The sequence below is a fragment of the Arachis hypogaea genome, chromosome 5 (genome assembly GCF_003086295.3).
Source record: "Arachis hypogaea cultivar Tifrunner chromosome 5, arahy.Tifrunner.gnm2.J5K5, whole genome shotgun sequence".
NCBI lineage: Eukaryota > Viridiplantae > Streptophyta > Magnoliopsida > Fabales > Fabaceae > Arachis > Arachis hypogaea.
In genome coordinates this window covers 77039566-77111654 of record NC_092040.1, presented here as the reverse complement: position 1 = coordinate 77111654, position 72089 = coordinate 77039566, and the positions used below count along the sequence as shown (strand labels likewise).

Sequence of the window (72089 nt, the reverse complement as noted above, 5' to 3'; positions counted from 1 at the left end):
CCTTTCACCCAGCTAGAAAAATGCAGATCTAGACAAAGACGGGTGTAAAAGAAAAGTTTGGGATCCTGGAGTCTATTCTGACATTCAATACTCCGGGAGCCTACAATCCTGTTTGAACTCACACAAGGGCTTTACGTACTTTGTTTGGGACCCCGGAGGATGCTGGCATTCCAAGCACCGGTGGAGATTTCTGGACGAATTCAAACATATGCCACCATAGCAGGAAGCTCATCCAATGTCCAACTTAAGGACTTTAACTAAAAGTGCTAGGTGGGAGACAACCCACCATGGTATGATCGTCCCTTTTTCAGTTTTCACTTTTGTCTATTTTGTTTGTTCTTGAGTTTTGATTGAACCAGAAATTTTGCATAACATTCATGGCATCTGCATTTGCATCTTTTTCTGCATAAAAAAAAGGGCGTGGGACGCGACCGCATCACTCATGCGATCGTGTCAGTTGCGATGAAACACCCCCACACGTCCGCGTCAATCACGTGGTCGCGTGACCTGGAAATCGGCGTAAAGATCCAATGCCCAGAAAGTTGGGCTGGAATCGTGTGGCCATTGTGCCTTTCGCACAAAAGACCCACGCGATCGCGTCCCTGACGCGATCGCGTCACATGCACATACAGTAATCCCATGCGACAGCGTGAGCGGCACGATCGCGTCGCGTGGATTGCACACCACCCCAAAGGAGACAGAGAGTTGTGCTGACACGACGCTGGAATCGTGCATTTCGCACAATTTCAAGTGACGCGATCGCATGCCTCAGGCGATCGCGTCACCCCCTCTTCTATCCGTTCCACGCGATCGCACGACCCAAGCGATCGCGTCATCCCCATTTCACCCCAGCCACGCGACCACGTGCCCCACGCGATCGCGTGGATTTGAATTATAATCCCCTATCACGCGAACCCTATCAGTCGCGCCCCCCTCCCGAAACCCTTTCCCCCCTCTCTTCCTCTCCACTAACCAACCACCACCCAACCACCACCACCGGCCACCACCGACACCGCCGACCACCCAGACCCGCCACCGCGCCACCCCCTTCCTTCTTCCCGCTCTTTCTTCTTCATTCCCCTTTCTCCCCTCACTGCCACTGCCCCTTCCGCGATCACCCTTCGCCGCTACCACCCTTCGCGTCGCCCACAGCAGCCGTGCCACCTCCAACCACCACCACCCTCACGCCCGTCCCAACTCCCCTTCCCACCTACCCCTACCTGTCCCGAAGACCCTGTCCCCTAACCCGCTGCCACCGCCGCCGCGTCATCCTCTGCCGCCGCGCCGGACGCTAGCACCGCCAGCCCCAGCCGCCTCTCTGCCCCGCTATCCTTCTTCGCCCACCAGGTTCCGCGTCACGTCCCCTTCTATCCATTCATAGTTCATTCATATTTTTCTGTTTCTGTTCATCATTAGGATAGATAGATATGCATGCTTTAGTGGATTTTTAGGTTGTTAGGTAGCTTAGGCTGTGGTTAGTGGATTTAGGTCTGTTTACCTGCACCGTTCGTGTTTATTGCTTGATGTTTTTGCAATCCTGCAGCTGCTCTGATGTTAGTTCCTATGCTGCAAATTCTTATTTCATGCTGCTCTTTACACTAAATTTTCCTGATTATATTCCTTATATATAATTGCAAGCTTTAATTTTAATTCATATGAACTATTTGATTGCTGTTTATTTTCCTGATTATCCTTTTTGATTTCCTGGTTCATAAACTGCATCTGTGATGTTTGATTCCAATTTTTACTTCCTTTATATCTACTTGAATCAGCATCAACCTGTTTTCCTTGTTTGGTTATGAGTTACTTATAGTTCCTACCTATGAATCCTTGTTATTTGGAATTTTTCATTATGTCACTTACCTTAACCCAATTTTTATCCTACTGACTTACTAATTCTAATTTCCTGAACTCTTTTTCAACACTAACCAAACTAACCTTTTAAAACATTTTCTCTAGCTTTTCACTTTCTTTTAACCTTCTAACCATGGCATAATGTTAATTTTTCTATTTAACATGAATTCAATTACATTTTGGATTGTGAATTTTTCCTTTTGAACTTTTCACTCCTATACAATCCTTAATGCACATTTAATAAACTCATTTTCCTTATTTTATTTCTCCCTTGCCACTTTGTGTTCTTTGACTATGTGCCTATTTGCTTTCCTATTTTTATCTATCCTGGTTTTCCATTTTTCAGGATGTCTGCCTCCCAGAGGAAAGAAAAAGGCAAGGCTACTACTGGCAAGCGTAAAAGAGGAGAATCCTCCATGTCCATCATCGATCTGATGCATGACTCCTCCTAGAAGGAGAAGAACTTTACCCAATAGGAGAAAGCTGACTGTAACGACCCAACTCCCAGTATGCCATGGTCATACAAGAAGCTAAGTGTTACTAAATTATCCTTCCTAATTGTTATCTATTATTTAATATTTGAGCATGTTCCTTGTTAGCGCAATGCCAATTTTACGAGTAATTTTTTTATTTGTTACGGACGTTCAGGTAAAATAAACAAGCATACAATGAGAGTAATAGAAAAGTGGCATAAAGAAACATAGAAATACAGCTGATAATATACATCATGTACACTATAACAAAACATGTAGCGTTTACACAAGATCAAGTCAGTTTACATTCTCGTCATCCAACGTAGCTAATATTTACACGACACTCCGAGGGCCTGGCCCATACAAAAAGCCGCTAAACTGGCACCCAGGCTAGCCTAACCACTATATAACTCTTAGCTCTCGGGTGTACTAACACAAGTGAGAGACTAACTATCAGATAATGTTAGACTAGAGTGTCATCAAAAGAATGCCCCTTCTGCAATCAAACTATATCTACTCGTGGCCGTTCGGAGAATTCCCGTAAGGCTCGTCCATCTCCTCATCCTGCTCTATCTCTATCTCAGGATCCTCCTCCTCCTCATCATCCGCAGCTACAACTATACCCTCAGATCCACCAGAAACACTGCTGTCACTATGTACAAAACCATTCGCGAGCACAGGTCTGTTCGCGTATATAGGAGCTACCCCATCGTCCGGTAGTGCCGGCTCATCAGGCTGTGGAAAGTCAGGGATCGGCTCAGGGGGAAAGTCCCACTCTGGTGGTATCACAGGTACGTAGTCACCAGGTAACTCAGACTCATCAGGAATGATAGGCTCAGGTTCCACCTCATTCAAAGGTTGAGCTGGTATAGGGTGCTCGGGGTCATCAGGAAAAGGATGTACAGGTGCGTCAGGATGTAACCAGGATAAGGGAAAGTCGTAAGGAGCATCAGGGTCAAAATGTGGGCTAGACAGAGGGTGTTGAAAAGCTCGATTAGGTAACGCATATCGTCTAATACGAGGCTCCAATCCCATGATGAAGTAACTGTGATGTACCGGATCCTCGTAGACGTAAGGGTCCTCGAACTCATAGAAGATCACGCCCGTCTCCATCTGAGGGGGAGGAAGGGAGAGAAGGGGTAAGAACTAGGGAGTCCTTAGTAGGGTCAGGGTTATTAGTTACGTTCATTTATTTGGGGTCGATTAGCGGATGAATAACATAATATAGCGAAATAGTAAACAGAAGATAAAGATAGAAATAGAAAGTAGAGACAACAGAACACAAACAGAAGAACACAAGGAAATAAAGCACACACATAGCACTCAAGCAGACAAACATAAAGAAATAGTTCATCCACAAGAAGAAAAGCAACAGAGAATGATGCGCAGACAAGAATGATGCATGTCTAGCCCTAGTACAGGCCGTGAGCTCATGTGTCGGTTGGCTGCCCACAATCCTGACATTTATCCGGTGACGAGTAATCCCGATTTCCCGGATACGATTTTCGTTCCTAAATAAATGCGCATATAATAATAGCCGCTCATTTGAGACAGCCTCTGCTTACTGCAGGAAAATATATATATACTCTGCTCTGCTCTAGGGAAGCGGAAAATAGCTGTAGGTAACTTAGTTTCCCTACAGAAGCTCTGGGTTGCATTAAGCAACTAATATATATTAAATATAGCTCTGGGTTGCATCAAGCAACTAATATATATAAATATCTCTTTACTCTGTTCTGGTTTCCCTTTTCTCTGTATCTCTTTACTCTGTTTTAATTACTGTATTCTCTATATCTCTTTTATCTTCTCTGATTACTCTTTTCATCTGTATCTATATTACTCTTTTTCTCTTTATCTCTTTATTTTATTCCGGTTACTCTGTTTTCTGTGTTTCTCTACTATATTCTGATTTCTCTGCTTAACGTATGTATTTAAAGCTTATGTAAATTTTCGGTATGAATAGTTAACCTGTCCCAAATATAGGTTCATTAAGTCTATACTGAAACAGTTTAACTTTTCATATTATATCTAACCCTAGTCGCAACTCAAGTACTAACTAAGTTGCCCTAGTTCGTTCACTAGTCTCTGTCTGTTTTTCTGTCGTTAAAACGTTACAGACTTTTTCTTTGGTTTTTATCTTATCTTTGACTTTTATCTTTCTCTTAACTTTACCTCCCTAATATGTTCTTACCACTCCCTAAGTGTTTTATGAAAGTAATTAGGAGAATTCTGCTCTTAAAGTTGTCTTTCTAAAGCTTTTACGGAAAACTACCTTTTCGCATTATGTTATTATTTTCATTAAAATATTATTTTTATTTAAATATTATTATTTAATATTTTATTATTTTTATTATTTTATCATTAAATTTTTGAAAATTAACTTACCTTTTAATTTTAACCTTTAAAATTCACTTTTTACCACCCGTAACTTTTAATATTTCTACTTTTACCACCCTAACTTTTAGAAATTACCAAACAACCCCTTAAACACCAAAAATTTTACTTCCTTGCCCTTTTTAAGATATAAGGCCTGTTCTTCATTGTTCTTCATCACACTCAAAGTGTTCTTCATGTTCTTCATAAATTCTTCAGATTCTTTCTCTGTTTTTACCCGTTTTTCAGTCTTTTTAGCAACCGATTTTTACTACAATTCATAATAAATTAGCAGCAACTAAAACCACATCTTTTCCTCATGATTTCAACACAAATTGAACCTCAATTTAAGCTTAGGGTTTCGTTTTCCAGCTGCCCAAGAACATGAACTTTAAAGCTTGAATTTCATCAAATTTCATTAGGATTTCACCAAATTTTCACCAAAAATCAATCATATATGCAACCAATTTTTAGCACAGCCAAATAATACAACAGCCACACATCTCAAACACAAATAATCAAGATTAATTTCGTGACACCCTACCTGGTTTTGCTGCTCCTAATTCAATTAAACTTTCAGGTCCCTAAGCACTTTTTCCTCCTAAATCACATCAAGAAAACACATATTTAACCATGTTTCCTTGAAACCGAATCAAAAGAGAGATGGTGCAGCCAACTCACCTTGATCCCAGCCTTGATATGTCATATGATCATGTAGAGAAAGAAGAGAGGATCATTTTGGTCGGATTGGAATTTTGATTTGAGTTTTAGTTCAGCAGAAATCAAGCTTTGAAGATTTGGAACTAAGAACTTTTCTCTCTTTTTCTCTCTACCTATTTTCCGCCACAAAGTGAAAATGAGCCAGCCTTGGGGGTTTTGGGGGTGTAGGGTGAGTTTTGATTGGTTGGCTTGGAGGTGGATTAAAATAATATTAAAATATCTCAGGTGTATAACTACTAAAACTAGATGTATCAGAACACTTGCAAAAACATCTCTAAAAATTATTTTCTGAGCTACTAGCATAAATGACACTAGTAACATATTTATTATGAGAATAAAACATGAATAATGAGGCCTTAGCATTGCTAAAGTCATCAGAGAGTGCTGGTGCTAAGCTGCACCAGTAAACTGTGAACTCGGTTAAACCGATTTTCTGTTTTTAACTAAAACTGACCAGGTAACCTTATAATATCATTCAAGAAGCTTCTAATACTCATATAATGATGATATTACCCTATTATCTCTCTTCTCTCATGAATCGAGTCCGGTTCGTCAAACTGAGACTATTTATAAAAAATCGGATCAAAACTCCTAACCGATACAGTTCAAAAACTATGTTCTTCATAACTGCATTATCGAGCTTGCCTCATAAAAGGTTCTAGCTTAAAGATGACATAATGACAATTAGGATTGATATTCTTGATGATATATCAAAGGTTTTCCCTTTACTGATCTTCCGGAGAAATTCGTGCTTTCAGAAAAGGTCTCGCGTACTCGAAAATCGGGGTTGTTACATTCTACCCTCCTAACAGAAAATTTTGCCCTCAAAATTTCAGTTACCTGAGAATAGATGCAGGTAATCAGCTTTCATCTTATCTTTGAGTTCCCAGGTGTGCTCTTCTTCTCCTCTTTGTCCCCAAGCTATTTTGACCAAGCGAACAGTTTTGCCTCTTAGCTGCTTATCGCTTGTTTCTACGATCCGAACTGGTGATACTTTATATGTCAAATCGTCTCGTAACTGTACTGTCTCTGGTTGTAAAATGTGACTCTTGTCGGGAATATATTTCTTAAGTTGTGAGACATGAAAAACATCATGAAGGTTTGATAGATATGGAGGAAGGGCTACTTGATAAGCTACTAGACCGACTCTTTTAAGTATTTGGAAAGGTCCTATGTATCGAGGGTTAAGCTTTTTAGTCTTAAGGGCTCTACCTATTCCAGTAGTCGGGGTTACTTTAAGAAAGACATGGTCTCCCTCACTAAACACTAAGGGTCTACGTCTATTATTGGCATAGCTCTTTTGACGACTCTGTGCTGTCTGGATCTTCTGGCGAATCCCCTTTATCTTCTCAGTAGTTTCTTGCACTAAGTCTGGACCCAAGACACTAGCTTCTCCGTCATCATTCCAACACAATGGTGTCTGACATCTCCTTCCATAGAGAGCTTCATATGGTGCCATCCCGATACTTTGTTGGTAACTATTGTTGTAGACGAACTCAACCAACGGAAAATATTTATCCCAACTACCTTGGTTATCCATCACACAAGATCTTAGCATGTCTTCCAATGTCTGGATTGTCCGCTCTGATTGTCCGTCTGTCTGAGGATGGTATGCTGTACTTATATGCAATTCTGTTCCTAAAGCTTTCTGGAAAGCTCCCCAGAATCTGGAAGTAAACCTCAGATCTCGGTCTGAAACAATTGATGAAGGTATTCCGTGCAATCGTACAATTTCTTGAATATATATCCGTGCCAGCCTTTCTAAGGTATAATCAACTCGAATCGGAAGGAAGTGCGCTGATTTTGTCAACCTGTCCATAATTACCCAAATGGCATCGTGTCCCATTGAAGTCCTTGGTAATCCCATGACAAAATCCATAGTGATCTGCTCCCATTTCCATTGTGGTATTTCTAAGGGTTGCAGGGTTCCTGACGGTTTCTGGTGTTCCACCTTCACCTTCTGGCAAGTTAAACATTTTGAGACATATTCAGCTACCTCTTTCTTTAAGCCCGGCCACCAGAACATTTGTTTCAAATCCTGGTACATCTTTGTTACTCCAGGATGCATAGAAAATCTACTTTGATGAGCTTCTGCAAGAATTCTTTGCCGTAAATCTCCAGAGCTAGGCACACAAATTCTGTTCTTGTATCTCCAGAGACTGCTACGATCTAGTCTTACAGCTTATGGTTCTTCTACTTTCATCCGTCTCAGCATCGTCATCATTTCTGAGTCTTGTGCTTGTGCATGCTGAATCCTAATCTTAAAATCTGGTGTTATATGCAACTGCGCCAAACAGACTCCATTTGACGTCTCAGTCAGAGCCAACTTAAGGTCCTCAAATTCCGCAAGTAGCTTCTCTTCCTTTATCATCATCCAAGAGATACTCAAATTCTTCCTGCTCAAGGCGTCTGCCACCATGTTTGCTTTTCCTGGGTGATAACTTAACTTAAAATCATAGTCCTTCAGGAACTCCATCCACCTTCGCTGTCGCATATTAAGATCCTTCTGGTCAAAGATATACTTTAAACTTTTGTGGTCAGAGAAAACTTCTAGTTGAGCGCCATACAAATAGTGCCTCCATATCTTCAGAGCAAACACCACTACAGCCAACTCTAAGTCATGCGTCAGATAATTTCGTTCATGAGGTCTCAGCTACCGGGAAGCATAAGCCACCACATTTTTGTCTTGCATCAGCACACATCCAAGTTCTTTATGAGAGGCGTCACAGTATACTTCAAAAGGTTTATGTGGGTCGGGTAGTACTAATACAGGTGCAGTTGTTAACTTCTCCTTAAGCATCTTGAAACTTCTATCACACTCAGCCGTCCAAACGAACGGAACTTCCTTTCGTGTAAGGTAAGTCAAAGGTAAGGCTATCTGTGAAAATCCTTTGATGAACCTCCGGTAATATCCAGCAAGTCTGAGAAAACTCCGAACTTTTGTAATGGTCATAGGTGGTTCCCATTGCACTACTGCTTCAATTTTTGAAGGATCCACCGCAATTCCTCCCTGTGATATAACATGTCCCAAAAATGCCACCTTCTTTGTCCAGAACTCGCACTTTGATAGTTAAGCATATAACTTTCGAGTCCTCAGTATCTGCAATACAGCCCTTAGATGCTCTTCATGCTCTCTTTCTGTCTTCAAATAGATGAGAATATCGTCTATGAAAACTACTACGAACTGATCAAGGTACGGATGGAAAATATGATTCATGTAATCCATGAAAATCGCAGGAGCATTAGTTAGTCCAAATGACATAACTGTATACTCATAGTGATCATACCGAGTTCTAAATGCAGTCTTCGGTATATCTGACTCTTTCACTCGAATCTGGTGATAGCCCGATCGCAAATCAATCTTCGAAAACACAGTTTCACCTTTTAACTGATCCATCAAATCATCTATTCGTGGAAGTGGATACTTGTTCCTGATAGCGACTTTATTTAACTGTCGGTAATCTACGCAAAGTCTCATTCCACCATCCTTCTTCTTTACTAGCAATACCGGAGCTCCCCAAGGTGATGCACTGGGACGAATAAATTTCTTCCCAAGTAGCTCATCCAACTGCTTCTTCAACTCTGCAAGTTCTAGTGGTGACATCCGGTATGGTGCTATGGAAATTGGTCCGGTTCCAGGTACAAGTTCAATGTTAAATTCTATCTCCCGCTGAGGAGGAAACTCAGGTATGTCGTCCGGGAAAACATCAGGAAATTCCTTCGCCACTCGGATTTGTTCTAAGCTTACTTCACTGTCATTTGAGCTAGCCGCTAACAGAACGTACCCCTCACAATCACTCCCGTCTAAGGTAACTCTTACAGAATTCAGATATAAGGTATATGACAGAAATGGTTTAATATCTAAACTATCAGACGGAATAACAGCAGTTCTTTCAAAGCTATCAAGGAAAACATGATACTTGGACAACCAATCTAATCCTAGAATAACTTCTAAACCATATAGAGGCAAACAGATTAGATCATGTATAAAAGTTCTGTTCCTAATAGTGAATGGTACTTGCAGGCACACTAAACTAGTCAAAGCATTTTGGGACGCAGGTGTATGGACAATTAGATCAAAGTTCAACTTAGAGAAATCTAGTCCCAACTCACGAGCAACAGTTAAAGAAATAAAAGAATGCGATACACCCGAATCATACAGTACAGTTAGAAATCGATTCTTGACGTAACACTGACCTTGGATCAGGGCGTCTGATTTCATAGCATCATCAGCAGTCATGGTAAACACTCGACCTTGTTGCTGGGTTCATACTGGATTCCGAGCGAATATCTTTGGGCATTCCTTAGCAATATGTCCAGTTTCTCCACATCTATAAAAATTGAATGTTCCAAACAAACACGGCTTAATACCATGATCCTTCCCACATCGCTTGCATGTAGTGTCCACCTGCACCTGTTGAGGTCGTTTGCCATTATCCTGCCTCGGTCTACCTCCGTTTCCACCCACAGAGCGAGCAAGAACTTACCAGCTTGTGGATTCCTTCACTGTGGCACACCAGGTGTCTTGAAGTTTGTCCTTCGTGGTTGCCAATTATAGCTATTGTAGTTCCTTGGTGGAAATCCTTGACGACTTGCTTTAGAGACAATTACCTTCTTAGCACATTCTTCCACTAACTTACACTTATTAACCAGCTCAGCAAAATTTCGTATCTCCAATGAAACTACTGAACTCATCAGATCCTCACGAAGGCCCCCTTCGAACTTCAAACACTTCCATTCTTCAAAGTCAGTAGGATTCCCTTGGCAGATCTTGGAGAAACGGCACAAGTCATCAAACTTACGGGCATATTCTGCAACAGTTGTGTTACCCTGCATCAGCTACATAAGTTTCATCTCCTTAGCATCACGAGCTGGCCTCGGAAAATACTTCTTATAAAATTCATCCTTAAAAGTATTCCAAGGAATATCGCCTTCATCTTGTTGCAACAGTCGTTGTATCCCCTGCCACCAATGCTCAGCTTCTCCTTCCAGCATATAAGTAGAAAACTCCACGTGCTGGCCTTTCGGAACATGCTGCGCTCACAGTGATCGTTCGATAGCTCGAAACCAATTGTCAGCATCTGTCGCAACAAGTGTACCTTTAAACTTAGGCGGTTTAACTTTCAGAAAAGTCGCAAGGGTCATAGGTCTTTCGAGATGCCCTAAGTTATTCTCATCATTTCCACTATCTTCCCCATGCTCATTCTCATTCCCGTTTCTCACTCCAAGACGATCAACAGCCCTAGCCGCTGCTACTGCAGCCTCGCGCACTGCCTCAGCCACAGCGTTCATGGTAGTCATAAACGTCTCCTGTTCCCTCTCGTAGTTAACATTTGGAATTCCTTCCCGTACGCCTCGTCTCCGTGAACCCATCGTGGTCCTGTTCACACCAAACAATCATTATTAAGGTGATCAGTCTTAACACTTCAAGTCAAGTGTGAACATTCCCAGAATGAAAACACAGAGACAATCATGCAACACATATCACATAGATATCCTATAAGCATGAGACAGACAACAGAGTATGCAATAAAGCATAGTCAGTCCACTCCCTAGGCTCTATTGGGAACGAACTGCTCTGATACCAACTTGTAACGACCAAACTCCCAGTATGCCATGGCCATACAAGAAACTAAGTGTTACTAACTTATCCTTCCTAAATGTTATCTATTATTTAATATTTGAGCCTGTTCCATGTTAGAGCGATGCCAATTTTACGAGTATTTTTTTTATTTGTTACGGACGTTCAGGTAAAATAAACAAGCATACAATGAGAGTAATAGAAAAGTGGCATAAAGAAACATAGAAATACAGCTGATAATATACATCATGTACACTATAACAAAACATGTAGCGTTTACACAAGATCAAGTCAGTTTACATTCTCGTCATCCAACGTAGCTAATATTTACACGACACTCCGAGGGCCTGGCCCATACAAAAAGCTTGCTAAACTGGCACCCAGGCTAGCCTAACCACTATATAGCTCTTAGCTCTCGGGTGTACTAACACAAGTGAGAGACTAACTATCAGATAATGTTAGACTAGAGTTGTCATCAAAAGAATGCCCCTTCTGCAATCAAACTATATCTACTCGTGGCCATTCGGAGAATTGCCGTGAGGCTCGTCCATCTCCTCATCCTGCTCTATCTCTATCTCAGGATCCTCCTCCTCATCATCATCCGCAGCTACAATTATACCCTCAGATCCACCAGAAACACTGCTGTCACTATGTACAAAACCATTCGCGAGCACAGGTCTGTTCGCGTATATAGGAGCTACCCCATCGTCCGGTAGTGCCGGCTCATCAGGCTGTGGAAAGTCAGAGATCGGCTCAGGGGGAAAGTCCCACTCTGGTGGTATCACAGGTACGTAGTCACCAGTTAACTCAGACTCATCAGGAATGATAGGCTCAGGTTCCACCTCATTCAAAGGTTGAGCTGGTATAGGGTGCTCGGGGTCATCAGGAAAAGGATGTACAGGTGCGTCAGGATGTAACCAGGATAAGGGAAAGTCGTAAGGAGCATCAGGGTCAAAATGTGGGCTAGACAGAGGGTGTTGAAAAGCTCGATTAGGTAACGCATATCGTCTAATACGAGGCTCCAATCCCATGATGAAGTAACTGTGATGTACCGGATCCTCGTAGACGTAAGGGTCCTTGAACTCATAGAAGATCACGCCCGTCTCCATCTGAGGGGGAGGAAGGGAGAGAAGGGGTAAGAACTGGGGAGTCCTTAGTAGGGTCGGGGTTTTTAGTTACGTTCATTTATTTGGGGTCGATTAGCGGATGAATAACATAATATAGCGAAATAGTAAACAGAAGATAAAGATAGAAATAGAAAGTAGAGACAACAGAACACAAACAGAAGAACACAAGGAAATAAAGCACACACATAGCACTCAAGCAGACAAACATAAAGAAATAGTTCACACACAAGAAGAAAAGCAACAGAGAATGATGCGCAGACAAGAATGATGCATGTCTAGCCCTAGTACAAGCCATGAGCTCATGTGTCGGTTGGCTGCCCGTAATCCCGACATTTATCCGGTCACGAGTAATCCCGATTTCCCGGATACGATTTTCCGTTCCTAAATAAATGCGCATATAATAATAGCCGCTCATTTGAGACAGCCTCTGGGTTGCATCAAGCAACTAATATATATTAAATATAGCTCTGGGTTGCATCAAGCAACTAATATATATAAATATCTCTTTACTCTGTTCTGGCTTCCCTTTTCTTTGTATCTCTTTACTCTGTTTTAATTACTCTGTTCTCTGTATCTCTTTTCTCTTCTCTGATTACTCTTTTCATCTGTATCTATATTACTCTTTTTCTCTTTATCTCTTTATTTTATTCTGGTTACTCTGTTTTCTGTGTTTCTCTACTCTACTCTGATTTCTCTGCTTAACGTATGTATTTAAAGCTTATGTAAATTTCGGTATGAATAGTTAACTTGTCCCAAATATAGGTTCATTAAGTCTATACTGAAACAGTTTAACTTTTCATATTATACCTAACCCTAGTTGCAACTCAAGTACTAACTAAGTTGCCCAAGTTCGTTCACTAGTCTCTGTCTGTTTTTCTATCGTTAAAACGTTACAGACTTTTTCTTTGGTTTTTATCTTTTCTTTGACTTTTATCTTTCTTTTATCTTTTCCTCACTAATATGTTCTTACCACTCCCTAAGTGTTTTATGAAAGTAATTAGGAGAATTCTGCTCTTAAAGTTGTATTTCTAAAGCTTTTACGAAAAACTGCCTTTTTCGCATTATTTTATTATTTTTATTAAAATATTATTTTTATTTAAATATTATTATTTAATATTTTATTATTTTTATTATTTCATCATTAAATTTTCGAAAATTAACTTACCTTTTACTTTTAACCTTTAAAATTCACTTTTTACCACCCGTAACTTTTAATATTTCTACTTTTACCACCCTAACTTTCAGAAATTACCAAACAACTCCTTAAACACCAAAAATTTTACTTCCTTGCCCTTTTTAAGATCTAAGGCCTGTTCTTCATTGTTCTTCATCACACTCAAAGTGTTCTTCATGTTCTTTATAAATTCTTCAGATTCTTTCTCTGTTTTTACCCGTTTTTCAGTCTTTTCAGCAACCGATTTTTACTACAATTCATAATAAATTAGCAGCAACTAAAACCCCATATTTTCTTCATGATTTCAACACAAATTGAAACTCAATTTAAGCTTAGGGTTTCATTTTTCCAGCTGCCCAAGAACATGAACCTTAAAGCTTGAATTTCATCAAATTTCATCAGGATTTCACCAAATTTTCACCAAGAATCAATCATATATGCAACCAATTTTTAGCACAGCCAAATAATACAACATCCACACATCTCAAACACTAATAATCAAGATTAATTTCGTGACACCCTACCTGGTTTTGCTGCTCCTAATTCAATTAAACTTTCAGGTGGTCCCTAAGCACTTTTTCCTCCTAAATCACATCAAGAAAACACATATTTAACCATGTTTCCTTGAAACCAAATCAAAAGAGAGATGGTGCAGCCAACTCACCTTGATTCCAGCCTTGATAAGTCATATGATCATGTAGAGAAAGAAGAGAGGATCATTTTGGTCGGATTGGAATTTTGATTTGAGTTTTAGTTCAGCAGAAATCAAGCTTTGAAGATTTAGAACTAAGAACTTTTCTCTCTTTTTCTCTATACCTATTTTCGGCCACAAAGTGAAAATGAGCCAGCCTTGGGGGTTTTGGGGGGTGTAGGGTGAGTTGTGATTGGTTGGCTTGGAGGTGGATTAAAATAATATTAAAATATCTCAGGTGTATAACTACTAAAACTAGATGTATCGGAACACTTGCAAAAACATCTCTAAAAATTATTTTCTGAGCTACTAGCATAAATGACACTAGTAACATATTTATTATGAGAATAAAACATGAATAATGAGGCCTTAGCGTTGCTAAAGTCACCAGAGAGTGCTGGTGCTAAGCTGCACCAGTAAACTGTGAATCCGGTTAAACCGATTTTCTGTTTTTAACTAAAACTTACCAGATAACCTTATAATATCATTCAAGAAGCTTCTAATACTCATATAATGATGATATTACCCTATTATCTCTCTTCTCTCATGAATCGAGTCCGGTTCGTCAAACTGAGACTATTTACAAAAAACCAGATCAAAACTCCTAACCGATACGGTTCAAAAACTATGTTCTTCACAACTGCATTATCGAGCTTGCCTCATAAAAGGTTCTAGCTTAAAGATGACATAATGACAATTAGGATTGATATTCTTGATGATATATCAAAGGTTTTCCCTTTACTGATCTTCCGAAGAAATTCGTGCTTTCAGAAAAGGTCTCGCGTACTCGAAAATCGGGGTTGTTACACTGACCAGCTGCTCCCTGCCAATGATCCAGTGAAATTTACAAACCGGTACTGTGAGCTGAAGTATCCAGTGTTTGCAACCTCCAGGAACCAATACCTGGAGAGGACTCTAAAGATCCCAGGAGAACTCCAGCAATACACCACCGAGCAAATCAAACAAAGAGGCTGGTTCTTTTTGGAGAGAAATTTGGCTGAGGTGAACGCATCTTGGGTAAGGGAATTCTACTGCAACTACTTCTTGACTTCCCTAGATGCAGTACACCTAAGGGAAAAGTAGATTCTGGTCACTGAAGAGGCCATAGAGGACATTCTACAGCTCCCACCCAAGTCTGATCAGCCTGATGGTTACAAAAAGGCTGAGGAGGACATGTGTTTCTTGAGGTTTGATTGGGATGCTGTCAAGGCAAGGATAGCCCTTGACCCGACTGTTCCATGGGAAATGAGTCAGGATACCACCATGCTTAAGGGAATCAAGAGGGTATACTTAAATGATGAGGCTCGGTTATGGCATCAGATCCTGAGTAATTATGTGATGCCGAGTACTCATGAGACAGAGATTCCGGCTGCTATGATCACCCTTCTATGGTGTGTGATGGAGGGTAAGGACCTGTACTTACCATGATTTATCCAGTATTATATGGCCAGGGTCGACGTTCGAGGCACTCTCCCTTTTCCCTATTTGGTGACTGACGTTAAGATTTTTGCCAGTAAAGAATTTCATAAAAACAGTCGCGTTGTATATATAGTCTCTAAACTGACAGAAATCCCTTCGTACAAATGTTTTGTTTGTCACAAGTAACAAACCCCTAAATAAATTGATAACCGAGTATTTAAACCTCGGGTCGTCTTCTCAAGGAATTGCAGGGAGGTATGTTCTTATTATTGGCTATGAAAAAGATAAAATTGGGGTTTTGGAAGTAAGGTGCGAATATATTATATGACAAGTAAAATAAAATAATAATAGCTATAAAATAAACCTTTGGCAAGGTATAAGAACTGGAGGTCCTTCCCTAGTTATCCTTATCAATTGATGAGAATTGGATTTTTCTCCCACTTTGTTAACCTCTAACTATGAAGGTAAGTTAAGTGGATGAATTCCAATTTTCAATCAACAATGAGTTTGATAACTCTAGAGTCACCAATTATTTAACCACAGCCAAGAATGTAAAAAGCTAAATTAAAATTATAAATATCTGAAATACCTTCAATTCATTCAAAGCAGTAAAATCTAACATGGAAAATATTCATAAGCCAATTGGGCAACAGGAAAATCCAAATTATTTATATCAATAAAAAAAACAATCATCAATCTGAAATATCTCAAATAACATTAATTAAGAAAATCAATCTAAACATGGAACATTGAAAATAAATAAAAATAAAGAACCTGGGATTGAGAGTCACTCCTAAAACTAAGAGAAGTCCTAATCCTAATCCTAAGAGAGAGAGGAGAGAACCTCTCTCAAAACTAAATCTAAATCATGGAAAAGTAAATTATGAAAAGCCTCTTCTGAATGGATGCATTCCTCCACTTTATAACCTCTGGTCTATGCTTTCTGGACTTGGATTTGGGCCAAAAAGGGGTTTAGAACTCGCTGGGGCGTGTTCTGTAATTTTCTGGTGCGTAGCCTCTGTCACGCGTCCGCGTGGGTCACGCGGTCGCGTCATTCGGAGCTTTTCCTTGCCACGCGGTCATGTCAGTCATGTGACCGCGTCATGTGCGTTCTGCTCAAGGTGCGTGGTCGCGTCAGTCATGCGGCCGCGTCGCTGAATCTTCGCTTCTAGCACGCGATCGCGTCGTCCATGCGATCGCGTGAACACCAGTTTCCTTAAAGCTCCGTTTTGCTTTCTCCTTCCATTTTTGTATGTTTCCTTTTCCATCCTCTAAGTCATTCCGCCTTAGAAAATCTGAAACTACTCAACATACTAATCACGGCATCGAATGGAAATAAAGGTAATTAAAATAATTAATTTTTAAAGCTTAGGAAACAAGTTTTTCACAATACGACATAATAAGGAAGGGAAAGTGAAACCATGCAGTTAATGTGAATAAGTAGGTGAAAGATTATATAAATCACTCAAATTAAGCAAAAAAGAACTCACAAAATATGGGTTTATCAACCTCCCCACACTTAAACACTAGCATGTCCTCATGCTAAATCCAACCAAAATAATTAAGGTTAAAGTGATGGAATGAAAGCAGGGAACATATTATTGAGCACTGAACCCTTGGTAGTGTATATCATTCTAACTTTCAAGTGTCTAGGGTCAATTCTCTCAATTCTCTACTATTCTTGCTTTCTATAGCTTGCTCTTCATCTAACAATCAACAAAAATTTAATGCACCAATACACAAATCAAGAGGTCTTTGAAGGGTTGTAATGGGGCTAGGGTCAAGGTAGGATTGTATTTGGCTAAGTGGACTAAAATTTGAATCCTTAATTAACTGAAACTTTTCCACCTAACTTAAACAATCTATGTAATCATAATACAACATCTAGCCATCCATTAACCATGTTTTCCACATATTCATGCATTCCAATTTTAAGTAAAGTACATATGCATTGCCTTCACTACTTACTTTGGGGCATTTTGTCCCCTTTTTCTTATTTGCTTTTTTTTATGCATATGATTAATTTATTGAATGCATTAACATGTCCTAAACATTTTTTCACATTTTCAGAAAATTCTAACATACTCAATTCTCAAACTAGATGTTTCCAAACCCACTCTTCCCCACACTTAATTCATAAGCATTCTCACTAGTCTAAGCTAACCAAGGATTCAAATTAAGGACATTATTGTTTTTCGCTTAGAGTTAATGATGTGCTAAAATAAAGAACAAAGGGGTAAAATAGGCTCAAAATTGGTTTGCAATAGATAATGAAAAGGTTAAGGCCATATGGGTATGTAAGCTCAGTGAAACAAGGCATCAATCATATAATTGTATGCATACATTAAACAATGGAAATATAGAATCAAGCAAGACAAAGATCACAATTTTAGAGAGAAAAACACACACCAAAAATAAAATATTGGTTGATAAAATGCAACCAATCAAATAGGCTCAAAATCTCACTGGTTTTGTGTGTTCAAGCTTTAAACTATGTTCCAAAATAATATTTCTTCAAACAAGTGTAACAAAAAAAAAATTATTCAAATTAGTGAAATTCTCTAAAAATTTTCTTGAAAAAGAAAATATTACTTCAACCAAGTGGTAAAATATACAAAAAAATCAAACAAATATGCAATCAATCATGCAAATGCAATAATGAACTACAAAGAAAATTTAAACATTGGTGCTAAAATATGAAGTGACTAACCCATGGAAGTCGGTATCGACCTCCCCATACTTAAAGATTGCACCATCCTCGGTGCATGCTGATATGTGCAGGTGGACGGGCTGTTCCAACTGATGCTTTTCTTCAAGGATTGTGCTGATGGACTTGTTTGTCTCTCCCATGTGATCGTCTTCCGGTTCTCTTCCTGGTGCCCATCCTGAAAGAAAAAGGGAAGAAAAGTAACCCAAAAATAAAGATAGAAATTAAAAGATGGAGTATGGTTGGGTTAATGCCAGATGAAAAGGGTCTCATTCACATGGTAACTACAACATGTAAGAAAACAATAGAAGCCATGGCATACCAGTGGTGCAGAATATGCAACAATAGGGAAGAGAGTGGGGAAGGAAAGATAATATAAATTAAAAATCAATACAAAAGTAATACAGGTATAAAAGATTGGCATTGATTTAAATAATATTACCTAACCAAAATAAAACAAGTCATAAGCACCATGTTAATACCAGAAAAGAAATAACAGTTGAATAAGAATATTTGAACACCAATAATAACTTTTAGAAAAATAAAATATGCAATGAATGAAAGTATGCAAATAAATTAAATAAAATAAAATGAAAGTGAAAAAGAATGAGAAGTAGAAAAAGAAAGTGAGAAAGGAGAGAGAAGGAAGAAATTAGGATTAGAAGAGAAAAGATAAGAAAATTGGCACTAATCTGGATAGGTTGTGCGACGCTGGCGACGCGGTCGCGTGGGTGACGCGGTCGCGTGGTGCGCGATAAGGTTGGGCGACGCGGACGTGTGGGGCACGCGATCACGTGACCCGATTTATGCTAGTGGCGCGAGTGCAGCCTCGCGGTCGCACAACTCTCTGTTTGAAACTTGGTATTGCCAAAATCCAGGGTGACGCGGTCGCGTGGTCGACGCGATCGCGCGGATGGGCTTATTTCCAATATGACGTGGACGCGTGGGTGACGCGTTCGCGTGGCAGGGCTTGTGCTGCTAGCACGGGTTCAGCCCAATTCCAGCTTAACTTTTGGCCATACACCCTTTTTACGCCGATTTCAGGTCACGCGGCCGCGTGGGTGACGTGGTCGCGTGGGAGGCTATTTTTCCAAATGACGCGGACGCGTCATCGACGCATTCGCGTGGGGTTAATTTGTGCTAATAGCGCGCCTCCAGCCCTGCTCCTGCGTAACTCTCTGTTCACTTTGTTATTCTCTCATCTCCTTGTGACGCGGACGCGTCGCTGATTGATGAGCGGATATTTTATACGCTTTTTGGGGGTAATTTCATGTAGATTTTAGTATGTTTTAATTAATTTTTAGTAGAATATTATTAGTTTTTAGGCAAAAATCATATTTCTGGACTTTACTATGAGTTTGTGTGTTTTTCTGTGATTTCAGGTATTTTCTGGCTGAAATTGAGGGAGTTGAGCAAAAATCTGAGTTAGGCTAAAAAAGGACTGCTGATGCTGTTGGATCCTGACCTCCCTGCACTCGGAATGGATTTTTTGGAGCTACAGAAGTCCAATTGACCCGCTCTCAACGGCGTTGAAAAGTAGACATCTAGGGCTTTTCAGCAATATATAATAGTTCATACGTTGCTAGACGATAGACGACGTAACCTGGCGTTGAACGCCAAGTACATGCTGCTGTCTGGAGTTAAACGCCAGAAACACGTCATGATCCGGAGTTGAACACCCAAAACACGTTATAACTTGGAGTTCAACTCCAAGAAAAGCCTCAGCTCGTGGATAGCTTTAGCTTCAGCCCCAGCACACACCAAGTGGGCCCCAAAAGTGGATTTCTGCACCAATTATCTTAGTTTACTCATATTCTGTAAACCTAGGTTACTAGTTTACTATTTAAACAACCTTTAGAGACTTATCTTGTACCTCATGACATTTTTCAGATCTGAATTCTATACACTTTGACGGCATGAGTCTCTAAACTCCATTGATGAGGGTGAGGAGCTCTGCAGCGTCGCAATGAATTAATGCAATTGTTTCTATTTCATTCAAACGTGTGTGTGTTCCTATCTAAGATGTTCATTCGCGCTTAATTATGAAGGAGGTGATGATCCGTGACACTCATCACCTTCCTCAATCCATAAATGTGTGCCTGACAAACACCTCCGTTCTACATCAGACTGAATGAGCATCTCTTAGCTTCTTTAATCAGAATCTTCGTGGTATAAGCTAGAATGGATGGCGGCCATTCTTGAGGATCCGGAAAGTCTAAACCTTGTCTGTGGTATTCCGAGTAGGATTCAAGGATTGAATGGCTGTGACGAGCTTCAAACTTGTGATTGCTAAGCGTGATGACAAATGCAAAAGGATCAATGGATCCTATTCCAACATGATCGAGAACCGACAGCTGATTAGCCGTGCTGTGACAGAGCATCTGGACCATTTTCACTGAGAGGATGGGAAGTAGCCACTGACAATGGTGACACCCTACATACAGCTTGCCATGGATGGAACTTTACAAACAATTGAGTTGAATATTACATTGCAAAAATTCAGAGGACAAAGCATCTCCAAAGCTCCAACATATTCTTCATTAATAAAGTAACAATTCCTTATTCCAAATACTTTGACTTCTTACAATTAAATCCAATTAATCTTATTGGCATCCTGACTAAGACCAATAATCTCCGTGGGATCGACCCTTACTCATGTAAGGTATTACTTGGACGACCCAGTGCACTTGCTGGTTAGTTGTACGGATTACAAATTCGTGCACCACTGATGCGGTCGCGTCACGTGCTCGCTTTTTTTTTATGCAATATGCAGATGCAAATGCAATGCTTAATGTGAATGCTATGGGTGATTCCAGGTTTAATAAAATAAAATAAAACTCAAAAGCAAATAAAACTAAATAAAAATGAAAAATGAACGATCATACCATGGTGGGTTGTCTCCCACCTAGCACTTTTAGTTATAGTCCTTAAGTTGGACATTTGATGAGCTTCCTGCTAGGGTGGCTTGTGCTTGTATTGATCCAGGAATCCCCACCAATGTTTGTACTTCCAATAGCCTCCGGGATCCCAAACAAGGCGCAGAAAGCCTTCAAGCAAGTTAAAGCAAGTGACAAGGCCCCAAGAGTGGTGATTGGTAGAATGGATTCCGGGGTCCCAGACCTTGCCCTTGCACCCGTCTTTTGGTTGAGCAATGTTGTTCCATCCGGGTGGCAAGCAGTCTGAATTCTCACATAAGCGGCCAAACAACTTCCTAGACCCATTCAGGTGAGCTCTATACCAACCTTTACGTTTAAGCTTAAAGCTTCCAACCATGATGAACCTTGTAGGACAATTCTTACCACTGACCATCTTCCTCTTGCTCTTAATGCCGCAAAGAGCTCTAAGTTGACCATCCGTCTCCAGTAGCCCATATTCAAGTGGGATTAGAAAGCTATGGGATATGAATTTTACCCACTTGAATGTTGTGAAGGATGATGGCGACTTAGGGGGAGGTATCTTTAATGAAATTGCAAGCTCCACTCCCTTGTGCTCTTTTCTGATAATTACCACCTCTTTGCAAACTTCTTCAATTTCAACCTCTTCCTTTTGGTAGCTCTCTTTCAATTCAATCTCCTTTTCATTGCTTTCCAAGGGCATGGGAGGTTGTGCTTCTTCTTCTTGAATCTCCATCTCTTGATCAACTTCTTCCAAGTCTTCAACTTTGATATGCATTGGAAGTTGTACACCATCCTCAGCATCAATTTCAACCGTCTTGGAAGGAGGCTCAATGTCTTGACTTTCCCATGGAGGTTCTGCAACTCCTAAGTCTCCTACCACTTCTTCTTCTCTTGAACAATGACAGCTTCTTCTACTTGTTCTAGTACAAATTCATTCTCTGTCTTGTTCACTGGGGTTTCTGGTATCTCCTTCATGCTACGCTCTTCACTAGACTGTCCACATGGGGCTGTGGCTGATCCTTGTGTATTTAAGCCTCTATAAGCCCATTGAATTAATACTTGCCCCAGTTTTTGAGTGGTTGCCTGAAATCGATCCATTATTTCCTTGAGACGATCCTTTGCCTCTTGATGCACTCGGTTTTCATAAATAGGATCATAATGCTCTTGGATTGATGGATGTGGAGATGGTGAATATTGAAGTGGTGGTTCTTGTGAGTAATTAGGTTGGAATTGGGGTGGTTCTATATATGGTTCATATGGCTCATAAGGTGGTTGTTATGGTGGTTGAGGGTTAGGGTCATATGGAGGTGAATGGCAGAAAGGGGCTTGTGAGTGTGGTGGTCCAAAGTTATGTTGAGGAAAGGGTTCATATGCATATGGTGGTGGTAGTTGATAGTCCATTGGAGGTAGTTGTTTACATGAGGGTTGATTGATGAGCGGATAATTTATACGCTTTTTGGCATTGTTTTTAGTGTGTTTTTAGTATAATCTAGTTAGTTTTTAGTATATTTTTAGTAGTTTTTAGTTAAAATTCACTTTTCTAGACTTTACTATGATTTTGTGTGTTTTTCTGTGATTTCAGGTATTTTCTGGCTGAAATTGAGGGTCCTGAGCAAAAATCTGATTCAGAGACTGAAAAGGACTGCAGATGCTGTTGGATTCTGACCTCCCTGCACTCGAAGTGGATTTTCTGGAGCTACCGATACTCAATTGGCGCGCTCTCAACGGCGTTGGAAAGTAGACATCCTGGGCTTTCCAGCAATATATGATAGTCCATACTTTGCCCAAGATTTGATGGCCCAAACCGGCGTGGTAAATCAGCCTCAGAAATTCCAGCGTTTAACGCTGGAACTGGCATAAAACTTGGAGTTAAACGCCCAAACTGGCATAAAAGCTGGCGTTTAACTCCAGAAAAGGTCTCTACACGAAAATGCTTCATTGCTCAGCCCAAGCACACACCAAGTGGACCCAGAAGTGGATTCTTACGTCATTTACTCATTTCTGTACACCCTAGGCTACTAGTTTACTATTAATAGGATCTTTTGACATTGTATCAGTACCTCATGACACTTTACACGTTTCTTTGTATACTTTCCACAGCATGAGTCTCTAAACCCCATGGTTGGGGGTGAGGAGCTCTGCTGTGTCTTGATGGATTAATGCAATTACTACTGTTTCTCATTCAATCATGCTTGCTTCCATTCTAAGATAATACTTGTTCTTAACCCGGATGAATGTGATGATCCGTGACAATCATCATCTTTCTCAACTATGAACGCGTGCCTGACAACCACCTCCGTTCTACCTTAGATTAAGTAGTTATCTCATGGATTCTTTAATCGGAATCTTCGTGGCATAAGCTAGAACTGATGGCGGCATTCAAGAGAATCCGGAAGGTCTAAACCTTGTCTGTGGTATTCTGAGTAGGATTCAATGATTGAATGACTGTGACGAGCTTCAAACTCCTGAAGGCGGGGCATTAGTGACAGATGCAAAAGAATCACTGGATTCTATTCCGACCTGATCGAGAACCGACAGATGATTAGCCATGCTATGACAGAGCATAGGAACATTTTCACTGAGAGGATGGGAGGTAGCCATTGACAACGGTGAAACCCTACTTACAGCTTGCCATGGAAGGAGCCTTGCGTGTTTGATGAAGAAGACAGTAGGAAAGCAGAGATTCAGAAGATGGAGCATCTCCAAAACCTCAACCTATTCTCCATTACTGCAAAACAAGTAATCATTTCATGTTCTTTTGTCTTTCACAATCAATCCTGATAATTTCTGATATCCTGACTAAGAATTACAAGATAACCATAGCTTGCTTCAAGCCGACAATCTCCGTGGGATCGACCCTTGCTCACGCAAGGTATTACTTGGATGACCCAGTGCACTTGCTGGTTAGTTGTGCGGAGTTGCAAAAGTGTGATTGCAATTTCGTGCACCAAGTTTTTGGCGCCGTTGCCGGGGATTATTCGAGTTTGGACAACTGACGGTTTATCTTGTTGCTTAGATTAGGACTGTTTTATTTTTGTTGGTTTAGAGTCTTTTAGTTGAGTCTAGTTCATATTTTAAGTTTGGTGTCAATTGCATGCTTCTGTTTTTCTTTTAATTTTCGATTTTTGCATGTTCTTAGTCCCTTTTTGATTCATAAAAATCCTAAGTTTGGTGTCATCTTTGTGTTTTTTCCTTAAAAATTTTCGAAAAATTAGTGTTTGATTTTCTAAAAATTTTAAGTTTGGTGTCCTTTTGTGTTTTTCTCTTTCCTCTTTTCAAAAATCAAATCTTTTTCATAAAAATTTTTCAATCATATCTTTTTAATTGCTGTTTTCAAAATCTTTTTGATCAACTAATTGATTCAGTTCTCAATTTGCTTTGATCTTATTTTCTTTTTGATTTTCGAATTTTCACTTTAATTTTCTTTTGTTTTATTTTTTTTTTTTGTTTAATTAAAAAAAAACAAAATATATCTATTTGCAATCCATTATGGATCTAAGTGGGATTGATCAGTCCAAAAGGACTCTGGGGTCATATGCTAACCCCATTACAGCTGCATATGGGAGTAGCATATGTACACCTCCCATCAAAGCAAGCAGCTTTGAGCTAAATCCTCAACTCATTATCATAGTGCAGCAAAATTGCCAGTATTCCGGTCTTCCACAGGAAGAGCCTACTGAGTTTCTGGCACAGTTCTTACAAATTGCTGACACAGTACATGATAAAGAGGTGGATCAGGATGTCTACAGACTATTACTGTTTCTATTTGCTGTAAAAGATCAGGCTAAAAGGTGGTTGAATAACCAACCTACAGCAAGCATAAAGACATGGAAATAGTTATCAAACAAATTCCTGAATCACTTTTACCCTCCAAAGAGGATGACATAGCTAAGGCTGGACATACAAGGCTTTAAACAAGAGGATAATGAATCCCTTTATAATGCCTGGGAGAGGTATAGAGGTATGCTAAGGAAATGCCCCTCTGAAATGTTTTCAGAGTGGGTATAGTTAGACATTTTCTACTATGGGCTTACAGAAAAAGCTCAGATGTCTTTAGACCACTCAGCTGGTGGATCTATACACATGAGGAAGACAATTGAAGAAGCTCAAGAGCTTATAGACACTGTTGCTAGAAACCAATATTTGTACTCTAGCAATGAGTTCTCTCCAAAAGAGGAAGTCATGGCAGTAGTCACTGACCCTAATCCTCAAGAACAGATAATTGAGCTTAATCAACAATTTCTCCTGATGACAGAACAGTTAGCAGACTTTAAAGAGATGCTCCATGAAACTAAAGTTGCTAACAAGAGCATAGAACTGTAGTTGAATCAAGCAAAACAGCAATTATCCAAACAGATAAGAGAGGAATGTCAAGCAATTCAACTGAGGAGTGGGAAGACACTGAATAACACTGCTAAAAAAAGCAAAAAGCCAAACAAGGAACAATTGACAGAGGATAACCAAACCACTGTGCAAAATCCCTCTGAGGACAGTAAGAGCCCAGAGAGGAATGGTATTGGTGTTCAAACGCCAGAAAGGGAAGGAAAGCTGGCGTTAAACGCCCATTCCTTGCCCAGTTCTGGCGTTCAAATGCCAGAAAAGGGGGAAAAGTTGGCGTTAAACGCCCATTTTCCACCCAATCCTGGCGTTCATATGCGAAGGGATGATCAGACACCTGAGAGTGCTGACAGTAATCCCCCTAACAAGGCTTCTTCAACCACTTCTGTAAGGAATAAACCTGCAGCATCTAAGGTTGAAGAATATAAAGCCAAGATGCCTTATCCTCAGAAACTCCGCCAAGCGGAGCAGGATAAGCAATTTGCCCGCTTTGCAGACTATCTAAGGACTCTTGAAATAAAGATTCCGTTTGCAGAGGCACTTGAGGAAATACCTTCTTATGCTAAGTTCATGAAAGAAATCTTTAGTCATAAGAAGGATTGGAGAGAAACTGAAAAAGTGTTTCTCACTGAAGAATGCAGTGCAGTCATATTAAAGAGCTTACCAGAAAAGCTTCAAGATCCAGGAAGCTTTATGATACCATGCACATTAGAGGGTGCTTGCACCAAGACAGCCCTATGTGATCTTGGAGCAAGCATCAATCTAATACCTGCATCCACTATCAGAAAGCTTGGGTTGACTGGAGAAGTCAAACCAACCCGGATATGCCTCCAACTTACTGATGGCTCCATTAAACACCCATCAGGCATAATTGAGGACATGATTGTCAAAGTTGGGCCATTTGCCTTTCCAACTGACTTTGTGGTGCTGGAAATGGAGGAGCACAAGAGTGCAACTCTCATTCTAGGAAGACCTTTCCTAGCAACTGGACGAACTCTCATTGATGTACAAAAAGGGGAAGTAACCTTGAGAGTCAATGAGGATGAGTTCAAGTTGAATGCTGTAAAAGCTATGCAGCATCCAGACACACCAAATGACAGCATGGGCGCTGACATTATTGACTCTCTGGTAGAAGAGATCAATATGACTGAAAGCCTAGAATCAGAGCTTGAAGACATCTTCAAAGATGCTCAACCTGATCAAGAAGAACCAGAGGAAACAAAGGAATTTTCGAAAATTCCTCAGGAGGAGGATAAGCCTCCCAAACCTGAACTCAAACCACTACCACCATCCCTGAAATATGCATTTCTGGGAGGGGGTGAAACTTTTCCAGTGATTATAAGCTCTGCTTTAAATTCACAAGAAGAGGAAGCACTGATTCAAGTGCTAAGGACTCACAAGACAGCTCTTGGGTGGTCCATAAGTGATCTTAAGGGCATTAGCCCGGCTAGATGCATGCACAAGATCCTATTGGAGGATAATGCCAAACCAGTGGTTCAACCACAGAGGAGGCTAAATCCAGCCATGAAGGAGGTGGTGCAGAAAGAGGTCACTAAATTACTAGAGGCTGGGATTATTTATCCTATTTCTGATAGCCCCTGGGTGAGCCCTGTCCAAGTTGTCCCCAAAAAGGGAGGCATGACAGTGGTTCATAACGAAAAAATGAACTGGTTCCTACAAGAACAGTCACAGGGTGGCGTATGTGTATTGACTACAGAAGGCTCAATACAGCCACCTGAAAGGATCACTTTCCTTTACCATTCATAGACCAAATGCTAGAAAGACTAGCTGGTCATGATTATTACTGCTTTTTGGATGGCTATTCAGGCTACAACCAAATTGCAGTAGACCCTCAGGACCAAGAGAAAACAGCATTTACTTGCCCTTCTGGCATGTTTGCCTACAGAAGGATGCCTTTTGGTCTGTGCAATGCACCTGCAACCTTTCAGAGGTGCATGCTCTCTATCTTTTCAGATATGGTAGAGAAATTTCTGGAAGTCTTCATGGATGACTTCTCAGTATATGGAGACTTATTCAGCTCCTGTCTTAATCACCTAGCACTTGTCCTGAAAAGATGCCAAGAGACTAACCTGGTTTTAAACTGGGAGAAATGTCACTTTATGGTGACTGAAGGAATTGTCCTTGGGCACAAAATTTCAAGCAGGGGAATAGAGGTGGATAAGGCAAAGGTAGAGGTAATTGAAAAATTGCCACCACCTGCCAATGTTAAGGCAATCAGAAGCTTTCTGGGGCATGCAGGATTCTACAGAAGGTTCATAAAGGATTTTTCGAAAATTGCAAAACCTTTGAGTAACCTGCTAGCTACTGACACACCATTTGTGTTTGACACACAGTGTCTGTAGGCATTTGAGACCCTGAAAGCTAAGCTGGTCACAGCACCAGTTATCTCTGCACCAGATTGGGCATTGCCATTTGAACTAATGTGTGATGCCAGTGACCATGCCATTGGTGCAGTGTTGGGACAGAGGCATAACAAGCTTTTGCACGTCATTTATTATGCCAGCCGTGTTCTAAATGATGCACAGAAGAATTACACAACCACAGAAAAAGAGTTACTTGCAGTGGTCTATGCCATTGACAAGTTTAGATCCTATCTAGTGGGATCCAAAGTAGTTGTGTACACTGACCATGCTGCTCTTAAATACTTACTCACAAAGCAGGATTCAAAACCCAGGCTTATCAGATGGGTGTTGCTTCTGCAAGAGTTTGATATAGAAATAAGAGACAGAAAAGGGACAGAGAACCAAGTAGCTGATCATCTGTCCCGGATAGAACCAGTAGCTGGGGCGTCCCTCCCTTCTACTGAGATCTCTGAGACTTTTCTAGATGAGCAACTCTTTGCCATTCAGGAAGCTCCATGGTTTGCAGATATTGCAAATTATAAAGCTGTGAGGTTCATACCCAAAGAGTACAGCAGCGTGCAAAGAAAGAAATTAATTTCAGATGCCAAGTACTACCTCTGGGATGAACCATATCTCTTTAAGAGATGTGCTGACGGAGTGATCCGCAGATGTGTACCCAGAGAAGAAGCACAAAGGATCCTATGGCATTGCCATGGATCACAATATGGAGGACATTTTGGAAGTGAGCGAACAGCCACTAAAGTCCTCCAATGTGGCTTCTATTGGCCTACTCTCTATAAAGATTCCCGAGAGTTTGTGCGTAACTGTGACAGTTGCCAAAGAGCTGGTAACTTGCCTCACGGATATGCCATGCCTCAACAAGGGATACTAGAGATAGAATTGTTTGATGTATGGGGAATTGACTTCATGGGGCCATTCCCACCATCATACTCAAACACTTACATTCTGGTGGCAGTGGACTATGTATCTAAGTGGGTAGAAGCAATTGCTACACCCACTAATGATACCAAAACTGTGCTGAAATTCCTCCAGAAACACATCTTCAGCAGATTTGGTGTTCCCAGAGTACTAATCAGTGACGGGGGCACTCATTTCTGCAACAGACAGCTATACTCTGCTATGGTAAGATATGGAATTAGCCACAAAGTGGCAACTCCGTATCATCCACAGACAAATGGGCAAGCTGAAGTCTCTAACAGAGAGCTAAAGAGAATCCTGGAACGGACTGTGATAGCCCGAAGAAAGGATTGGGCAAAGAGCTTGGATGATGCTCTGTGGGCATACAAAACAGCATTCAAGACTCCTATAGGAACCTCTCCATTCCAACTGGTGTATGGGAAGGCTTGTCACCTGCCCGTGGAACTGGAACATAAAGCCTACTAGGCAACCAGATTCCTAAACATGGATGCACAGTTAGCTGGTGAAAAAAAGATTGCTCCAGCTAAATGAGCTAGAGGCGTTCAGACTCAATGCCTTTGAAAATACAAAAATTTATAAGGAAAAGGCAAAGAAATGGCATGACAAGAAGTTGTCAACCAGAGTCTTTGAGCCAGGACAAAAAGTTCTACTCTTCAACTCTAGGCTCAGACTGTTTCCAGGAAAACTCAAATCCTGGTGGAGGGGTCCGTATGTGATTACAGGAGTATCACCATATGGATATGTTGAGCTTCAGGATATTGATTCTGACAAAAAGTTCATTGTTAATGGACAGAGGATCAAGCATTATCTTGAACGCAATTTTGAGCAGGAATGCTCAAAACTGAGACTTGAATGATTCTCAGTGAAGGTCCAGCTAAAGACAGTAAAGAAGCACTTGCTGGGAGGCAACCCAGTCATTAGGAGGTTATATGTTTTGTTTTTACAGAGGCAAGTATCAAAAATGAAGGAATTCACAGAGTTACAGAAGGATTCAGCTCAAAAAGCAAAGAAAAAGAGCTTACTGGCGAAAAAATGCCAGTAAGGGACATTTTGGGCGTTTAACGCCAGCCAGGGCACCTGGCTGGGCGTTAAACGCCCAAAAGGGGCATCCAATGGGCGTTAAACGCCAGAATGGGTGCCATTCTGGGCGTTTAACGCCAGAAAGGTGGGGGGACCACAATTTTGTTTTCAACTCAGATTTTTTCAAACTTTCCTTTTCCTTCCCATATTTTTCTACAAAAACACATTTCAATCTCTCATCATTCACTTTCAAATTTTCAAAAAATCTAAAACCATTCTTCAAATCTTTCAAATCATTCCCAAATTTTGTTCAAAAACTCACCTTTCTCTCAATTTCTTTCCATATCTTCTCAAATCTCTTTTCAAATTTCTTTTTTTCGAAAACTGCCCTCCCCACCTTATAAATACACGTTTGGCTCCCTCTTCCCACCACACCATTCGAATTTCCTCTTCCTCTCTCTCTTCTTTCTCTTCTTTTGCTTGAGGACAAGCAACCCTCTAAGTTTGGTGTGCTTTTCCGTGATCACTAAGCCAAGATTCATCAAGATCATGGCTCCTAAGGGAAAACAAATCAATTTAAGAGGAAAGAAAGAGAATAATCCAAAGAATCTTTGGAATCAAGAGAAGTTCTTAACCAAAGAACATGAAGACCATTATCACAAAATAATAGGCCTGAGGTCAGTGATCCCGGAAGTTAAATTTGATCTGAAAGAAGATGAATATCCGGGGATCCAAGAGCAAATTCGAAACAGAGGATGGGAAGTTCTAACCAATCCTGAAATAAAGGTTAGAAGGAACATGGTTCAGGAATTCTACTCAAATCTGTGGCTAACAGATAAGCAGAGAATGACTGGAACTGCTTACCATACCTACAGAACCATGGTCAGAGGGAAAGTTATGTACTTCCATCTGGACAAAATAAGAGAAATCTTCAAACTACCTCAACTGCAAGATGATCCTGAATCCTTTAATAGGAGGATGGTGAGAGCAGATAAAGGGTTGGATCAAGTTCTAGAGGACATATGCCTCCCTGGAACTAAGTGGATAACCAATTCAAAGGGTGTCCCAAACCAACTCAAGAGGGGAGACATCAAACCAATTGCAAGAGGTTGGCTAGACTTTATTGGGCGTTCCATATTGCCCACTAGCAACCGTTCTGAGGTCACCATCAAGAGAGCAGTGATGATTTATTGCATTATGCTTGGAAAAGAAGTGGAGGTTCATCATGTGATTGCTTGTGAGATCTACACAATTGCAAATAAGAATTCCACTGAAGCCAAATTGGCTTACCCAAGCTTGATCTCCTTGCTCTGTAAAGAGGCTGGGGTGAAGATGGGAGTAGATGAGTTCATACCCATTGAACACCCAATCACCAAGAAGTCAATGGAAGGACAAATGCAAGACAACTATATCAAGAGGAGGGCGCAGGAATTCCTCCCTGAATTCCCAAGAATTGACTACTGGACCAGCCTAGAAGCATCTATCACCAAGTTGCAAGAGACTATGGAGCAACTGAAGGAAGAACAGCAGAATCAGAACTGCATGCTCTGCAAATTGCTGAAGGAACAAGAGAAGCAGGGGCGTGAACTCCAAGAGTTGAAATGCCAAAAGCTCCCCTCTCAAGCTGAGGGAGCATCCACTTCTCAAAATCAAGGTTGTTGAGTCCTAACTCTGTGAAAACCTCTATCATTAGGAGCCTATGTTTTTGCATTTTTTTTCCTTTTGTTTTGTTTTCTATTTTTATTTTTTTCTTTTAGTCTCATCTTATATTTATCTTTGAGTCTTGTTCTTAATTCATAATTAATAAAATTGAAATTTTATGCCTTAAAGATATAAATGTCCTATGAATCCATCACCTCTCTTAAATGAAAAATGCTTTAATCACAAAAGAACAAGAAGTACAGGATTTCGGAATTTATCCTTGAAACTAGTTGAATTAGCTTGATGTGGTGACAATACTTTTTGTTTTCTGAATGAATGCCTGAACAGTGCATATGTCTCTTGAATTTGTTGTTTTGAGAATGTTAAAATTGTTGGCTCTTGAAAGAATGAGGAAAAAGAGAACTGTTATTGAGGATCTAAAAAATCATTAGATTGATTCTTGAAGCAAGAAAAAGCAGTGGATACAAAAAAAAATTTCGAAAAAAAAGAGAGAAAAAGAGAAAAGAAAAAGAAAAAGAAAGATATAAAGTTGTGATCCAAGGCAACAAGAGTGTGCTTAAGAACCCTGGACACCTCTAATTGGGGACTCTAGCAAAGCTGAGTCACAATCTGAAAGGGTTCACCCAATTATGTGTCTGTGGCATGTATGTATCCGGTGGTAATACTGGAAGACAGAGTGCTTTGGGCCACAGCCAAGACTCATACACTAGCTATGTTCAAGAATCATTATGCTTAACTAGGAGAATCAATAACATTATCTGAGTTCTGAGTTCTTATAGATGCCAATCATTCTGAACTTCAAAGGATAGAGTGAGATGCCAAAACTGTTCGGAGGCAAAAAGCTACTAGTCCCGCTCATCTAATTGGAGCTAAGTTTCCTTGATATTTTGGAGTCTATAGTATATTCTCTTCTTTTTATCCTATTTTGATTTTCAGTTGCTTGGGGACAAGCAACAATTTAAGTTTGGTGTTGTGATGAGCGGATAATTTATACGCATTTTGGCATTGTTTTTAGTGTGTTTTTAGTATAATCTAGTTAGTTTTTAGTATATTTTTAGTAGTTTTTAGTTAAAATTCACTTTTCTGGACTTTACTATGAGTTTTTGTGTTTTTCTGTGATTTCAGGTATTTTCTGGCTGAAATTGAGGGTCCTGAGCAAAAATCTGATTCAGAGACTGAAAAGGACTGCAGATGCTGTTGGATTCTGACCTCCCTGCACTCGAAGTAGATTGTCTGGAGCTACAGAAGCCCAATTGGCGCGCTCTCAACGGTGTTGGAAAGTAGACATCCTGGGCTTTCCAGCAATATATGATAGTCCATACTTTGCCCAAGATTTGATGGCCCAAACCGGCGTGGCAAATCAGCCTCAGAAATTCCAGCGTTTAACGCTGGAACTGGCATAAAACTTGGAGTTAAACGCCCAAACTGGCATAAAAGCTGGCGTTTAACTCCAGAAAAGGTCTCTACACGAAAATGCTTCATTGCTTAGCCCAAGCACACACCAAGTGGATCCAGAAGTGGATTCTTACGTCATTTACTCATTTCTGTACACCCTAGGCTACTAGTTTACTATTAATAGGATCTTTTGACATTGTATCAGTACCTCATGACACTTTACACGTTTCTTTGTATACTTTCCACAGCATGAGTCTCTAAACCCCATGGTTGGGGGTGAGGAGCTCTGCTGTGTCTTGATGGATTAATGCAATTACTAATGTTTCTCATTCAATCATGCTTGCTTCCATTCTAAGATAATACTTGTTCTTAACCCGGATGAATGTGATGATCCGTGACAATCATCATCATTCTCAACTATGAACGCGTGCCTGACGGGCGATATTTTAGTGGGGAAATTAACGCCTCAAATGGTACAAGAATCCTCGTATGCCCCGGAAGATAGATTATTACGAGCTATTGATGAGCGGATAATTTGTATGCTTTTTGACATTGTTTTTAGTATGTTTTTGGTATGATATAGTTAGTTTTTAGTATATTTTTATTAGTTTTTAGTTAAAATTCACTTTTCTAGACTTTACTATGAGTTTGTGTGTTTTTCTGTGATTTCAGGTATTTTCTGGCTGAAATTGAGGGACCTGAGCAAAAATCTGATTCTGAGACCAAAAAGGACTGCAGATGCTGTTGGATTCTGACCTCCCTGCACTCGAAGTGGATTTTATGGAGCTACAGAAGCCCAATTGGCGCGCTCTCAAACCGGCGTTCAAAGTCACCCTCAGGAATCCTGGGCTTTCCAGCAATATATGATAGTCCATACTTTGCCCAAGATTTGATGGCCCAAACCGGCGTTCAAAGTCACCCTCAGGAATCCCAGCGTTAAACGCTGGAACTGGCACCCAAATGGGAGTTAAACACCCAAACTGGCACTAAAGCTGGCGTTTAACTCCAAGAAGAGTCTCTACACGAAAATGCTTCATTGCTCAGCCCAAGCACACACCAAGTGGGCCCGGAAGTGGATTTTTATGTCATTTACTCATTTCTGTAAACCTTAGGCTACTAGTTTTCTATAAGTAGGACCTTTTACTATTGTATTAAGAATCGCGGTAGCTATCTTCATTTTGTATGCTATCGTAGATCATTGGGAGGCTGGCCATTCGGCCATGCCTAGACCCTATACTTATGTATTTTCAACGGTGGAGTTTCTACACACCTTAGATTAAGGTGTGGAGCTCTGCTGTACCTCGAGTATGAATGCAATTACTATTGTTCTTCCATTCAATTCCGCTTGTTCTTGTTCTAAGATATCACTTGTTCTTCAACTTGATGAATGTGATGATCCGTGACACTCATCATCATTCTCACCCATGAACAACGTGACTGACAACCACTCTTGTTCTACAAGCGATCAAGGCTCTAGTGAATATCTCTTGGATTCCTGATTGCACGATGCATGGTTGATCGCCTGACAACCGAGTGCTCGTCTGACAAACGAGCCAACCATTCCGTGAGATCAGAGTCTTCGTGGTATAGGCGAGAACTGATGGCAGCATTCAAGAGAATCCGGAAGGTCTAACCTTGTCTGTGGTATTCTGAGTAGGATTCAATGACTGAATGACTGTGACGTGCTTCAAACTCCTGAAGGCGGGGCGTTAGTGACAGACGCAAAAGAATCACTGGATTCTATTCCAGCCTGATTGAGAACTGACAGATGAATTCCGCTATGCTGTGACAGAGCATATGCAATCGCTTTCACTGAGAGGATGGGAGGTAGCCACTGACAACGGTGAAACCCTTGCTTAAGCTTGCCATGGAAAGGAATAAGAAGGATTGGATGAAGACAGTAGGAAAGCAGAGAGACGGAAGGGAAGGCATCTTCATGCGCTTATCTGAAGTTCCTACCAATGAATTACATAAGTATCTATATCTTTACCTTTGTGTTATTTTCGTTCATCACCATTACCATTTGAGTTTGCCTGACTAAGATTTACAAGATGACCATAGCTTGCTTCAATACTAACAATCTCCGTGGGATCGACCCTTACTCGCGTAAGGTTTATTACTTGGACGACCCAGTGCACTTGCTAGTTAGTTGTGCGAAGTTGTGTAATGCCATGGTATTGAGCTACCAAGTTTTTGGAGTTCATGACCAAGGATTATGAGAGTTGTGAAAAGTAGTGTTCACCATTTCGCGCACCAAGTTTTTGGCGCCGTTGCCGGGGATTGTTCAAGTTTTGAGCAAGCTTTTGGTAACATCAGTGCCAAGATCCGGCAACAACACCAAGTTTTTGGCGTTATTGCCCGGGATTGTTCTAGTTTGGACAACTGACGGTTCATCTTGTTGCTTAGATTAGGTATTTATTTTTTTCGAAATTCTTGAAGATGAATTCTAGAGTTTCATGATGATTTGTTGAAATCTGGCTGGCTGAGAAGCCATGTCTAATCTCATTGGACCGAGGTTTCAACTTATCACCACAAAAGCTTGTTGATTTTTATCAATCTTGCTTTTGGAGCAGTGATCTGCTAAGGCTTGGCTGGCCTCTGGCCATGTCTAGTGTTTTGGACCGAAGCTTTCTTTGAAAGCTTGGCTGGCTGTGAAGCCATGTCTAATTCCTGGACCGGAGTCTTAGACTAGCATTGCACTGATTCCTGGAATTCTCATTAAGAATTTTGATACCTTCTTCCACTTAATTTTCGAAAAACACAAAAAATTTAAAAAATCATAAAATCCAAAAAATTCTTGTTTGAGTCTAGTGTCTCATCTTAAGTTTGGTGTCAATTGCATGCATTCATTCATGTATCTTGGTGATCTTCAAGATGTTCTTGATGATTTACTTGCTCTAATCTTTGAATTCAATTGACTTGAGTGTTTTGTGTGTCTCATATGCATTTTCCTTTTGTTAGTGTCAGTAGTATACAAACTGTTAAGTTTGGTGTCTTGCATGCATTGTTATTTGATTTTAGTTGCATTTTGATTATTCCTTTTTATTAAAATTCCAAAAATATTTTTAATTTGTGTCTTTTCAAGTCAATAATACAGAGAATTGAAGATTCAGAACATACAGCAGAGGAATTGCACAGAAAAAGCTGGGCGTTTAAAACGCCCAGTGAGGAAGGACAGACTGGCGTTTAAACGCCAGCCAGGGTACCTGGTTGGGCGTTTAACGCCCAAAAGGGTAGGATTTTGGGCGTTAAACGCCAGAATGGATACCATTCTGCGCGTTTAACGCCAGGATGGCTGGAAGGGAAGATTTTGTTTTCAAATCAAATTTTTTCTAAGTTTTCAAAATCTTTTCAAAATCAAATCTTTTTCAAATCAATTTTTCAATCAAATCTTTTTCAAAATCAATTTCTTTCCTTTTTCAAAGATACTTACTATCAATTAATGATTTGATTCAACATTTCAAGTATATTACCTTTTCTGTTGAGAAAGGTTTCATGTTTGAATCATATCTTTTCTTGTTAGTCAAGTTTTTAATTTTCAAATCAAATCTTTTTTTAAAATGTTTTTCAAATCACATCTTCTTAACCACATCTTTTTCAAAGTAGTTTTCAATCAAATCTTTGTGATTTCTAATTTCAAAATCTTTTCCAAAAATCACTTGATTTCTTTTCCATTTTTTTTATTTTCGAAAATTAAGTAATGTTTTTCAAAATATTTTTCAAAATTTCTCACTTAAATTTTCGAAAATTACTTCCCTCCTTCTCACATCCTTCTATTTATGGACTAACACTATCCCTTAATGCAAAATTCGAACTTCATCTCCTTTGTTAAGTTCGAATTTTCTACTTCTGTCTTCTACTCTTCTTTTCCTCTGACACCTAAAGGAATCTCTATACTGTGACATAGAGGATTCCACATTTTCTTGTTCTCTTCTCTTTCTTATGAGCAGGAGCAAAGACAAAGGCATTCTTGTTGAGGCTGATCCTGAACCTGAAAGGACCTTGAAGAGAAAGCTCAGAGAAGCCAAGGCACAACTCTCTTTAGGGCACCTGACCGAATTCTTCAAAGGAGAAGAACTCATGGCAGCCGAAAGCAACAACAATGCCAACAATGCAAGGAAGGTGCTGGGTGACTTTACTGCACCTACTCCCGACTTCTATGGGAGAAGCATCTCTATCCCTGCCATTGGAGCAAACAACTTTGAGCTTAAGCCTCAATTAGTTTCTCTAATGCAACAGAATTGCAAGTTCCATGGACTTCCATTGGAAGATCCTCATCAGTTTTTAGCTGAGTTCTTGCAAATCTGTGACACTGTCAAGACTAATGGGGTTGACCCTGAGGTCTACAGACTCATGCTATTCCCTTTTGCTGTAAGAGACAGAGCTAGAACATGGTTGGACTCTCAACCTAAAGAAAGCCTGGACTCTTGGGAAAAGCTAGTCAATGCCTTCTTGGCAAAGTTCTTTCCACCTCAAAAATTGAGTAAGCTTAGAGTGGAAGTCCAAACCTTCAAACAGAAGGAAGGAGAATCCCTCTATGAAGCTTGGGAAAGATACAAACAATTAATCAGAAAGTGTCCTTCTGATATGCTTTCTGAATGGAGCATCATAGGTATTTTCTATGATGGTCTCTCTGAACTATCCAAAATGTCTTTGGATAGCTCTTCTGGAGGATCTCTTCATCTGAAGAAGACGCCTACTGAAGCTCAAGAACTGATTGAAATGGTTGCAAATAACCAATTCATGTACACTTCTGAAAGAAATCCTGTGAACAATGGGACTAGTCAGAAGAAAGGAGTTCTTGAGATTGACACTCTGAATGCCATATTGGCTCAGAACAAAATATTGACTCAACAAGTCAATATGATTTCTCAAAGTCTGTCTGGAATGCAAAATGCACCAAGCAGTACTAAGGAAGCTTCATCTGAGGAAGAAGCCTATGATCCTGAGAACCCTTCAATGGAAGAGGTGAATTACATGGGAGAACCCTATGGAAACACCTACAATCCTTCATGGAGGAATCATCCAAATCTTTCATGGAAGGATCAACAGAGACCTCAACAAGGTTTCAACAACAATAATGGTGGAAGAAACAGGTTTAGCAATAGCAAACCTTTTCCATCATCTTCTCAGCAACATACAGAGAGCTCTAAGCAGAATACCTCTGACTTAGCAACCATGGTCTCTGATCTAATCAAAACCACTCAAAGTTTCATGACTGAAACTAGGTCTTCCATTAGGAATTTGGAGGGACAAGTGGGTCAGCTGAGCAAGAAAATTACTGAACTCCCTCCTAGTACTCTCCCAAGCAATACTGAAGAAAATCCAAAAGGAGAGTGCAAGGCCATCAACATGGCCGAATTCTGGGAGGAAGAAGAGGCAGTGAACGCCACTGAGGAAGACCTCACTGGACGTCCACTGGCCTCCAATGAATTCCCCAATGAGGAAACATGGGAATCTGAGGCTCAAACTGAGACCATAGAGATTCCATTGGACTTACTTATGCCATTCTTGAGCTCTGATGAGTATTCTTCCTCTGAAGAGGATAAGTATGTCACTGAGGAGCAAGTTGCTAAATACCTTGGAGCAATCATGAAGCTAAATGACAAGTTATTTAGAAATGAGACTTGGGAGGATGAATCTCTTTTGCTCACCAAGGAACTGGAAGACTTGTCTAGGCAGAAACTGCCTCAAAAGAGGCAGGATCCTGGGAAGTTTTCTATACCTTGTACCATAGGCACCATGACCTTCAAGAAGGCCTTGTGTGACTTAGGGTCAAGTGTAAACCTCATGCCCCTCTCTGTAATGGAGAAATTAGGGATCTTTGAGGTGCAAGCTGCAAAAATCTCACTAGAGATGGCAGACAATTCAAGAAAACAAGCCTATGGACTTGTAGAGGATGTTCTGGTTAAGGTTGAAGACCATTACATCCCTACTGATTTCATAGTCCTAGAGACTGGGAAGTGCATGGATGAATCCATCATCCTTGGCAGACCCTTCCTAGCCACAGCAAGGGCTGTGATTGATGTTGATAGAGGAGAGTTGATCATTCAAGTGAATGAAGAATCCTTGGTGTTTAAGACCCAAGGATATCCCTCTGTCATCATGGAGAGGAAGCATGAAGAGCTTCTCTCAAAACAGAGCCAAACAGAGCCCCCACAGTCAAACTCTAAGTTTGGTGTTGGGAGGCCATAACCAAACTCTAAGTTTGGTGTTGAACCCCCACATTCAAACTCTAAGTTTGGTGTTGGGAGGTCCCAACATGGCTCTGCATATCTGTGAGGCTCCATGAGAGTCCTCTGTCAAGCTAATGACAATAAAGAAGCGCTTGTTGGGAGGCAACCCAATGTTTTATAATTAACTATTTTCTTTTGTTATTTTATGTCTTTTGTAGGTTAATGATCATAAGAAGTCACAAAATCCATGAAAAAAGCAAAAACAGAATGAAAAACAGGAAGAAAAACAGCACACCCTGGAGGACGCACCCACTGGCGTTTAAACGCCAGTGAGGTTAGCTGTTGGGCGTTTAACGCCCAGTCTGGCACCATTCTGGGCGTTTAACGCCAGAAAGGGGCACCAGACTGACGTTAAACGCCAGAGAAGGGCAAGATGCTGGCGTTAAACGCCAGAAATGGGCACCAGCCCGGCGTTTAACGCCAGAAATGGCACAAAACGTGTTTTTGAATGCCATTTGGTGCAGGGATGACTTTTCCTTGACACCTAAGGATATGTGGACCCCACAGGATCCCCACCTACCCTACCACTATCTCTCTTCTTCACCAATCACCTCAACACCTCTTCCCCAAAAACCCCTCACCTATCAAATCCCATCTTTCTCTTCACCACTCACATCCATCCTTCATAAAACCCCACCTACCTCACCATTCAAATTCAAACCACTTTCCTACCCAAACCCACCCTCAAATGGCCGAACATCCCTCTCCCCCTCTCCTATATAAACCCTCATTCACTCCTCATTTTCACACACCTTCAACACCATCTCTCTCCCCTTTGGCTGAATACAAAGCCATTCCCTTTCTCCTCATTTCTTCTTCTTCTACTCTCTTCTCTCTTCTTTTGCTCGAGGACGAGCAAACATTTTAAGTTTGGTGTGGTAAAAGCATTGCTTTTTGTTTTTCCATAACCATTTATGGCATCCAAGGCCGGAGAAACCTCTAGAAAGAGGAAAGGGAAGGCAAAAGCTTCCACCTCCGAGTCATGGGAGATGGAAAGATTCATCTCAAGGGTGCATCAAGACCATTTCTATGAAGTTGTGGCCTTGAAGAAGGTGATCCCCGAGGTCCCTTTTTCACTCAAAAAGGGTGAATATCCGGAGATCCGACATGAGATCTGAAGAAGAGGTTGGGAAGTTCTTACCAATCCCATTCAACAAGTCAGAATCTTAATGGTTCAAGAGTTCTATGCCAATGCATGGATCACCAAGAACCATGACCAAAGTGTGAACCCGAATCCAAAGAATTATCTTACTATGGTTCGGGGGAAATACTTGGATTTTAGTCCGAAAAGTGTGAGGGTGGCGTTCAACTTGCCTATGATGCAAGGAGATGAACATCCTTACACTAGAAGGGTCAACTTTGATCAAAGGTTGGACCAAGTCCTCACGGTCATATGTGAAGAGGGCGCCCAATGGAAGAGAGATTCAAGAGGAAAGCCGGTTCAATTGAGAAGGCATGACCTCAAACCCGTGGCTAGAGGATGGTTAGAGTTTATACAACGCTCAATCATTCCAACTAGCAACCGGTCCGAAGTTACCATAGACCGGGCTATCATGATCCATAGCATCATGATTGGAGAAGAAATAGATGTTCATGAGGTTATAGCCCAAGAACTCTATAAGGTGGCGGACAAGTCCTCTACCTTGGCAAGGTTAGCCTTCCCTCATCTCATTTGTCACCTCTGTTATTCAGTTGGAGTTGACATAGAGGGAGACACCCCCATTGAGGAGGACAAGCCCATCACTAAGAAGAGGATGGAGCACACAAGAGATCCCACTCATCATGAGATCCCTGAGATTCCTCAAGGGATGCACTTTCCTCCACAAGACTATTGGGAGCAATTAAACACCTCCCTAGGAGAGTTGAGTTCCAACATGGGACAACTAAGGGTGGAGCATCAAGAACACTCCATCATCCTTCATGAAATTAGAGAAGACCAAAGAATCATGAGGGAGGAGCAACAAAGACAATGAAGAGACATTGAGGAGCTCAAGCACTCCATAGGATCTTCAAGAGGAAGAAAGAGCCGCCATCACTAAGGTGGACCCGTTCTTTGATTTCCTTGTTCTTTATTCTTCTGTTTTTCGAATTTTATGCTTATGTTTGTCCATGCTTGTGTCTTGTGATCATTAGTGTCTTAGTGTCTATGCCTTAAAGTTATGAATGTCCTATGAATCCATCACCTTTCTTAAATAAAAATGTGCTTAATTGTTAAAAGAAAGAATTGCATGAATTTTGAATTTTATAGCAGTTTAATTATTTTGATGTGGTGGCAATATTTTTGTTCTCTGAATGTATGCTTAAACAGTGCATATGTATCTTGAATTTGTGGTTCATGAATGTTGGCTCTTGAAAGAATGATGAAAAAGGAGACATGTTACTGAGGATCTGAAAAATCATAAAAATAATTCTTGAAGCAAGAAAAAGCATTTCTATTCAAAAAAAAAATTTCGAAAAAAAAAGAGAAAAAGAAAACGAAAAAAATATAGAGAAATAAGAGTTGTGATCCAAGGCAAATAAGAGTGTGCTTAAGAACCCTGGACACCTCTAATTGGGGACTTTAGCAAAGCTGAGTCACAATCTGAAAAGGTTCACCCAATTATGTGTCTGTGGCATGTATGTATCCGGTGGTAATACTAGAAGACAGAGTGCTTTGGGCCACAGCCAAGACTCAATAAGTAGCTTTGTTCAAGAATCATCATACTTTACTAGGAGAATCATTAACACTCTCTGGATTCTAAGTTCCTAAAGAAGCCAACCATTCTGAATTTCAAAGGATAGAGTGAGATGCCAAAACTGTTCAGAGGCAAAAAGCTAAAAGCCCCGCTCATCTAATTAATACTGATCTTCATAGATGTTTTTGAAATTCATTGCATATTCTCTTCTTTTTATCTTATTTGATTTTCAGTTGCTTGGGGACAAGCAACAATTTAAGTTTGGTGTTGTGATGAGCGGATAATTTGTATGCTTTTTGGCATTGTTTTTAGTATGTTTTTGGTATGATATAGTTAGTTTTTAGTATATTTTTATTAGTTTTTAGTTAAAATTCACTTTTCTGGACTTTACTATGAGTTTGTGTGTTTTTCTGTGATTTCAGGTATTTTCTGGCTGAAATTGAGGGACCTGAGCAAAAATCTGATTCTGAGACCAAAAAGGACTGCAGATGCTGTTGGATTCTGACCTCCCTGCACTCGAAGTGGATTTTCTGGAGCTACAGAAGCCCAATTGGCGCGCTCTTAACGGCGTTGGAAAGTAGACATCCTGGGCTTTCCAGCAATATATGATAGTCCATACTTTGCCCAAGATTTGATGGCCCAAACCGGCGTTCAAAGTCACCCTCAGGAATCACAGCGTTAAACGCTGGAACTGGCACCCAAATGGGAGTTAAACGCCCAAACTGGCACTAAAGCTGGCGTTTAACTCCAAGAAGAGTCTCTACACGAAAATGCTTCATTGCTCAGCCCAAGCACACACCAAGTGGGCCCGGAAGTGGATTTTTATGTCATTTACTCATTTCTGTAAACCTTAGGCTACTAGTTTTCTATAAGTAGGACCTTTTACTATTGTATTGAGAATCGGGGTAGCTATCTTCATTTTGTATGCTATCTTAGATCATTGGGAGGCTGGCCATTCGGCCATGCCTAGACCCTATACTTATGTATTTTCAACGGTGGAGTTTCTACACACCATAGATTAAGGTGTGGAGCTCTGCTGTACCTCGAGTATTAATGCAATTACTATTGTTCTTCCATTCAATTCCGCTTGTTCTTGTTCTAAGATATCACTTGTTCTTCAACTTGATGAATGTGATGATCCGTGACACTCATCATCATTCTCACCCATGAACAAGGTGACTGACAACCACTCTTGTTCTACAAGCGATCAAGGCTCTAGTGAATATCTCTTGGATTCCTGATTGCACGATGCATGGTTGATCGCCTGACAACTGAGTGCTCGTCTGACAAACGAGCCAACCATTCCGTGAGATCAGAGTCTTCGTGGTATAGGCGAGAACTGATGGCAGCATTCAAGAGAATCCGGAAGGTCTAACCTTGTCTGTGGTATTCTGAGTAGGATTCAATGACTGAATGACTGTGACGTGCTTCAAACTCCTGAAGGCGGGGTGTTAGTGACAGACGCAAAAGAATCACTGGATTCTATTCTGGCCTGATTGAGAACTGACAGATGAATTCCGTTATGCTGTGACAGAGCATATGCAATCGCTTTCCCTGAGAGGATGGGAGATAGCCACTGACAACGGTGAAACCCTTGCTTAAGCTTGCCATGGAAAGGAATAAGAAGGATTGGATGAAGACAGTAGGAAAGCAGAGAGACGGAAGGGAAGGCATCTTCATGCGCTTATCTGAAGTTCCTACCAATGAATTACATAAGTATCTCTATCTTTACCTTTGTGTTATTTTCGTTCATCACCATTACCATTTGAGTTTGCCTGACTAAGATTTACAAGATGACCATAGCTTGCTTCAATACTAACAATCTCCGTGGGATCGACCCTTACTCGCGTAAGGTTTATTACTTGGACGACCCAGTGCACTTGCTGGTTAGTTGTGCGAAGTTGTGTAATGCCATGGTATTGAGCTACCAAGTTTTTGGAGTTCATGACCAGGGATTATGAGAGTTGTGAAAAGTATTGTTCACAATTTCACGCACCAGCTATACTTGGAATTCAGGCCGAACCTTTGATTCTTTCGAGTCTTTTTCTACCGTATTTAGAGAATTCCTTGTACTGCAGTACTAGTCAGTCATAGTATATATAGTGAAGAAGACTATTTTACTATGGTAGCGGCGGGAATCTTTCTTGTAGCTAAACTTATTCCTCTTTTCAAAAATTTAAGAAAAAGGACCGAACATTTGATTCTTTCGAGTCTTTTTCTACCGTATTTAGAGAATTCCTTGTACTGCAGTACTAGTCAGTCATAGTATATATAGTGAAGAAGACTATTTTACTTTGCCTTTTTTCAACCCAATAAATTAGAGCAATATGATTATGTCACTGTTTTCAGATTTTAATATCCTACAATAGAAAACAATTATTAGTTCTTTATTGTTGTAATATAAGAAAAATAGTTGGAGAATATTAAGCACAGTAGAAATCAAAATAGGGAAAACGAGATTCTAGGATTCTAGGAGAGATTTTATTTTTTATCTTTTCCTAGAGTCCGATTGTTTTTTGTTTGGGGTTGCTTTTTCCAATAAACGTTGGTTACATTTCTTTATGTTATTTGTACCTGTAACTGGTTTATGGATGAGTGCTCTTGGAGTAGTCGGCCTGACCTTGAACCTACGTGCCTATGACTTCGTTTCTCAAGAAATACGTGCAGCAGAAGATCCTGAATTTGAGACTTTCTACACCAAAAATATTCTTTTAAACGAAGGTATTCGCGCGTGGATGGCGGCTCAAGATCAGCCTCATGAATTAGGTATTCACGGTTTTCGTCGTTCCCATCGCTTCTCGATTGATGATTAGGTCTGGAATTCTACAATGGAGCCTCGCAAATACAATTCCAAATTATATATATATGTGGAGCAATTAGACTTAAATTGATACCGACTCCTCAGAATTTGGTGACTTCAACTCCACCAACAACTACTTTTGAATCTTTCTTTATGTTCAAAAGAACAAGATCTTTTAGATACGGACAATAGGCACAAATCAAGTATATTTTTTTAGATCAGGGAGCAACTTGATGAATAATCACTCCTAAAGGTTTACACCAATGAATGATAACAATAGTTTATTACAATTCAGAATTCTATTTTCTACTGAAATTAGACTCTTAGTTTTTTTTTTCGAAAAAAGAACAACAACAATATCTCTATTATGTATAGTATTCTAAATCTAGAATACTAATAAATGCGATATATTGGATACTCAATTTGTGAGTATATTTAACAAGAAATAGAAATATATATATATATTATTATCTTAGGGTAGGGCCCTATCGATTAGTATTATACAAAAGAAATCCATTATAGACACTAATATAATTAGATCTGCTCTTCATAGACAAACTTGGGATCAATTTCCACAGAAGGTGGTAAAATGATGTCTTGAGCGGTTACATATCCGGGACCGTTAATACAAATAGATGCGTCTCGAGTCCCATACAGATTACTTCTCAATACTATTTGAAAAAATAAAAAAAAATGTTTTCAAAATTCTTCTAATTTTTATGTCTAGGAAACTGGCTTATTTAGTACTTTCTATTTTTTATTCCTAACTGCATATTTACAATACCGATGTGGTGATCAATTGGACCTTTGATTAATTAACATCTCGTTTGTTTAGTGATGTTTATTGACCTCCTATTTCTTTTCTTTGTTTTAACCACAATCCCCAGGAGGTCAAATTCAGCCTTTAAACTACTGTTTAATTATTTCAAATTATTGAATGAATATAGAAATTCTATTTCAAATATTTCGAAATTTTCTTATATATATAATATATATCAATGATTATATATATATAGATTAGAACTATTCTAATAGAATACAATATAAAAAAGAGATATTAGATAGAGAGATTTTGGGGATCTAAAATTGGAAATTCTATTTTTGTTAGTTGTAGTTGGATCATAGTCTCTTACCATAAAAATGGCTGCGTGCGCAGCAGCACCAACTATGAGAAATCCACCAATCCACATGTCTATGTATTCCTCTATCCGTAGAGTACATTGGTGGACGAAATTGTGATTCCTATTTTCTTGTAATTGGATTTTAGAAATTGGCACGAGTGGACACAACTCCGTTCAACTAACCAGCAAGTGTACTGGGTCGTCCAAGTAATAAACCTTACGTGAGTAAGGGTCGAATCCACAGAGATTGTTGGTATGAAGCAAGCTATGGTCACCTTGCAAATCTCAGTTAGGCAGATTAAAAATGGTTTGTGGGTTTTCGAATAATTAATAATAAAAAGAAGAAATAATAAAAGGGATAGAACACTTATGCAGATTCATTGGTGGGAATTTCAGATAAGCGGATGGAGATGCTGTAGAGCTCTCGGATGCCTGCTCTCCTACTCCTTCTACTCAATCCTTCTTACTCCTTTCCATGGCAAGCTTTGTATAGGGGTTCACCATCAACTGTGGCTACTTTCATTCCTCACGGGGAAATATCCTGTGCGGCTGTCACTCGCACAGCTAACCAGTCTGGAGGCATCACCCATGGCTGATGGCTACATCCCATCCTCGCAGTGAAAACTATGCTAACGCACTCTGTCACAGTATGGCTAATCACCGGTTGGTTCCCGCTCCTACTGGAATAGAATCCCTCTTTTGCGTTTGTCACTAACGCCCAGCAGGTTAAAGTTTGAAGCACGTCACGGTCATTCATTACCAGAATCCTACTCGGAACACCACAGACAAGGTTGGACTTTCCGGATTCCCAGGATCCTACTCGGAATACCACAGACAAGGTGAGACTTTCCGGACCCTCATAAATGCCGCCATCTATCTAGCTTATACCACGAAGATTCTGTTGGGGAATCTAAGAGATACGCATTCAAGCTCTGTTGCATGTAGAACGGAAGTGGTTGTCAATCACGCGCGTTCATAAGTGAGAACGATAATGAGGGTAATCTGGCTCATCACATTCATCATGTTCTTGGGTACGAATGAATATCTTGGAATAAGAATAAGAGAGAGATTTGAATAAAAGATAATAGAATTTCATTAATACTTGAGGTACAGCAGAGCTCCACACCCTTAATCTATGGTGTGCAGAAACTCCACCGTTGAAAATACATAAGCAAAGAGTTCAGGCATGGCCGAATGGCCAGCCCTCTCTATGATCAAGTGACCGAATGAAAAAGACTAAAAATGGTCAAAAGATATCTAATACAATAGATAAATGTTCTATTTATAATAAACTAGCTACTAGGGTTTACATGAATAAGTAATTGATGCATAAATTCACTTCCGGGGCCCACTTGGTGTATGCTTGGGCTGAGCTTGATGAATTCACGAGCTAAGGCATTTCTTGGCGTCAAACTCCAGGTTATGACGTGTTTTGGGCGTTCAACTCCGGATCATGACGTTTTTCTGGCGTTTAACTTCAGACAGCAGCATGAACTTGGCGTTTAACGCCAAGTTACGTCGTCATTCTTCGAATAAAGTATGGACTATTATATATTGTTGGAAAGCCCTGGGTGTCTACTTTCCAACGCCGTTGAGAGCGCGCCAATTGGAGTTCTGTAGCTCCAGAAAATCCATTTCGAGTGCAGGGAGGTCAGATTCCAATAGCATCAGCAGTCCTTTTGTCAGCCTTCTTCAGAGTTTATCTCAAATCCCTCAATTTCAGTCAGAATTTACCTGAAATCACAGAAAAACACACAAACTCATAGTAAAGTCCAGAAATGTGAATTTATCATAAAAACTAATGAAAACATCCCTAATAGTAGCTTAAACTTACTAAAAACTACCTAAAAACAATGCCAAAAAGCGTATAAATTATCCGCTCATCACAACACCAAACTTAAATTGTTGCTTGTCCCCAAGCAACTGAAAATCAAATAGGATAAAAAGAAGAGAATATACTATAAAGTCCAAAATATCAATGAATATTAATTTAATTAGATGAGCGGGGCTTGTAGCTTTTTGCTTCTGAACAGTTTTGGCATCTCACTTTTTCCTTTGAAGTTTAGAGTGATTGGCTTCTCTAGGAACTTAGAATTTCAGATAGTGTTATTGACTTTCCTAGTTAAGCATGTTGATTCTTGAACACAGCTACTTTATGAGTCTTGGCTGTGGCCCTAAGCACTTTGTCTTCCAGTATTACCACCGGATACACAAATGCCACAGACACATAACTGGGTGAACCTTTTCAGATTGTGACTCAGCTTTGCTAAAGTCCCCAGTTAGTGGTGTCCAGAGCTCTTAAGCACACTCTTTAGCTTTGGATCACGACTTTAACCATTCAGTCTCAAGCTTTTCACTTGGACCTTCATGACACAAGCACATGGTTAGGGACAGCTTGATTTTAGCCGCTTAGGCCTGGATTTTTAATTTTCTTGGGCCCTCCTATCCATTAATGCTCAAAGCCTTGGATCTTTGCTAAAATTTTCGCCACTTTTTTTTTTTTTCACTGCTTTTTCTTGCTTCAAGAATCAATTTCATGAGGTTTTTCAGATCATCAATAACCTTTCTCTTTGTTCATCATTCTTTCAAGAACCAACAATTTTAACACTCATAAACAACAAGATCAAAAATATGCACTGTTCATTCATTCATTCAGAAAACAAAAATTATTGCCACCACATCAATATAATTAAATTAAATTCACTAATAAATTCGAAAATTATGTATTTCTTGTTCTTTTGAATTAAAACATTTTTCTTTTAAGAGAGGTGAAGGACTAATGGATTTTATTTATAGCTTTAAGGCATGGTTTACATACTAATGATCATGAAGTAGAGACACAAAAACATAGATAAATATAATACTTAAAAACCGAAAACAGAAAGAAAATAAAGAACAAGGAATGAATCCACCTTTAGTGGCGTCTTCTTCTTGAAGGACCAATGATGTTCTTCAATTCTTCTATGTCCCTTCCTTGCCTTTGTTGCTCCTCCCTCATAGCTCTTTGATCTTCTCTTATTTCTTGGAGAGTGAGGGCGTGTTCATGGTGTTCCACCCTTAGTTGTTCAACATTATGGCTCAAGTCTTCTAAGGAGGTACTGAGTTGCTCCCAATAGTTGTTGGGAGGAAAGTGCATTCCATGAGGCATTTGTTGATGATGAACTTCCTCATGTTCTCCTTGGGGGCCGTGAGGAACTTCCCTTGTTTGCTCCATCCTTTTCTTGGTGATGGGCTTGTCTTCTTCAATGGAGACATCTCCATCTATGATAACTCCGGCTGAATAACATAGATGGCATATGAGGTGGGGGAAGGCTAGCCGTGCCAAGTATGAAGGCTTGTCAGCTATTTTGTAGAGTTCATTGGAGATGACTTCATGAACTTCCACTTCTTCTCCAATCATGATGCTATGAATCATGATGGCCCGATCCACAGTAACTTCAGATCGGTTGCTTGTAGGGATGATGGATCTTTGGATGAACTCCAACCATCCTCTAGCTACAGGCTTGAGGTCCAGTCTTCTTAGTTGGACCGGTTTGCCTTTGGAGTCTACTCTCCATTGTGCGCCTTCCACACAAATGTCCATTAGGACTTGGTCCAACCTTTGATTGAAGTTGACCCTTCTTGTGTAGGGGCGTTCATCACCTTGCATCATGGGTAGATGAAACGCCAACCTCACATTTTCCGGACTGAAATCTAAGTATTTCCCCCGAACCATTGTAAGATAGTTCTTTGGATTCGGGTTCATACTTTGATCATGGTTCCTTGTGATCCATGCATTAGCATAGAACTCTTGAACCATCAATATTCCGACTTGTTGCATGGGGTTGGTTATGACTTCCCACCCTCTTCTTTGAATTTCATGTCGGATTTCCGGATACTCATTCTTTTTGAGCTTGAAGGGGACCTCGGGGATCACCTTCTTCTTTGCCACAACATCATAGAAGTGGTCTTGGTGGCTCTTGGAGATGAATCTCTCCTTCTCCCATGACTCGGAAGTGGAAGCTTTTGCCTTCCCTTTTCCTTTTCTTGAGGAAAATCCGGTCTTGGGTGCCATTGATGGTGAATGAAAAATAAAAAGCTTAGGCTTTTTACCACACCAAACTTAAAATTTGCTCGTCCTCGAGCAAAAAAGAAAAGAAGAGTAGAAGAAGAAGAAGAGAATATGGGAAGAGAGGGAGAAGAGGGGTTCGGCTATAGGAGAGAAGAAGGGGTTTGTGTTGTGTGAAAATGAAGAAGAAAGGAGAGGTATTTATAGGGAGGGGGGAAGGGTAGGTTTCGGCCATTTTGGGTGGGAAAGGGTGGGAAATTGAATTTGAATGTAGTGGGGGTAGGTGGGGTTTATGGGGAAGAGGAGGTTGATGTGAATGGTGCATGGGGTAATTGGGAAGGGGAATTGAGGTGATTGGTGAAGGGTATTGGGAATTGTGACATGGATATTCAAATCACAAAAATAGGATTAAGAGGGAAGGTGAGAATAGGGTAGGTGGGGATCCTGTGGGGTCCACAGATCCTGTGGTGAAAAGAAATACCATTCCTTCACCCTATAGGCGTGTAAATTGCCTTCATGCACCATTCTGGCGTTCAAACGCCCATTGGTGCATGTTCTGGGCGTTAAACGCCCATGTGATGCTTGTTTCTGGCGTTGAACGCCAGTTTCAAGCTTGTTTCTGGCGTTCAGCGCCAGATTGTCCTCTGTGTGCGCATCCTGGCGTTAAACGCCAGGATGTAGCTTGTTTTGGGCGTTCAGCGCCAGAAAGATGCTCTGTTCTGGCGTTGAACGCCAGCAAGATGCATCTTCTGGGCGTTGAACGCCGGCCCGTGCGTCCTCCAGGGTGAAAATTTTTTTTCTTCTGTTTTTGACTCTATTTTTAATTTCTTTGATTTTTTCGTGACTCCTCATGATCATGTACCTAATTCAACACAAAAATAACACCAAAACAAAATAAAATAAAATTAGATAAATAAAATTGGGTTGCCTCCCAACAAGCGCTTCTTTAATGTCAATAGCTTGACAGTGGCTCTCATGGAGCCACAGAGTGATCAAGTCAATGTTGTCTCCACACCAAACTTAGAGTTTGGATATGGAGTTTGAACACCAAACTTAGAGTTTGGTTGTGGCCTCACAACACTAAACTTAGAGTTTGACTGTGTGGGCTCTTCTTGACTCTGAATTGAGAGAAGCTCTTCATGCTTGCTTTCTTTTGTCACAGAGGGATTTCCATGTGCTTGAAACACAAGGTATTCCCCATTCAATTGAAGGACTAACTCTCCTCTGTTGACATCTATCACAGCTCCTGCTGTGGCTAGGAAAGGTCTTCCTAGGATGATGCATTCATCATCTTCCTTCCTAGTGTCTAGGATAATGAAATCAGTAGGGATGTAAAGGCCTTCAACCTTTACTAGCACGTCCTCTACCATTCCATAAGCTTTTCTTATGGATTTATCTGCCAATTGTAATGAGAACAAGGCAGGTTGTACCTCAATGATTCCCAGCTTCTCCATTACAGAGAGTGGCATAAGGTTTATTCCTGACCCAAGATCACATAGAGCTTTTTCAAAGCTCATGGTGCCAATGGTGCAAGGTATTAAGAACTTGCCAGGATCTTGTCTCTTTTGAGGTAGAGTTTCCTGAATCCAAGTATCCAAATCACTAATGAACAAGGGAGGTTCACTTTCCCAAGTCTCATTACCAAACAGCTTGGCATTCAGTTTCATGATAGCTCCTAAATATTGAGCAACTTGCTCTTCAGTCACAACTTCATCCTCTTCAGAGGAGGAATATTCTTCAGAGCTCATGAATGGCAGAAGAAGATTTAAAGGAATCTCTATGGTCTCTGTATGAGCCTCAGATTCCTCAGGATCCTTAATAGGAAGCTCCTTCTTGCTTGAAGGACGTCCCAGGAGGTCTTCCTTACTGGGATTTTCGTCCTCCTCCTCCTTGATGCATTCGGCCATGTTGACTAAGTCAATGGCTTTGCACTCTCCTTTTGGATTCTCTTCTGTATTGCTTGGGAGAGTACTGGGAGGAGTTTCAATAACTTTCTTACTCAGCTGGCCTACTTGTGCCTCCAAATTTCTAATGGAGGATCTGGTTTCATTCATGAAACTGAAAGTGGCCTTTGACAGATCAGAGACTATATTAGCTAAATTAGAATTATTTTGTTCAGCATTCTCTGTCTGTTGCTGAGAAGATGATGGATATGGCTTACTATTATTCAGCCTATTGCGTCCACCATTATTAAAGCCTTGTTGAGGCTTTTGTTGATCCTTCCAGGAGAAATTTGGGTGATTTCTCCATGATGGGTTATAAGTGTTTCCATAAGGTTCACCCAAATAATTAACCTCTGCCATGGCAGGGTTCTCAGGATCATAGGCTTCTTCAGAAGCTGCCTCTCTAGTAATGTTGGATGCATGTTGCAATCCATTCAGATTTTGAGAGATTATGTTGACCTGTTGAGTCAACATTTTGTTCTGAGCCAATATGGCATTCAGAGCATCAATTTCAAGAACTCCTTTCTTCTGAGGTATCCCATTATTCACAGAATTCCTCTCAGAGGTATACATGAACTGGTTGTTAGCAACCATGTCAATGAGTTCTTGAGCCTCTTCAGGCGTTTTCTTCAGGTGAATAGATCCACCTGCAGAATGATCCAGTGACATTTTCGAAAATTCAGAGAGACCATAATAGAATATATCTAACATGGTCCATTCTGAAAACATGTCAGATGGACATCTCTTGGTCAGCTGCTTGTATCTTTCCCAAGCTTCATAGAGGGATTCACCATCTTTTTGTTTGAAGGTTTGAACATCCACTCTCAGCTTGCTCAGCTTTTGAGGAGGGAAGAACTTATCTAAGAAGGCAGTGACCAGCTTATCCCAGGAGTTCAGGCTATCCTTAGGTTGTGAATCCAACCATATTCTAGCTCTGTCTCTTACAGCAAAAGGGAAAAGCATGAGTCTGTAGACTTCAGGATCAACTCCATTCGTCTTTACAGTCTCACAGATCTGCAAGAATTCAGTTAAAAACTGATAAGGATCTTCAGATGGAAGTCCATAAAACTTGCAGTTTTGTTGCATTAATGCAACTAGTTGAGGCTTAAGCTCAAAGTTATTGGCTCCAATGGCAGGAATGGAGATGCTTCTTCCATCAAATTTGGATGTTGGTTTTGTGAAGTCACCAAGCATTCTCCTTGCATTATTATCATTATTATTTGCGGCTGCCATCTCCTTCTCCTGTTCGAAAATTTCTGAAAGGTTATTTCTTGATTGTTGTAATTTAGCTTCTCTTAATTTTCTCTTCAGAGTCCTTTCAGGTTCTGGATCAGCTTCAACAAGAGTGCCTTTATCCTTGTTCCTGCTCATAAGAAAGAGAAGAAAACAAGAAAAGAAAAAGGAATCCTCTATGTCACAGTATAGAGATTCCCTTATGTTAGTAGAAGAAGAAAGGGGTAGAAGAAAGAAGGAGGATGGATTCGGATTTTTAGATGAAGAGAGGTGAAGAGAAGTGTTAGTAATTAATTAATTAAATAGAATAAGAGAAGAGAAAGAAATTTTCGAAAATAAGTTTTGAAAAAGAGGTTAGTAATTTTCGAAAATCAAAAAATATAATTAAAGTTAAAATTTAAAACAAAAAGAATTTTTGAAAAAGAGAGGGATAATTTTCGAAAATTAGAGAGGGAAAAGTAGTTAGGTGGTTTTGAGAAAGATAAGAAACAAACAAAAAGTTAGTTGGTTGATTGAAAAAGATTTGAAATCAAATTTTGAAAAAGATAAGAAGATAAGAAGTTAGATAAGATATTTTGAAATCAAATTTTGAAAAAGATAAAATTTTTGAAAAAGATAAGATAAAAGATAGAAAGATATATTTTGAAAAAGATATTTTGAAAAAGATTTAATTTTTAAAAAGACTTAACTAACAAGAAACTACAAGATAAGATTCTAGAACTTAAAGATTGAACCTTTCTTAACAAGAAAGTAACAAACTTCAAATTTTTGAACCAATCACATTAATTGTTAGCTAATTTTCGAAAATTAGATGTAAAAGATAAGAAAAAGATTTTGAAAATATTTTGAAAAAGATTTTTGAAATTTTCGACAATTATATAAAAATGAAAAAGATATGATTTTTGAAAAAGATTTTGAAAAGATAAGATTTTTAAAATTGAAATTTTGACTTGACTTGTAAGAAACAACTAATTTTAAATTTTTTTTTTTTTGACCAAGTCAACCCAAAATTTCAAAATTTTGGAGGGAAATAAGGAAAAGATATTTTTGAAATCAAATTTTGAATGAAAAACACAAAAATGACCCAAAACATGAAAATTTTGGATCAAGACACAAGATGCATGCAAGAATGCTATGAATGTCAAGATGAACACCAAGAACACTTTGAAGATCATGATGAACATCAAGAACATATTTTTGAAAAATTTTTGATGCAAAGAAAACATGCAAGACACCAAACTTAGAAATCTTTAATGCATGGAAAATATGAATGCAAAGATGCACAAGAAAAACAAGAAAAGACACAAAACAAGAAATCATCAAGATCAAACAAGAGGACTTATCAAGAACAACTTGAAGATCATGAAGAACACTATGAATGCATGAGATTTTCGAAAAATGCAAGAAAACATTTTTAAAAGCATGCAAATGACACCAAACTTAAAATTTGACTCAAGACTCAAACAAGAAGCATAAAATATTTTTGATTTTTATGATTTTCTAATTTTTTTGTATTTTTATTAATTTTTTCGAAAATAAAGTTGGAGAAAACGAAAAAGAAAAGAGAAAAATTTTGAAAAAGATTTTTGAAAAGAAAATTACCTAATCTGAGCAACAAGATGAACCGTCAGTTGTCCATACTCGAACAATCCCCGGCAACGGCGCCAAAAACTTGGTGGACGAAATTGTGATTCCTATTTTCTTGTAATTGGATTTTAGAAATTGGCATGAGTGGACACAACTCCGTTCAACTAACCAGCAAGTGTACTGGGTCGTCCAAGTAATAAACCTTACGTGAGTAAGGGTCGAATCCACAGAGATTGTTGGTATGAAGCAAGCTATGGTCACCTTGCAAATCTCAGTTAGGCAGATTAAAAATGGTTTGTGGGTTTTCGAATAATTAATAATAAAAATAAGAAATAATAAAAGGGATAGAACACTTATGCAGATTCATTGGTGGGAATTTCAGATAAGCGGATGGAGATGTTGTAGAGCTCTCGGACGCCTGCTCTCCTACTCCTTCTACTCAATCCTTCTTACTCCTTTCCATGGCAAGCTTTGTATAGGGGTTCACCATCAACTGTGGCTACTTTCATTCCTCACGGGGAAATATCCTGTGCGGCTGTCACTCGCACAGCTAACCAGTCTGGAGGCATCACCCATGGCTGATGGCTACATCCCATCCTCGCAGTGAAAACTATGCTAACGCACTCTGTCACAGTACGGCTAATCACCGGTTGGTTCCCGCTCCTACTGGAATAGAATCCCTCTTTTGCGTTTGTCACTAACGCCCAGCAGGTTAAAGTTTGAAGCACGTCACGGTCATTCATTACCAGAATCCTACTCGGAGCACCACAGACAAGGTTGGACTTTCCGGATTCCCAGGATCCTACTCGGAATACCACAGACAAGGTGAGACTTTCCGGACCCTCATAAATGCCGCCATCTATCTAGCTTATACCACGAAGATTCTGTTGGGGAATCTAAGAGATACGCATTCAAGCTCTGTTGCATGTAGAACGGAAGTGGTTGTCAATCACGCGCGTTCATAAGTGAGAATGATAATGAGGGTAATCTGGCTCATCACATTCATCATGTTCTTGGGTACGAATGAATATCTTGGAATAAGAATAAGAGAGAGATTTGAATAAAAGATAATAGAATTTCATTAATACTTGAGGTACAGCAGAGCTCCACACCCTTAATCTATGGTGTGCAGAAACTCCACCGTTGAAAATACATAAGCAAAGAGTTCAGGCATGGCCGAATGGCCAGCCCTCTCTATGATCAAGTGACCGAATGAAAAAGACTAAAAATGGTCAAAAGATATCTAATACAATAGATAAATGTTCTATTTATAATAAACTAGCTACTAGGGTTTACATGAATAAGTAATTGATGCATAAATTCACTTCCGGGGCCCACTTGGTGTATGCTTGGGCTGAGCTTGATGAATTCACGAGCTAAGGCATTTCTTGGCGTCAAACTCCAGGTTATGACGTGTTTTGGGCGTTCAACTCCGGATCATGACGTTTTTCTGGCGTTTAACTTCAGACAGCAGCATGAACTTGACGTTTAACGCCAAGTTACGTCGTCATTCTTCGAATAAAATATGGACTATTATATATTGTTGGAAAGCCCTGGGTGTCTACTTTCCAACGCCGTTGAGAGCGCGCCAATTGGAGTTCTGTAGCTCCAGAAAATCCATTTCGAGTGCAGGGAGGTCAGATTCCAACAGCATCAGCAGTCCTTTTGTCAGCCTTCTTCAGAGTTTAGCTCAAATCCCTCAATTTCAGTCAGAATTTACCTGAAATCACAGAAAAACACACAAACTCATAGTAAAGTCCAGAAATGTGAATTTATCATAAAAACTAATGAAAACATCCCTAATAGTAGCTTAAACTTACTAAAAACTACCTAAAAACAATGCCAAAAAGCGTATAAATTATCCGCTCATCATACATCGAATGTACAGAAATGGCTCTAACAGAGTTTCTGTTATTCGTATTAACAGCTACTCTAGGAGGAATGTTTTTATGCGGCTACCTCTGGGGGTAAGAAAATCATGATCGGGCTAGCGGACCCAAAGCTATGGAACTTGGGTGTGGGTATTTTGTCGAAATGGAATGGCCTTACCTTACTGTTTTCTTAAAAAAGAAACAAAATTTTCGTAAATAGTGGATATTTCTAAATAAAAAAACTATGTCCTAAGCTTTAGCTTTTAATCCGCATATTTTTACCCTTCGTAATTCTTCCTCAGCCAGGCTTGTGCAGAATAGCAGAACAAGTAAAGTATTTGTAGCATAGCAAAAACAAAAATGCCTTCCTCGTCATTAATATGTTTGCTCGCGGCAATTGTAGCCTCTCGGGAGAATTGATGACTGCATCAAAGATGCACTTGCTATTGCTAATACTAGTACATCGGAGAATTCTGAATTGGTTAGTTTAAATAGCCCGGACTGTGGAACAAGGGAGTATCCCGAACCTACACCGAGGTATTGACGGCGATTCTCAAATATCGCAGAACCGAACGGGATACGATGAGATAGAATGCAATAGAGACAAACAAAAGACAGGGGGAACGGGTTACCTACTTTTAACGGTCAAAGCGAACCCAACCCTTTCATTTCGAATTCAAGAATTCGGAATGAACCAAACCTCCCCAAGTAGGATTCGAACCTACGACCAGTTAGTTAACAGCCGACCGCTCTACCACTGAGCTACTGAGGAACAACGGGAAATTTGATCTCATAGAGTTCACATTAGCTAAAACTTATTTGTTTTTGTTCCTTTCTATCACAGCAAGATGGACTTTGCCTAGGCTAAGAATGGACCAATTATTAAATCTTGGGTGGAAATTTCTTTTACCTATTTCTCTCGGCAATCTATTATTAACAACTTCGTCTCAACTATTTTCACTGTAAAATATGGATCCTCTAGATTTGTAACTTGTCGCAAACAAGAGAAAGAAACAAAAAAACTATTTCATAGATATTCACGATATGTTCCTTATGGTAACTGGGTTCATGAATTATGGTCAACAAACAATCCGAGCTGCAAGATACATTGGTCAAAGTTTCATGATTACCTTATCCCACGCAAATCGTTTACCCGTAACTATTCAATATCCTTATGAAAAATTAATTACATCAGAACGTTTTCGCGGTCGAATCCATTTTGAATTTGATAAATGCATTGCTTGTGAAGTATGTGTTCGTGTATGTCCTATAGATTTACCCGTTGTTGATTGGAAACTGGAAACAGATATTCGAAAGAAACGTTTGCTTAATTACAGTATTGATTTCGGAATTTGTATATTTTGTGGTAATTGTGTTGAGTATTGTCCAACAAATTGTTTATCAATGACTGAAGAATATGAACTTTCAGTTTATGATCGTCATGAATTGAATTATAATCAAATTGCTTTAGGCCGATTACCAATGTCAGTAATTGATGATTATACAATTCGAACTATTCTAAATAAAAAATAATAGGATATAATAAAATCGTTTTATTTATTTATAAGAATTCAATATTAATATATAAATATAAATCATATTAGATTTCACATTATTCTGTTTCATATATCATATATATAAATAGATATGAAACAGAATAATATAAATTTGAAAAATAATAAGATTAAATAGAAAAAAAACTATTCCATATTTTCAAAATAAATTTATTATTATTAAAATATTCTTTTATTCTATCTATTTCATTTCGATATCTGTTCTATAACTATTCTATAACTATATATCTATATAGTTAGACTTATATTTAGTTATACTTATATACTAATATATACTTATATTATATATTATATAGTTTCTCGACCTACTCTTTCGTATAACGAATGAAATAACATAAATCCCATAACTTAACTGGTACCTATTCCGACTTGTTAGGATTTGATGAAATTCAATGCGGAGAGAAATCTCGTAGATAAAAGATTTCCCTGGTCGTATCAAAAAGGTCATGAAATTTCGATGCATTTATCTCTTATTTTACATATAATGGATTTACCTGAACCACTACATGATTTTCTTTTAGTCTTTTTGGGATCATGTCTTGTATTAGGAAGTTTAGGAGTAGTATTTTTTACCAACCCCATTTTTTCTGCTTTTTCATTGGGACTAGTTCTTGTTTGTATATCTTTATTTTATATTTTATCAAACTCCCATTTTGTAGCTGCCGCACAACTACTTATTTACGTGGGAGCTATAAACGTTTTAATCCTCTTTGCTGTGATGTTCATGAATGGTTTGGAATATCACCAAGATTTTCATCTTTTTACCGTTGGGGGTGGAATTACTTTGATGGTTTGTACAAGTATTTTTGTTTCACTAATAACTACTATTCCAGATACATCATGGTACGGGCTTATTTGGACTACAAGACCAAATCAGATTATAGAGCAAGATTTAATAAGTACTAGTCAACAAATTGGAGTTCATTTATCAACAGATTTTTTTCTTCCATTTGAACTAATTTCAATAATTCTCTTAGCTGCTTTGATAGGTGCAATTGTCGTGGCTCGCCAGTAAGAAATTTTTTTAACTTGCAAAAAAAAAAGAATTCTTTTTTTTCCTCAGTTATTTCGATTTAATTCTCTGTAAATGTAAAAAAAGAGTGTTTATGTAGAAATTTTTTTTTTGCGAATATATTCTTTTTTTCAGACTTTTTTTTATTCTTTAGTCAATTGAATTGGTTGAATTGTTGTTCATATTATATTAATATTATAGTGAATCGAAATTGATAAGGAGTTCGTCAATGATGCTCGAAGATGGACTTGTTTTGAGTGCCTATTTATTTTCTATCGGTATCTATGGATTGATCACGAGCCGAAATATGGTTAGAGCCCTTATGTGTCTTGAACTTATACTGAATGCAGTTAATATAAATTTCGTAACCTTTTCTGATTTTTTTGATAGTCACCAATTAAAGGGAAATATTTTTTCTATTTTTGTTATTGCCATTGCAGCCGCTGAAGCTGCTATCGGACCGGCTATTGTTTCTTCAATTTATCGTAACAGAAAATCAACTCGTATCAATCAATCGAACTTGTTGAATAACTAGTATTTATATTATTTATATTGAATAAAACTAGTATTTATATTGAATAAATATTATTAATAGTGATTTATCATATAAATATTAATTTTGAATAGTGTAATTCAACAAACTCGCACGTTTGCAAAAACGTAAGAAATCAAAGTATCTTGGTCCCCTCTCCTCTTATGAATTGATCCAGAAGTCGGTTTTGAGTATCAAAATTCTGGTAAATCGTTGATTCATCTAGTGTCTAAATATATGATTTATTTACGAGTTTACTAGATCGAAAATTTTCCATTTTTGGTGTTAAAAAAAATTATAGATCCAAATCCAATGTCACATTCAGTAAAGATTTATGATACATGTATAGGATGTACTCAATGTGTCCGAGCCTGCCCCACCGATGTATTAGAAATGATACCTTGGGACGGGTGTAAAGCTAAGCAAATAGCTTCTGCCCCAAGAACGGAGGACTGTGTCGGTTGTAAGAGGTGTGAATCCGCCTGTCCTACAGATTTCTTAAGTGTTCAAGTTTATTTGTGGCATGAAACAACTCGAAGCATGGGTCTAGCTTATTGAGACCGCCCCTTTCTTTTTTTCAAAAAACAAACACCACGAGAATACATTTTTTACTGGCAAAAATCTGCGCTCAAAATAGAAAGATATTTCTATTATCTTTCTATTTTGAGCGCGGGTTTTTCTAGCCCAAGTGTATCTTATTTTTATCACGAATTATTTTCCTTGGTTAACAATAGTTGTACTTTTACCAATAGCCGGGGGTTCCTTAATATTCTTATTTCCTCATCGAGGAAATAAGGTAATTAAGTGGTATACAATTTGCATATGTTTAATCGATCTGCTGATAACAGCCTATGCATTTTGTTATCATTTCCAATTGGATGATCCATTAATCCAACTGATAGAAAATTATAAATGGATTAATTTTTTTGATTTTTACTGGAGATTCGGAATAGATGGACTCTCTATAGGACCCATTTTATTGACGGGATTTATTACCACTATAGCTACTTTAGCGGCTCAACCGGTTACTTGAGAATCCCGATTATTCCATTTCCTGATGCTAGCAATGTACAGCGGTCAAATAGGACCTTTTTCTTGTCAAGACATTTTACTTTTTTTCATCATGTGGGAATTGGAATTAATTCCAGTTTATATACTTTTATCCACGTGGGGGGGAAAGAAACGTTTGTATTCAGCTACAAAGTTTATTTTATACACTGCAGGAAGCTCTATTTTTTTATTAATGGGAATTCTAGGTATCGGTTTATATAGTTCTAATGAACCGACATTAAATTTTGAAACATTAACTAATCAATCGTATCCTGGGGTGCTCGAAATAATATTGTATGGGATTTCTTTTTACTTTTGCTGTAAAATTGCCGATTATACCCTTACATACATGGTTACCGGACACCCACGGAGAGGCACATTACAGCACTTGTATGCTTTTAGCCGGGAATCTTATTAAAAATGGGCGCATATGGATTGGTTCGAATTAATATGGAATTATTACCTCACGCTCATTCCATATTTTCCCCCTGGTTAATGTTATTAGGTTCAATTCAAATAATCTATGCAGCTTCAACATCTCTTGGTCAACGTAATTTAAAGAAAAGAATAGCTTATTCCTCGGTATCTCATATGGGTTTCATAATTATTGGAATTGGTTCTATAAGTGATACGGGGCTCAACGGGGCCATTTTACAAATTATCTCTCATGGATTTATTGGTGCTGCGCTTTTTTTCTTGGCGGGAACAGGTTATGATAGACTACGTCTTCTTTATCTTGAACAAATGGGTGGAATGGCTATCCCAATGCCCAAAATATTCACAGTTTTCAGTATCTTATCAATGGCTTCTCTTGCATTGCCAGGCATGAGCGGTTTTGTTGCAGAATTGATGATTTTTTTTGGAATACTAACCAGTCAAAAATATCTTTTAATGACAAAAATACTAATAATTTTTTTAAACACAATTGGAATTATAATAACTCCTATTTATTCATTATCCATGTTACGGCAGATGTTTATGGATACAAGCTTTTTAATACACCAAACTCGTATTTTTTTATTCTGGTCCGCGAGAATTATTTATTTCGATTTCTATCCTTATACCCGTAATAGGTATTGGTATTTATCCAGATTTTATTTTCTCATTCTCGGTTGACAAGGTTGAAGCCATTCTATCAAATTTTTTCTAAATTTTTTTAATGAAAATTAATACAACCCCCCAAAAAAAGAGAAATAAGCCACATAACAAAATTGGAATTAATTATATGTAAATATGTTTGTTGTTTGTGAGAACCCCTTGAATCATTACATTACTACTTGATTTAAAGGGTTCTCGACAATTTCATTTTTTCTTTATTCTTTCTATATTCATATCAAATATATTATATATAAATAGAATATCGAATATATACTAAAATTTCTTATATATTTTATATATTAGTATATTAGATATGTATATATACTTATCTCTTATGATGTATATATACTTATGCTTTCTTTATTTGTATTTGCCAGAGGTTTTTTCCTTAATTAAATTCAATTCAATTAGATGTAAATGAACCATAACTGTGTAATCCTATACCTAATAGATTGATTCCTAAATAACATATCCAAATTATAAGAAAGCCCGGAGAGGCCGCTATTGAAGAATTTACACTTTCGAATTTCGTATTTTTTCGAGTATGTAAATAAATCGCAAATATGGTCCAAGTAATAAAGGCCCAAGTTTCCTTGGGATCCCAATTCCAATATGATCCCCATGCCTCATTAGCCCATACTGCTCCTGACAGAATACCTATCGTTAAAAAGAGAAAACCCAGACTAATAATACGATAACTCCAACGATCGAGTTGTTGAATAAACTGAGACCTGTAATAATTTCTAGAAGAAGAAAAAAAAGTTTTTTGGAAAACATTGTTCCTTTCATTCCTATTCATGTATTGGATCTCAACAAAAGAAAAGGATTCAATTAAAAAATACAAATTATTCCTTTTACCCAAAATTTGTATGACTTCTCCAAATGTAATAACTAAGATTCCTACAGATAATAACGATCCACATAAAAGAGCTGCATAGCCAAATATCATCATACTTACGTGCATCATTAACCAATGAGATTGTAAAGCGGGTACTAATATTGCAGATTGATGGATTTCGGTTAAAACACCCAAAGTAGCAAAGCCTTGGGTAAAAATAACACTCGGTGCGATTATTGCACTTAAATCGTTTTTATGCTTTTTAAAACAAAAAACTATATGAAAAATAGAAAAACCCCAGGAAAGAAAGATGAATGATTCATATAAATCACTAAATGGTAAATGGCCCGACAAAATCCAACGAGTAATTAACAATCCCGTTATACAGAAAAAGCTTATTATCATACCATTTTTGGACAAATCATGAAATCCTAAGATTTCATTGACTAATAGAGTTATCAAATGAGTTGAAATTACAATTGATACGACCGAAAACGATATATGAGTTAATATATGCTCTAAAGTTGAAAATATCATAAAAATAAGGTGTCCCAATAACTAATACTAGGAAGATAAATCAGAAATTGAATTCATTTTAGGACTTACTCTTTTAGAGTAAAAGATGCCATGCCGCCACTCGGACTCGAACCGAGATGCTCTAGCACTGCTTCCTAAGAGCAGCGTGTCTACCAATTTCACCATAGCAGCTTACCCGAAATCATAATAACCTATTTATTGTAAATCGTCGAGATTGAAAGAATAAATTCGAAAGATGCAATTTTTTTTAGTAATTAAAAAATATTAAAGAAACAAAAGAATTGTATTCTAATTATTTCTTTTTTTTTCTTTGTTTTTTTTTATAAAAATTATTAGGAATTAAATTATTTATTCACTTGAATATATATTTATATTCATATATTCAAATGAATAAGAAGAATTCGTATATATAGAAAGAGCTTAACAAAAGATATAAACATTTCAATAATTATTATTATTATCTCGTCGGAAATGGAACAAAAAATTCGTAGTTTTTCATTTATTATCAAATCTTTTTTATTTCTATTTCATTTTTGAATCCAAAGAGATGCATATTCTTTTTCTCCTCGACCGTCAATTGGTTTAGCCAAGGCATTTATAACACGACCCAAATAAGCCTCACTTACTGGTATCTGAGCAATTCTTCCTGTTGCTTTTACCGAGCTTCCCTCTTGTATCATCAAACCATCACCCATTAATACAACACCAACATTATTTGATTCCAAATTTAAAGCAATCCCTATGGTACCCTCCTCAAATTCCACTAACTCCCCCGCCATTACTTCATCAAGACCATAAATACGAGCAATACCGTCACCTACTTGAAGTACAGTACCAGTATTTACAATCTTTACCTCGGTATTATATTGTTCAATACGTTCGCGGATAATTTTACTAATTTCATCTGCACGAATGGTTACCATGAGTATTTCTTAATTTAATTCTAGAAGAGAAAAATGATGCCTGTACTCTAAATTTACTAAAGAAGAAGGACTAATGCGTTATTTTATATCTTTCATTTCCCCAAACATGCCAATATTAGCACTGATGGTACGTAAATGTAACTCGTTGTTCAAGCAACTATTCAGCGTTCCCAGAGCTCCTTGTAAGGCTTGTTGGAAAACCCGTTGTCGGACTTGATTAATCGTTCTTTGTTGTTCAAAACGAATAGTTTCATTTTTGTAATTTTCTAATTGTTCCAAAGTCGTATAAATTGACTTAATTAAATTCAATTTTTCTCGTTCTATTTCAGAATAACCATTCACTCGAAACTGATCTGCTTCCGTTTCAACTTTCCTTAAACGGGCCCGGGCTTTTTCTAGCTGTTCAAGAGCTCCTTCCCGCAGTTCTTCTGAATTTCGAATAGTCTTCAAGATTCTCTGTTTTCGATTATCTAATAAATCACTTAATGAAAGTAGATTCTCTTTCCATTCATTTAAAAACGTCTATGATCTCTTCCCAAACCAAACATGATTCTTTCAATTCATTTGGCTCTTGATGAGCGGATATTTTATACGCTTTTTGGGGGTAATTTCATGTAGATTTTAGTATGTTTTAATTAGTTTTTAGTAGAATATTATTAGTTTTTAGGCAAAAATCATATTTCTGGACTTTACTATGAGTGTGTGTATTTTTTTGTGATTTCAGGTATTTTCTGGCTGAAATTGAGGGAGTTGAGCAAAAATCTGACTTAGGCTGAAAAAGGACTGCTGATGCTGTTGGATCCTGACCTCCCTGCACTCGGAATAACTTTTTTGGAGCTACAGGAGTCCAATTGGCGCGCTCTCAACAGCGTTGGAAAGTAGACATCCAGGGCTTTCCAGCAATATATAATAGTCCATACTTTGCGCGAAGATAGACGACGTAACTTGGCGTTGAACGCCAAGTTCATGCTGCTGTCTGGAGTTAAACGCCAGAAAAACGTCATGATCCGGAGTTGAACGCCCAAAACACGTCATAACCTGGAGTTTAACGCCAAGAAAGGGCTCTACTCGTGGATAGCTTTAGTCTCAGCCCCAGTACACACCAAGTGGGCCCCAGAAGTGGATTTCTGCACCAATTATCTTAGTTTACTCATTTTCTGTAAACCTAGGTTACTAGTTCACTATTTAAACAACTTTTAGAGACTTATCTTGTACCGCATGACATTTTCAGATCTGAATTACATACTTTTTGATGGCATGAGTCTCTAAACTCCATTGTTGGGGGTGAGGAGCTCTGCAGCGTCTCGATGAATTAATGCAATTGTTTCTATTTCTCCATTCAAACGTGTGTGTTCCTATCCAAGATGTTCATTCGCGCTTAATTATGAAGAAGGTGATGATCCGTGACACTCATCACCTTCCTCAATCCATGAACGTGTGCCTGACAACCACCTCCGTTCTACATCAGATTGAATGAGCTTCTCTTAGATTCTTTGATCAGAATCTTCGTGGTATAAGCTAGATTGATGGCGGCATTCATGAGAATCCGGAAAGTCTAAACCTTGTCCGTGGTATTCCGAGTAGGATTCTGGGATTGAATGACTGTGACGAGCTTCAAACTCCTGAAGGCTGGGCGTTAGTGACAGACGCAAAAGAATCAATGGATTCTATTCCAACCGGATTGAGAACCGACAGATGATTAGCCGTGCTGTGACAGAGCATAGGAACGTTTTCACTGAGAGGATGGGAAGTAGCCATTGACAACGGTGACACCCTACATACAGCTTGCCATGGAGGAACTTTGCACTTTTCCATGGATGGAATATTACATTACAGGAATAAATCAGACAAAGCATCTCCAAAACTCCAACTGTAACGACCCAATTTTCAGTACGCCTAGGACACACCAGAAACTGAGCGCTACCAATTTGTCTTCCTAGTTATTATCTATTATTTATCATATGAGCCTGATTCGTTGTTAAAAGCGTAGTTAATTTGCGAGGTGTATATTTTTTTTTTGAAAACGTTTGGATTAATAAACATAATCATTTATAATCAATTCACAAATAATAACAGATAAAACAGTTATAAGCAACCACACATAATTACATCACAAGCAGCTAACAACATTTAGTGATCCAGCCTTTATTAGAGTATAGACTTTTAGTTAGAACACCCCTAGATATAGCTAGATAATATCTATATACACACATATATATATATATACAACATCCCAGGTCCTGACCTGTTCAAGAAGTCCCTAAGCTAGCACCCAGGCTAGCCTAGACTTTATACTCGCCTAGTCCCTCTAAACTACTAAAGCGAGGGAAAGTACGTTCTAAGTCCTCACAACTCAAGACAGGAGGAACGTCATCAAAAGATAGAACATCATCTGCTACTCCTCTGCACGATCAGACTTTTCCACAGGACGTCTCTCTGGTACCTCATGAAGTAGCCACACAATAGGAATCTCGTACACAGGATTTAGGTTAAAGTGCGCGTACGAACGGGGTGTAGACGTTGGCTGGTTTCACAGTATATACATATAAACAGAGAACGATATTCACCCTAGACTCAGAAAACTATCTAGAGCAGAATCCTCTTCTTGCGAACGGTCATCAGCGAACTACGGTAAGGTACTCTTACTTCCATCTGAAGGGGAAAGGGAGAGAGAAGGGGTAAGAACTGGGGAGTTCTTAGTAGGGTCGGGGTTATTAGTTAAGTTCATTAATTTCGTGTTGTTTAGCAGATAAATAGCAGAATATCGAGAAGCAGTGGACGGAAGAAGCAGATAACTTAGAGAAAATAGAGAAAATAGAAAGCAGAACACAAACAAGAGAATACAAGAAAATAAAACACAGACACAGTGAATAGAATACAAACAAAGAAAACATGCATTCAAACAATCAACCATAACAGAGTAAATGTGCAACCAAGTATGATGCATGTCTAGCCATAGTGCAGGTAATGAGCTCATCTGTCGGTTACATACCCGCTCCCGACGTTACCCAGCAACCTCTGTCTGGATAAGGCTTTCCTGTTGGCAATATCCACTACAAGCAACCTTTGTCTTGCAGGGTATCCACTGCAAGCAACCTTTGTCTTGCAGGGCAAAACTTATTAGCCGATATACGCCCAACAGACTCACTGTAAGCAACCTCTGTCTTACAGGAGCAACAACATACTCACTGTAAGCAACCTCTGTCTTACAGGAGCAACAACACACTCACTGTAAGCAACCTTTGTCTTACAGGAGCACATTCATCTTGATACCTCTGTAAGCAACCTCTGCCTTACAGCAAAGCATTATAGCAAGGTATCCCAGGAAAGCGTTCTCAGTGGTCGTACCACCATCTATCTGACTGCCTCTCTGCAGCAGATTCTTACATAATCATTCTCATTATCATCATTCATTAACATTCTCATTATTCATCATCACCTTCACATTCTTATGCTGTACCTCTTTCTTTCTCTGTTCAATCATGCTATACAAACTCTACAGCTTTTACTTTTACAACATCGTAACTCGAACCATTTCTCTTTATCACATTACTCTTTTCTCTTTGTCTTTTTACTTTGCTCTGATTACTCTTTTCTCTGTATCCCTTTATTCTGCTCTAGTAACTCTGTTCTCTGTGTTTCTTTACTCTGCTCTGATTACTCTTTTCTCTGCTTAACGTATGTATTTAAAGCTTATGTAAATCTCGGTATGAATAGTTTGCCTGTCCCAAGTATAGGTTCATTAAGTCTATACTGAAACAGTTTAACTTTTCATATAATACCTAACCCTAGTCGCAACTCAAGGACTAACTATGTTGCCCTAGTTCGTTCGCTAGTCTATGTCTGTTCTTCTGTTATTAAGACTTTACAGACTTTTCTTTGGTTTTTATCTTTCCTTTAACTTTTTATCTTTCTTTTATCTTTGCCTCGCTAATATGTTTTTACCACTCCCTAAGTGTTTTATGAAGGTAACTATGAGATTCTGCACTTAAAGTTGTCTTTCTAAAGCTTTTACAGAAAACTGCCTTTTTCGCATTATTTTATTATTTTTATTAAAATATTATTTTTAATTAAATATTATTATTTAATATTTTATTGTTATTTATTATTTTATTAATATATTTTCGAAAATTAACTTTACTTTAACCTTTAACCTTTAAAATTCACTTTTTACCACCCGTAACTTTTAATATTTCTACTTTAACCATCCTAACTTTCAGAAATTACAAAATAACCCCTCAAACACCAAAATAATTACTTCCTTGCCCTTTTATGAATCAAAAAGGTGTTCTTCATTGTTCTTCACCACACTCAAAGTGTTCTTCATGTTCTTCATAAATTCTTCAGATTCTTTCTCTGTTTTTACCCGTTTTTCAGTCTTTTCAGCAACCGATTTTTACTACAATTCATAATAAATTCCCAGCCACTAAAACCCCATCTTTTCCACATAATTTCAACACAAATTGAACCTCAATTTAGGGCCTAGGGTTCGTTTTTCCAGCAGCCACAAGAACACACATTCATAGCTTGAATTTCATCAAATTTCATCAAAATTTCACCAAATTTTCACCAAGAGTAAATCATATATGCAACCAATTTTTAGCACAGCCAAATAATACAACATTCACACATCTCAAACACAAATAATCAAGATTAATTTCGTGACACCCTACCTGGTTTTGCTGCTCCTAATTCAGTTAGGCTTTCAGGTGGTCCTTTAGCACTTTTTCCTCCTAAATCACATCAAGAAAACACATGTTTACATGGTTTTCCTTGAAAACCGAATTGAAGAGGGAGGGAGACAGCCATCTCACCTTATTTCCAGCCTTGATAAGTCACATGGTTATGTAGAGAAAGAAGAGAGGATCATTTTGGTGAAATCGGAGTTTTGATTTGAGTTTTAGTTCAGAAGAAATCAAGCTTTGAAGATTTGGAACTAAGAACTTTTCTCTCTTTTTCTCTCTACCTATTTTCGGCCACAAAGTGAAAATGAGCCAGCCTTGGGGGTTTTGGGGGTGTAGGGTGAGTTGTGATTGGTTGGCTTGGAGGTGGATTAAAATAATATTAAAATATCTCAGGTGTATAACTACTAAAACTAGGTGTATCAGAACACTTGCAAAAACATCTCTAAAAATTATTTTCTGAGCTACTAGCATAAATGACACTAGTAACATATTTATTGTAAGAATAAAACATGAATAATGATGCCTTGGCATCGCCAAAGTCATCAGAAAGTGCTGGTGCTAAGCTGCACCAGTAAACTGTGAACCCGGTTAAACCGATTTTCTGTTTTTAACTAAAACTGACTAGGTAACCTTATAATATCATTCAAGAAGCTTCTAATACTCATATAATGATGATATTACCCTATTATCTCTCTTCTCTCATGAATCGAGTCCGGTTCGTCAAACTGAGACTATTTACGAAAAAAACCGGATCAAAACTCCTAACCGATACGGTTCAAAAACTATGTTCTTCGTAACTGCATTATCGAGCTTGCCTCATAAAAGGTTCTAGCTTAAAGATGACATAATGACAATTAGGATTGAGATACTTGATAATATATCAGAGCTTCTCCCCTTACTGATCCTCCGGAGTTCTCCGTACTTTCAGAAAAGATCTCGCGTACTCGAAAATCAGGGTTGTTACATTCTACCCTCCTTAAAGAAAATTTTGCCCTCAAAATTTAACATGCGCATAAGAAGTTATAGTATTATCTAACACAAGCAACACCATAGTGTGGTACTCACCTCGAATGGAAGAATTATATGCATTAGTGTTGCCAGCAGTTACGGTAAAAGCCCTTCGTTGTTGTTGTGGCCTAGCTGGATTTCGAACAAACCTTTTTGGGCGATTCCTCGATATATGTCCATACTCTCTGCAAGAGAAACAAGTGTGTATCCCATATCTACAAGCTCTATTACCATGATCCTTCCCACACCTTGAGCATACTGAAATATCCTGAGTTTGCTGAGATTGACCTCCTTCTTCCTCTCCCAGATTATTGTTGTCGTAGTTGTCATTGTTACGAGCGAGAAAATTACCATTTCGTTGATTCCTATTTTGGCGATCGAACTGATCATTGAACTTAAAGTTACGACCTTGAGGAGCTAGATATTGAATAAAGTCTCTTCCTAAGGCTTCCCTACGATCTGCTTGACCTATCGCCACCTTTTTTGAACATTCTTCCACTAGTTTACTTTTATTCACCAGTTCAGCAAAATTTCGTATCTCCAGTGGGACCACTGAACTCATCAGATCCTCACGAAGGCCCCCTTCGAACTTCAAGCACTTCCATTCTTCAAAGTCAGCAGGATTCCCTTGGCAGATTTTGGAGAAACGGCACAAGTCATCAAATTTACGGGCATATTCTGCAATAGTTGTATTACCCTGTTTCAGCTGCATAAGTTCCATCTCCTTAGCATCACGAGCTGCTCTCGGAAAATACTTCTTACAAAATTCGTCCTTAAAAGTATTCCAAGGAATATCGCCTTCATCTTGTTGCAACAGTCGCTGTACCCCCTGCCACCAATGCTCAGCCTCTCCTTCCAGCATATAAGTAGCAAACTCCACGTGTTGGCCTTCCGGAACATGCTGTGCTCGCAGTGATCGTTCAATAGCTCGGAACCAATTGTCAGCATCAGTCGCAACAAGTGTACCTTTAAACTTAGGCGGTTTAACCTTCAAAAAAGTCGCAAGGGTCATAGGTCTTTCGAGATGCCCTAAGTTATTCTCATCATTTCCACTATCTCCCCCATGCTCATTCTCATTTCCGTTTCTCACTCCAAGACGATCAACAGCCCTAGCTGCTGCTTCTGCAGCCTCACGCACTGCCTCAGCCACAGCGTTCATGGTAGTTATAAACGTTTCCTGCTCCCTCTCGTAGTTAACATTAGGAATTCCTTCTCGTACGCCTCGTCTCCGTGAACCCATCGTGGTCCTGTTCACACCAAACAATCATTATTAAGGTGATCAGTCTTAACACTTCAAGTCAAGTGTGAACAATCCCAGAATGAAAACACAGAGACAATCATGCAACATATATCACTGGGATATCCTATACGCATGAGACACACAATAGAGTATGCAATGAAGCATAGTCAGTCCACTCCCCAGGCTCTACTAGGAACGAACTGCTCTGATACCAAATTGTAACGACCCAATTTTCAGTACGCCTAGGACACACCAGAAACTGAGCGCTACCAATTTGTCTTCCTAGTTATTATCTATTATTTATCATATGAGCCTGATTCGTTGTTAAAAGCGTAGTTAATTTGCGAGGTGTATATTTTTTTTTTTGAAAACGTTTGGATTAATAAACATAATCATTTATAATCAATTCACAAATAATAACAGATAAAACAGTTATAAGCAACCACACATAATTACATCACAAGCAGCTAACAACATTTAGTGATCCAGCCTTTATTAGAGTATAGACTTTTAGTTAGAACACCCCTAGATATAACTAGATAATATCTATATACACACATATATATATACAACATCCCAGGTCCTGACCTGTTCAAGAAGTCCCTAAGCTGGCACCCAGGCTAGCCTAGACTTTATACTCGCCTAGTCCCTCTAAACTACTAAAGCGAGGGAAAGTACGTTCTAAGTCCTCACAACTCAAGACAGGAGGAACGTCATCAAAAGATAGAACATCATCTGCTACTCCTCTGCACGATCAGACTTTTCCACAGGACGTCTCTCTGGTACCTCATGAAGTAGCCACACAATAGGAATCTCGTACACAGGATTTAGGTTAAAGTGCGCGTACGAACGGGGTGTAGATGTTGGCTGGTTTCACAGTATATACATATAAACAGAGAACGATATTCACCCTAGACTCAGAAAACTATCTAGAGCAGAATCCTCTTCTTGCGAACGGTCATCAGCGAACTACGGTAAGGTACTCTTACTTCCATCTGAAGGGGAAAGGGAGAGAGAAGGGGTAAGAACTGGGGAGTTCTTAGTAGGGTCGGGGTTATTAGTTAAGTTCATTAATTTCGTGTTGTTTAGCAGATAAATAGCAGAATATCGAGAAGCAGTGGACGGAAGAAGCAGATAACTTAGAGAAAATAGAGAAAATAGAAAGCAGAACACAAACAAGAGAATACAAGAAAATAAAACACAGACACAGTGAATAGAATACAAACAAAGAAAATATGCATTCAAACAATCAACCATAACAGAGTAAATGTGCAACCAAGTATGATGCATGTCTAGCCCTAGTGCAGGTAATGAGCTCATCTGTCGGTTACATACCCGCTCCCGA

At 39.0% G+C, this 72089-nt stretch overlaps 2 non-coding genes across 2 annotated transcripts; both read right to left on the bottom strand.

Annotated features, from left to right (window-relative positions):
• Positions 1-37218: 37218 nt before the first annotated feature.
• On the bottom strand, positions 37219-37326 carry LOC112804739 (small nucleolar RNA R71). Its single transcript, XR_003203355.1, has one exon. It is a non-coding gene; the product is annotated as a small nucleolar RNA R71 (small nucleolar RNA).
• Positions 37327-56947: 19621 nt separating this feature from the next.
• TRNAN-GUU (transfer RNA asparagine (anticodon GUU)) lies at positions 56948-57019 on the bottom strand. The gene has a single exon. It is a non-coding gene; the product is annotated as a tRNA-Asn (tRNA).
• Between the last annotated feature and the right edge of the window lie 15070 nt (positions 57020-72089).